Source organism: Passer montanus, unplaced genomic scaffold (genome assembly GCF_014805655.1).
Source record: "Passer montanus isolate IOZ18808 unplaced genomic scaffold, ASM1480565v1 scaffold55, whole genome shotgun sequence".
NCBI lineage: Eukaryota > Metazoa > Chordata > Aves > Passeriformes > Passeridae > Passer > Passer montanus.
The window spans coordinates 2274921-2342436 of NW_024370485.1; the positions used below are offsets into that span (position 1 = coordinate 2274921).

Genomic DNA, 67516 nt, shown 5'->3' on the forward strand with positions numbered 1-67516 from the left:
GGCTAGGCGGAACGAGCCGGAGGCACCGACTCCTTTGGTCTGCTTGAGGACTCCAGTGGCCAGCAGGCGCCGGATGGCCAGCCTGATCTGGACGTCGGCATTCTGGCCCACCTTGTAGTTGCTCTTCACGTACTTCTGGATGGACTGCCGGGACGCGCCGCCGCGGCTCCTGTCGGCCCGGATGGCTGCCGTGATCATGTCCGAGTACGCAGGGTGGGCTGCCGGCCGCCGCGCTGAGCGGGCCCGCTTGGGCTTGGTGGCCGAAGCCGGTGGCAGTGGGATGGGGCTGTCGCTCATGGCGAGTGCTTCGTCCCGCGATGCCCGGCTATGCCCTCACGGCTGGAAGCGTGGCCCGCCCGGCCTGGGACCCCCGCCCCTGGGCGGGGAGAGGCTGGCAAGGGAGCGGTGGGTGGGTGAAGCCGCAGCAGAGCCGGTGCCGCTCTGCCGCCGGTGCCCCCGCTGGTGCCTCTGCGGCCGCGCCCGCCGCCGGCTCCCTTTAAAGCCGCGGAGCGGACCGCGGGGAGGACTGCCCCGCGCGCGCCACCCGCCGCCCGTGTCCCCGCGTGTCCCCTGCCACGCCCTGACCCGAGCCACCGCGAGCGACAGGGAGGGACAGTGCGGGGGGCGCCGTGGGGTAAATAAGAGTTATTTGGGGGAATACACGGTGGGGACAAGGAGGGACGCCGGTGGGATCAGCGGGGGACAGTAAGGGACATTTAGTGGGGCAACTTAGGTACAAGGTGCATTTGGAAGGATATTGTGCAGGGACAAAGAAGGACACTGGGGGGACATTGGGGACACTGGTAAGACAGGGACAGGCATGTCAGGGATGTTCAGAGCAACATCAAGAGATGCAGAGGGACACTTAGGGCAGACACTGAGTTAGGGAGGGATATTTGGGGGCAACACAAGGAGATGTGCTGGAAAAATATCAGGGGACAAGGCAAGACACAGTGGAACATATTAAGGGGGCAAGAAGGGACACTAGAGAAGACACTGGGCATGGCACTAAGGAGAAAACAGGGAGCACTGGGCACAAGTCAGCCCAGCAGCAATACCCCATGGCCAAGTGCCGCTACTCCCCTTCTGCCCCTTTGCTCTCCACCAGGTGCTTTAGGAACACCATCTCAGGCCCTGCAGATGGATGGTGAGGGGTCACAAATAACAGGCTGTGCCCTTGTTTTCGGAGGCACACACAACCCTGAGTGCAGGGACAGAGTAGGGACATGGTGGCAATCAGCCATCCTTTCCCCGCTGGGCGAGCGGTCGGCTGTTCCTGGGAGATTAAATATAGCCACTATCATCATCTTGCCTGGAGGATTCAGATGATGTTTTCCCCTTATTTTTTAAAAACATGCGGGTGCAGCCACCTGTGCCCACCAACATGCCATGTGGGGCTCAGAGGTGAACCAAACCTCCCAGTTCAATTTGGCATTAAAATACACACTGAGCACCTCTCAATAGCCTCTGAGTGCCCTGGGTGTCCAGGGCCATGAAAACCACCAGCTAGGGACACACAGACGTATGCATCAATAAAACATCAATATAGATACATAAATACAAATATAAATACAGAAATTGAAATAATAGAAATAATACAAATTGAGATAATAGAAACAGAATAGTAGAATCATAGGGTTGTTTGGGTTGGAAGAGACCTTAATGATCATCCAGTTCCAATTTCTCTGCCATGGGCAAGGACCCCTTCCATGAGACCAACTTGCTCAGAGCCCCATGAAGCCTGGCCTTAAACACTTTCAGGCATCCACAGCTCCTCTGGGCAACCTGTTCCAGTGCCTCATCACACTCACAGTAAACAATTTCTTCCTAATATCTAATGTAAACTTGCCCTCTTTCAGTTCAGAGCCATTCCCCCTTGTCCCATCACTACATTTAAATAGAAACAGGAATCTTTGATGTGAAGACCTGGCCTGGCAGAAGACACTCAGACCCCTGATGCTTTCCCACAGATGGAAGGACCAAGTGCTTCTCCTTGAGCCTTCCTCCCTGATGGAGTTTATTCCATTTCTGGAGTGGGAAAAGTTCTCAGCACCTGCAAACCTTTTGATTTAATTAGGAGCAAACCGCTCCTAATTGTGGAGAGGAATGCCCACCCTCCTGCCTCCATTAGGGTTTGCTTTTATTTAAGACCCAATAAATAAATGTCTTTCCATCCCATGTGGAGCCCACGGAGCTCTGGTGGCCTCTGCGCAGCACTTTGACCGGCCGAGGGACCTCTCATTTTTCCTATCTGGGGATGAGGGCCGGCGCTGGCTGCCTGCACGTAGGCAGCCCAGGCCCGCAGATAAGGCACCATCTGTTTTTATTCCCTTCCAAGTTCGTAACCGCCGCGCGTGGCTCGCCCCGGCCAGGCTCCGAGGGGAGACGAGGAGCTGTAGGAGCTGGCCCTGGGGTTGGCACAGCACCACGGGCTGCCCGAGGAGCTGCAGTCCCAAAAGCCAGGCAGCGATTATCAATCCAGTGCAGGGATGGGAGGCGAGGCGGTGCGGGCAAAGGCGGCAGATGCTTTACCTAACTTTGGCACCTTAGGGCTCTAATCTCACTCGCTCACCTGGGCAGCTCCGGCTGCTGATCCGGGCTGCTCGTCCTCCTCCGGCGGGTGCCGCTGCTGGCAAACAAACATGCTGACCCCTGTGCATGGAGGTTCTGGCCCTTTCACAAAGACTAGATCCCTACTTTTAGTCAGTCAAACTCAGGGGAAGAGCCCGTGCCCCCAGGCAGCTCACTGGAGGGAAGGCACACAGGTTGTCACAGCTCCTCAGGCTGCTGCTGGCTTTGCACATGGGGGCAACCTGGCCAAGGCGACCCCCAAGAACCCCAGCTGACACTGGAATGCACCCCTTGAACTCTGCACTGTTTTGACAATGCATCTTTAACATGAACTGCTCAGGACTGAGAGGATGAGAGCGTTTTCCAGCCCCTGGCAGGATGTCAGGCCTGGAGGTGGAAGGCAGATGCTGCCAAGACATGCAAGCCCTGATGCCTCTGGGAAGTGGATCCAGCACTTTTGGCACCCCGCTGCAGGCAGCAGGGTACTCATCCAGAAGGAAGAGTATTCCCATAGGCACACGTGCCACCATGACCATCTTGGGTTCATGCCTGTATTTTTGGCCACAGTAGCCTGCCACCATGTCCAGGCTGGAGTGGGTTACCCCCTGCACCCACTTTTCTCCTCAGGAATTTCTACCCAACCACCCCAAGCCTCCCAAGCCTTCCCTTTCTGGCATTATTCTGCAGAGATTGGGAAATCCCACATCTCCAACAAACCCCAGAGGACAGAGCCTGGCAGAAGAATCCTCTCTGTAATCCTGTTTACCTTCTCCTCCCTGCCTGCACTGAGTTCAACCAGACCCCGTGGGGATTTACACATTTCCAGCTGCAGATTTCGTCTTAAATGGTCAAACCGTGTCCACTGTGGATGTGCTACGGATCCATGGGGTAATAGCCCCTGCCTTGTAGGGGCAGAACAGCTGTTCACAGGCCTTTGTGAGCACCAGGGCACTTCTGGCAATTAATGTCAGAGATAACATTTCATTTTACCCAGTTTCCATTTCAGAGAGACTCAAAATCCTCAGCAGTGGGACTTGGTCTCGGTGGTACGCAGATCCAAGTGCTTCTGTGCTTTTTTTAAGAGCAAAACAGGGAAACTAGCTGCAGTTCCAGCTGTGCTCATGAGAGGTCCATATCTGAGTCCCCGGTGTGCAATGCAGTGTGGTCAGCTCAGCATGAAGCCACTGAGCCTGGCCATTGCTAGGGGCAGAGCAGGCATGAAGGATACAAATAAATGGCAAAGAGGCATCACCCTGACTGCTGGACTGATCACCACTGTTTTGAAAGATTTATGGGCTGCTTTTTAAGGCCAAGCTCCTTATGTGAGCTGGGGTGCTGGCACCCACACAACCACGGTGCTGTACAGCTGCAGGTTTTCTCCGTGCCTGAGGCCTGGGATGTTTCTCACAGGCAAGCGGATGGGGCACAACCATTGCTTTGGGATGTTTTTTGGGCTCTGCCAGCCATCACGCCTGTCACCCACGGGCATTTTGGCCATCTCCTCTTGTGGCCACTGTTCCCGTGCCCAGGGCCCCTGTTCCCAGGAGATAAGGACGTGGGGATGATGGGGTGACCATATCACGCCGAGGCAGGCGAGACAGGCTCTGCCTGATTAACGCCGAGCCAATTCCCCCATCGCCCCGGGATGAGGGGATGGCTCTGCCCTGCCAGGGGCTGATCTGCAGCCACAGAGCCTCAAGGAGGGGCAGCTCCACCACATGTCAGGGGCACACACATTTCGCCTGTGCTTACGCCACGCACTTATCGGGCTGAGCAGCCCTCGTCTGAAAGGCAGAAAAAAAACAACACACCACCCCAACAAACCAACCCAAACACAAGATACCAAACTCTTCGGGGAAGGGAAGGGTGAGCAGCGCGCTGAGCACTGTGCAATTGCTTACCCTCTGCTTGCCCCCAGTGCCCCACTTTTGGGAGTTTCTTCCCCCAGGAGTAGGTACAACTACACAGACTGTTGTTCGACTGGTTATTTTTTCTAAAAAACACACTGTGTCCTGAACCCTTTTTTCTCCTCCTCTTTTGGCTCCTATAAATCCCCATGGCAAGACCAAGCTGTGCAGCCTGGAAACAGCTGCCCTGAGCTGTTCTTTCACCTCTTGCCATCCCATGGGCAAATCCCCCAAATGCTCGCCCCTTTCCAAACTCGATGGCAACAGCCATACCCTGCTGGGAGACAGAGGGAAAAGCCTGGACCTTGGGTAGCACAGGGACACAAGGGTTTCTAGGCAGAGGCAGGAGGCCAAAACCCATCAGGAGTAAGCCCCGGTGCTTGACAGGCGTACTAGGGAGCTGAGCTCATTGCTTGGACTCTTGCACCATCCACTGGGTTGCCCAAGGGCCTTGTGCACATGACTAAAATCTGCATCCCAGTTTTACCAGAATTTGTGACTAACAAAGTAATCTGCTTTTCCTAGGGAAAGTAGTTCCTGCAGCCTTTCCCAAGTGAAGGGCAGGTCTTCACCCTCTTGCCCTAGGGGATGCCAATACTATTGCAAAAGAATGCTACCCTAATAGCCCTCATTTCAGCTGCCACTGCATTCTTACACCCTGCTTCATTCCCTAGGTCTCACAGTACTCCAGTCTCTCAGCCAACACATCTGTCACCTCCATCCAAGAATCCTCCTTGACCCCTTTGTCTTTCCTTCTTCAGATGCTGCCTCCAGCCCCAGCAAGTGACCACAATAAGATCTCTTCCCTGTAGAACAACAGCTCCTGTTTATTTCAGGATGGGGCTGAATGAGTAGTAGTCACCACCAGGTCCTCTGTCCTGACAAAAAAGCAACATGCTTAACAGAAAAAACAGGAGGAGGAAAGCATTTATAATCTCTGTCATCTCCCCAGGATCTCTCTATGCTTTTTACTCTGCCAGCAATTTGCAGTGCCATGTACCCTTCCAATACTGGATTTACTAATGCAGCCCAGGCTCAGCTCTTCCATGAGGCTCAGGGTCACACGGAATTTTGGGAGCAGTACAGTGAAGCAGACTATATTCTCCCTCAAGCCCAAAGGTGGGGCAAACTGCTGGATAACAGCACTGCAAGGCTCCTCTCACCCTCTGGCTAGGGGTGCTCCTGTTGCTTTCCCTCAGCAAATCCTGAAGAAAGGAAGCAACTGGTCAGTATACACTAAAACCTCAAAAAAATTACACATACACACACACACAGCCCTCAGCACTGGATTAGGGCCACATGGCAAACCTTCTTCTCAAGGAACACATTTTTCTCAGCGAAAGGGGAAGATTTTATTAAGTTAAAAGTTGAAGGGCACAGCGGAGCAGCAGCAGCTGTCACCTTGGGGAGGTTGGCTCGGGCGGGTGCGGTAGCAGCCTCACAGCTCCTCTTCCCCAGAAAGGAGAAGCCCCGCGGCTCTGGGCTCCTGCCAGTGCAGGTTCTTGCAGGAGCCAAAAGGGCAGCCACGGAGAGAGAGCTCGGTCATGTGGACTCGTGCCAAGGTGTCCTCTTTCAACCGTCTCAGGCAGGCACATCCACGGCAGACAGCCCCAGCGCTCCTCCTATGGCTCGCGCGTCTTCTCCGCAGGTCCCTGGGGTGGCACAGGGAGGGGGCATGGTCCTTGCCGTACATCCCAGGGGGACCGTGGAGACATTTGGAAGAGAGGGAATATGTGCCAAAGGTGTGTGGCCAGGAGAAATGGGGCTAGGAAAGGGGGAAAAACCAGGTTCTCTTTTTCAGGTTAGAAAAATGCTGGTGATGTAGTAAAATTTTCCTCCTCCTCTTCCCCTCCTTTCCATGGGGAAAAAAAAAATCCTCTATAAAATATAATTTTCACATATAAAATCCTGAGGAAGGTGCATGTAAGGAGCCAGTCCAAACAATGTGCTCAGGTATGCAGGCAAAAAGGGTTCATCAAAAAAGCTTTGGGAGGGGAGTGAAGAGGTTGGGGGTGTGTGAGACTCCTCGCCAAGGTGGCAACGGATAGGGATTCAACCTCCCTCTCCCCATGAGTGAGGAATGGAGCAAATACAAAACAAGAACAGATAACAAATGTAGAGCAGACCTAGAGAGAGACAAAACCAGACAAGGTTTAGAACGATTCCAGGGAACACAGAAATGCCATCCCTTCAGCTCCCCAGGCAGGAGGCTGTCTGGTGCCCTGCTACACTCCCACTCATCTCAGCACCAACAGCAAGCTCTGGTGGACCAGGGCGAGCCCAACACAACCAAGAAGCAGAAGCACTCTGGACAACAGGACGCCCTCATTCCTGTCACCCTGCTCCCCCCATCTGCAGCAGAGATGCCTGCAGGTGAGCGTGGGAGAAGGGCTGGGTCTAGTTGGGCCTGCTTTGATGCAGACCTGAAATTATCGTGCTGCGATAGGGAAACCACTTCAAAGGTGAAGGGAGCAGGAACACTGCCTACACAGGACTACCCACACTGTCACCCAAGCCACGGGGCGAAGGCCAGTATTTGCCTGGCTCCCACAAGCAGCCTGGTGGAGGAGTGATGGGTGCTGGCTGCAACAAGAGCACCATGAAAAGGGAGCTGGAGCCCTTGGGAGGACATCAGGGCCAGCAGTGCAGGCTAAGAGGATGCGAGAAGCAGAGAAGGATGAGTTTAAGCCTGAAGTTTCAAAACGGATTGGAGCAGGAGAAACTGGCAGCTTCCAGGGCCCTGCAGCAGCCAGTCTGAGCCACCTGCACCCGCAGGGGACGTGCCAGCATGCCCAGGCTCACCGTTACTTGCTGTTGCACAGCGACTCCTTCTCCTGCAGAGCTGCCATGGCCAGGCGCAGGTGCTCCTTCAGCTGCTCGATCTCGCGCTCCGAGCGCACCTTGATGTGATTCAGCTCTGCATAGACGTCTTGGTATTTCCCTGAGGCAAATCTCTTGTCCTGCCAGGGGAGGGAGAGGGGTCAGGCAGGTTGCAGGGCTGATTTTAGGGAGGGTGGCAGCAAGGTGAGCCCAGAAGAGCCAGCAGGTGAGGAAGGGAGACCTAGCCTTGGGTTTGAAGCCCATCCCAATCTGGGCTAGGCAGAAACCATTCAGAAGAGGAGCATGGAGGTATCACTTTGCACACACCAGGCCAGGGAAGAAGGCAGAGACACTGGTCCCACAGCAGCAGGGATGTGCAGCACCAGGCTGAGGAGGTAATGTGGGCTTTAACACAGCTTGTGTGCCTGTGGGGCAGCCATATGGGAAACATAACCCCACCAGGAATGCAGGCCACTGAGAGAGCTGGGTGCAGCTGGTTATATGGCCAAAAACTTTGTGAGTAAACTATGAACTCCTGGAGCATCACTGAATTCCAAAGTCTCTTTCAGGTTCCCCTTTGGCAGGGGCCTTTGAAAATTCCTCTGAAGGAGCTGCTGCCAGTGGAGGGAGCAGCACACCCAGAAACAGTGCCCAAGGAAACCCATCCACTCAGAGAGGGGACAACTAGAGGAAGCAGAAGGCCAGGCAGCCTTCATCCAGGTTTCCCACTTGCAGAAGGTGGTCTCCTGTCTTGTCCATGCTTATGTGTGCATGCATCTGGGGAAATCAGCAGCTCTGTGACTCCTCCCTTGTACAAGGTCAGCCTGTGCCAGTCTGTGCTGCTGGAGCTGCTATGTGCTCTGCAGTCAGCAAGGACAGCACAGGCGACAAGAGGGTTTGTCTCGAGCATCCCATCAAACCCAGCCAGACCCTGCTGATAAGCAGCCCTGCTGCTTCCCTGCCTTCCCTCTCCTGCTCTTTCCCAATTGCTCCCAGAAAACACTGACCTTTTGCATCATCTGCAGCTCCTCCCGGAGGCACTGCACCTCCTTCTTTACGTACTGGAGCTCATTCTCCTTCACCCGCAGCAGCACCTGGGCCAGAGAAGGGGGAGAGGAACCAGAGGTGACTCAAGAGCCACCGCCTCGGAAAGGCCGGCAGGGCCTGGCGCAAGCACAGCGGCGGAAAAGGAAGGAAGGGCCAGAAGGGCTGGGGCAGGAAACGGCGCAAGCAGCTTGAGAGAGCAGCGAGGGGAGCCTTGCGCTCTGCTTCCTGCACCGCTCCATCCGTCACCCCCTCCCTTGCTCCAAGGCAAAGCCATCAAGAGGAGACTCCCAGGACAGGCGGGGATGGAGGGGCGGGGCAGCCGGGGGACCCCGGTACCTCCAGCTCGCAGGAACTCCGCTCGTTGTTGTGCGAAGCGCGGTCCCCAGAGCCCCGCGAGGAAATAAAGCTTCGCAGCTTCCCGATCTCGTCCGAGAGGCGGGTCTGCAGCTCCTGCAGGCAAAGCCAAAAGATGTCAGAGTAGCCATGGCACAGAGCTCTCGCTGTCCTGACCATTCCATCTCCTTGGCAGCCCTTGTTCAGCTTAGAGACCATGTTGTAATCCCCCATACACAGGTAATGGCAGCATCTACATCCAGCAGAACACACTTGTCATATTTAACGCCACAGTCAAGATGGCCTCTAACTCTTAATCATTTTATTTCTGATTATAAAATCTCAGAAGGGATGAAATATGAACAAACAGGGGAGTTTTAACAGAGGGGCTGTGCTGTGTGAAGGAGGAACATGCTCCAATGCTCCTCTCTGCTGGCAGGAAAGCCATTCTCTTGCCTGATTTTTCTGGAGGAGGTCCTTCCCCTCCTGCTGACAGCGCTCCAATATCTGCTCCCGCTCTTCTGCCTTCTGGGTGAGCTCCCCAATTTCCAGGCACTTTTGGGAATACTGCTCAGACAGCACCTGCAGTTCCCGCTTCAGCGACTCCACGTCCAACCTGCCAAAGAGGCACCAGCTCATCGCTGCCCCAAAACCCTTGCCAGCTCCTGTCCCCCGGCACTGCCTTCCCCCTGCCATGGCCAGTCTCTGCCCACATCAGTCATTAGCACAAGACAATGTTCCCTGTGAACCCCTGCTTCAGTTCCTGCACTCCTGCACACGAGCATGGTGCTCCTTGGAGCTCCAAGCCATGCAGAAGAAACGGAGGAGCTTTCCATAAAGAAAATAGAGGGGAAATAACTATAGGTATGAGGGAGGTGCTATAGGGCAAAAAGCCAAGCAGGGGACAAACTTTGCATCCCTACAGTTGCAGCAGCCCCGGGAGCCACTGCTGGGCACCCAGCCCTGAGGAGGAACCGGGGGAAGTGGCAGGAGGAAAAGCCCAGGACTAGAGCTGCAGATGGAGTGTGGTGACAGTGGCACAAGGCAGCATCACTGGGCAAGGGGAGTGACAGAGATGCTTTCTTACTGGTGCTGCTTCTGGAGGGCTTCTGGGAGCGAGCTGCATTGCTGGAAGCTCCGTGTCCTGCCCAGCTCCTTATTCATTTCCTCTCGGTGGGCTTTCTTCAGTGCCTCAATGGCTGCAGAGGGGGACAGTGAGAAATGGGGGATCAGGCTGTGCCAGCTTCATGGAAAACACACCGGAGAACTGGCTAAGCTCTCACCACTGCAGGTTCCCAGATCCCTCTCTGCAGATTCCCCCTCTTCCCTTTCTTCCCTCAGGGTATTCCCCACCATCTCCACACTCCAGGATAACCATGCTGCCAAGGGGACTAACACGGCACTGTGGGAGCTCTCTACCATTTGTGCCTTGCCCACCTACAAGAAAGTGCTGGTCCTCTCCCGCCCATCCAGAGGCGTGACCCCATTTCCTTCAGTATCTTTACCACCCCCCCTCCACCAGTGCCACAGGAGCGAGAAGCACCGAAGCTCATGCTCCAAGGAGCCTCACACCAGTGCAGTCAGCAGTGTGGCTCCAGATGACTGGGACGTCTGGCTTCTGGCAAGAGACATGTGGGGAGAGGCAGGAGGGAGCCAGCAGAGCAGGGGCACGGCGTGGTGTTTGCTCCTACCTGCTGCCGTTGCCGCCGCCTCCTCTGCCAGGAGCCGCTCCTTCTCCTGCCGCAGCCGCTCCAGCTCCCGCTGGTGGTGCCTCTGCAGCTCCTCCATCACTTGCTGGTGGGATGACTCCATCTCAGCCAGGCTGCGCTCACAGGCCTCCTGTTGTGAGGAGGAAAGGAGGTGTGAGAGACCAGAAGAGAAGGAGGAAGGGCTTGGGGCAAGACAGACACCTGGCTCCAAGTCCAGGGACATTGTGAAAGAAGTGAGACTACTTCCCAGGAGGGTCTTTTCCTTCTGAAAGTGAGGTGGCACTTTAATCACTGAACACAACCATTTTACAGGGATACACATCTTGCAACTCCCCCTTGTGCTTTACAGAGAAAGAATGTTCCTGTAGCTCTTGAAACTAAAGCAAGACAGGAACATCCCTCTTGATCTAAGAGCTGGGAATAACATGCCCAACACCACAGTCCCAACCCTACACCAGGCTGCACTGCCTGGCTGGAAGAGATCAACAGTGGGAACTGCATCTCAGTATCTGCCTTTTAAATGAAGCAGCACCCCCTGGAATCAATGAAAACTGAGCCTCCTCTCCTGAAAAGTGACACCCTGCACTACCCTGAGACATGATGGAGGCTGCCAAAGAGCCCTCCCCACAGCCTAGTGGTTAGGGATCCTCCTCACACAGCTCTCCCTCCTTTCTGATGGTTCTGAGACCAAGGGGATGGTTCTTTCTATGCTGAGTGCTATGATTAACTTGAGCTAGAGCAAAGCAAAGAGGTTCCCACCTTGGCACTATGCCTTCACTCCTCCTCCACATGCTGGCAGTGCCTCCCTGAGCCTCTCAGGAAGGATTTGTTCACCAACAAACCACACCATTGTGATTAATAGCCTAGACCTCAAGGACATCAGCAGAGAGCTAAGACATCATCACATCCCCCAACAGCTCCTTGCCATCCCATTCCTTCCCAGTGAGGACTAAGGCTCATACAAAAGACACTGGAATATGTTGTGTGAATGCAAACCCTTCCTGGCTACTCCTCTCTGCTGTGATGAGGGGAGCTAGGAAGCTTCACAGAACAACAGAGGAAAAGGTGAGGAATCAATTTGGTGACCTATCCAGGGACCAGCTGCAACCCTTGGCAGACAGAGAGAGTGAATCCTTTGGGGAAAGGCCAAGTTTGGCCTCAGATGTGAAATGCTGGCTTTTTGAGCCAAGTTATTAGGAAGATAAGGAAGTTCCTCCCCACTGCTTTTGATATTTTTTTACCATAAAGAGGCCTGTAAGCTGTAAATATTAAATCACGATAACACAGAGACTGGTAAGTGTCTGGGCTGGGTGCTACAAGGCTTGTGGGTTTCTTTATCTGTGCTAGGTACAGCCAGCCCTGTGGAACAGACTTCACCAGCCCCAATTTCCTGCCCTGCCATCCCCCTCTGCCCCGGTATCTTCCAGCACATAAGGCCCATCCTGAAAATCCCACTCTATGGTCAAACAGCAGCCTCCACACAGGAAATCCCTGCGGGATGTGACCCTGCTTGCTTTGGATCAGTCCATGAGAGGGGAAAATAAATAAACAAAGAGAAGTGAGAGGATGAAGCATGAGCAAATTCTGCTTTGCTGGCTCTCCCACATGCTGGCCCAGCAAACGAATGGGCTGTGCTGTCAAAGTGACCTTCAGGGCTGGGGCTGTCCCCAGGGACTGGCTGACTGACTGACTGTTTCTAACAAGACACGTGGGAGCCCCAGTTAGCAAGAACCACATGTGGTGAGCACCAAACCACCAGGGAGTGACCAGAGGCTCAGCAGGAAGCTGCTGACCCCTCCTGAGCTGGGGGATGGCTCACCCCAAGCCCAGGACAGCATTGTGCCCACACGCAAAGCGGGACACAGATCCTGCACCTCTCCCCAAATTATCCTTCTCTCCCTTTATAACCCTGGCCCCTTTAAGGCCAGGCAACATGCACCAGCCTTTATGTAATTAACATTGATTACAAATGGGCCCAGTTAGGGTCACCATGGCAACCCAATGATTAGCGATACCTGCTCGGCAATAAGCTGTGTGCCAGAATTTCCCAGTTTGGTACTGGGAGTGACCCCCCAGCCCGGGGCCCGGCACTCTACTCACCTGTGAGATGTACCCTCGGGGCACATGGCTGTCCCCCTGGGATTTTGCTGCCTCCCGAAGGCTCTCATTTCTGGCCCGGCAGGATTCCAGCTGTGCCCGCAGTGACTGGATCTGTGCCAGGGAGGACAGAGAAAGATCTTCAGCCAAGGGTGGAAAAGTGCCATGGCCTGACCAATGTGCCACATCCAAACGCTGGGCTTAGGGATGGGGAGGACAACACATGGCCAGTGGAGGCCTCTGCTTCCCCCGCAGCCTGCCAAGAGACCACACTGCCAAAGCCAGCCCCAGCCTGGTCAGTGCCAGCAAGGAAGGGAGGAGACATCCCAGCTTTCAGAGGGGATGCTGGATGAAACCATGCTGGTGGATTCATGCTGGAGGAAGCCACCACAGCATGGCTCCTTTCAAAGGCTGGCAGGTGAAGAGCTTGCAGGCTTGGGAATAGCCAGAGAAGAAAGGCTATGAATGCACTCCCAGGAAACATAGATTCCACACAAGTAGTGCCAGCAAATGAATTATCCTGGACCAAAACACGCTCGGGGGAACCTCTGCAGGTGTGTGAGAGCTGGCCTCTAGGCTTGCATTACCAGGTTCCAAAAGCTTCCATGCACCTGAGGAGCCAGAAAGAACGAACATCTCCCTGCACCTCTGCTCTTCTGCAGAGCCTCCTGTAGCCAAGCACCAGGTTAAGGGGCCACCAGAATCCCAGAGACTCAGAGAGGAGCAATGCTCTTACCTCCTTTTTCAGCGCCTCGTTGGTGTCTCCCTGGCCCCCCTTGCTCTGGTTCAGCAGTGTTGTCAAGGGCACCCGCCGCAAGTCCTTCAAGGGCAGGTGCTCCAGCTCCAGCCACTTCTTCTCTATCTCCTCATTCAGACGGATCCGTTGGTCCTCCGAAAGCGGCGGAGTGGGGAGGTCCTGCTCCCCGGCCTTGTGGGCAGGGTCCCCTGCTGGGCCATCGCTGTTGGGGACCCTGCCATCGGGGGTCTCGAACCACTTCCGCCTCTCCTCTGAACGCATGGCCAGATCCCGCTCCAGCTCCTCATGCCTGGCAGTTCGGTCGGAGACCTTCAAGCTCCCTTTCGTCCTCTGCAGGGAGCCCTGACTTCCAGGGTCTTGTGGCAAGGGAGACAGCTCCACATAGTCAAAGGCATGGCGCTGCCCCTCCGCCTTCCAGTGACTGCCCTTTGAGCTCCCCTCGGAGCCCGAGCCCGGCCGCGGCTGCTCCTCCGCCCGCAGCGAGCCTTTCTGGGGAACGCAGTTACGGAAGTTCTCCTTGTCACAGTCAGGGAGTCTGAAAGCAGAGCAGGAGCTGGTGAAGGAGAGGCACCATGTGGGAAAGGATGCCAGCACAGGCACAGCCAACTGCTCACGGCTCAGACCCTCACTCAGCCCAGCCTCACAAAACCCCACCCTGAGTGCAGAGCTGGGCCTGTAGCACCCCATCCCTCAGGGAAATGGATTTCTCCACCAGGCAGCAAGGACCCATGCTGGTTGCAGCTATGCTGGTGGAGAAACGTCTAAACTTAGAGGCAAAAAGCAGGTACAAGGAAGGGAGCCATCAGGCTCTCAACCCCTGTCACTGGCTGGTGTAACCAAACCACTTTCAGAAGGAGCAGAGGGCAGGGCTGCTCTGGGACTGGTGAGATTTCCAGAGGGGCCTTCCTTGCCTCTGCCAGTCAGTGTAGAGGGACAGCAAGGGAGAAGAGGACAAGCAGCACTTGGCAGTTCTTACTTGGTGACGTCTGGAGCACTGACTGGGCGCACATTCTTCCTCAGGGCCTCGATCCAGTTGCGCCGGATGCCAGAGGTCATCGCTGACAGGGTGAAGACAGCATCCTTTGTCTGCAACAGAGAGGTGACAGAGGCCCTCTCAGCACCCAGGGGACGTGCAGCAGCTCCCTCTTGCTCCCTGAGACCCACAGCCACTTGCATACACCTGTGCTGGGCTCTTAGAAAGGCCACCCTCTGTCTCAGGCTCTTGGGGACAGGTGGAGAGGTGGGAGGGGTGTTGGAGGTGGATCCTTCATGAGACCATCTCCAAGCAAAGGCAAAAGAAACCTTGGCACACTGGGCCAAACATGCACTGGTGCAATACAGTTGTTGAGGTGCCAGGAGTCAGGTGCCAGCACGGGTGTACGGCAGCAGGGCACAGGGAAACCCATACCATCAAATGCCCATCCCTGCACACCCACAGAAATGCCATTTCTCATGCTGCCTTAGCAGCCACCTCCTGCTGCTACAACAAATAGCCAAGGACAGAACCGTACTGGGGCTGGATCCAGGGTACAGGTTGTCACTCAGAGCATGGTCAGCCAGGTTACATCGAGATCTGCAGTGCCCACCACTCCCCCCTGCAGCTGTGGAAAAGTTGCCTTGGCCAACACACTCAGACACTCCTGGCATTTAGCTTGGCTCCTGGATTGCCTCCAGCACAGCCTTCAGCCAGCCCTGCAAAGCCTCCTCCTCCTCCTCCTTCCTTCCTTTGCAGGCAGGCAGCCCTGATGTCCCAGAGCACTGTCACCCATGTGTCAAAAAACAACCTTGGGCCACCAAGCTGGCACAAGATCTGTAGGAATTGCCTCTCAGCATCTCGGCACTGGGAGGGAGCACACATTCCCAGCCCGTGTCCCTCGGTGCCGCCGCTGCCGGGCACTCACGTGTATCTGGAAGCCGTAGTTGCGCTGCACCGCGAACTCCGTCACATCCGTGCAGGAACGGAGGTCGATTTCTCCGTCAAGGTCATCAGCCTGCAAGCACAGCCACCCGCTAGGACATCAGTGCGCAGCCAGCTTTGGAAAAGGCCACCTCTGCCTTCATCCCACGGTTCCCTAGGAGCCAGGCTCAGCTCCCCAGCACAGCGTGGGCTGCCAGCAGCACGGATGGAGAGCATCCCACATACCCAGCCACAGGACCAGCCCTTCTCCCCAACTCCCTCCACTGACAGTCCCCCCAGACTTTGCCACCCTGCCTTCATCCTCTTCATCACCGCTTGGCAAAGAGCAGCTTGGCACCTCAGCCATCCCACAGGAGGACACGGTGCTGCTGCTTGTCCCTGGTCACGCCAGAGCTGTGCTCCTCTGCCCCCGGCCAGGAAGGAAGGAAGGGCTGGTGAAAGGCTGGCTGTGCTTACCTCCTCTGCGTTCGAGTCCCGGTAATACCTCAGGCTCGAGTCGGTCAGCACGAACCAATGTTTCTTCCACTGCAGGCGCACCGGGCAGGGGGAGGGAAGGGAAAAGACAGGAGGGAAATGGATAGGCAGTTACCAGGGAAAGTGTAGGAACAAGGAGGGACGCTCTGCACTATAACCTCCCGGCCTTCTCTTCCCCCTCCTCCCTCCCAGATCCCCCTCGGGACCCTCAGCTGGGAGAGAGGCACTCTATGAACCTCGGTGTCCACACACCTAGCAAGGCGCCTCCACCAAAAGTTTCCCGCTGCCTTTCCCAGCAGGAGAGACCTCAGTAAACAAGGAGGAAGGAAATCAGCTGTCTCACCAGGGCTCTCCTGCAGCAGGGGGCAGGGGAAGAGGAAGACTCTCATCTGAAGCTTACCTCTCCAGGCTCGTCCAGGATGGACATCCATCCCTTCTTGAAATTGAGAAGATCCGGCTGGAAAAAAAACCAGAGAATTACTGTCTTGGAGTGACCCACGAAAGGGCTTTCCATGCCATGGAAGGAGAGTCCCCTGTGGCTGAACAAAAATGGGAATAGTCTTTTAGGAAACTCATGGGGCTATGCAACCCTATGGCAAAAGAAAACTGGGCATAGCTCTCAGCAGCAGTCATTCCCATAAGAGGAAGCAGGAGATAAGGGAAGAGGTTTAAAAAAAGTAAAGGAAAACATGCAGCAAAGAGGTTTCCACAAGGTGCCTCAGAGGTATTTATTCAGAGAGGGGGAGGCAGGGACAAGGAGAGTGGGCAGAAGGGAGTGCTCCACCACCACCAATGGGGCTTGCCTCAGACATGGAGACAAAGCCACAAAGAACCAGACACGCCTTGTCCCAACCCTAGCTGTCCATGCCCCAGAGCTACGTCCCTCTGGTAGCTTCACCACCAATCATTTATTAAAAACATACTAGCTCAGCTCTCACCAAAAACCTACAGGAGGCAATTCAACAGCTGTGAAAACACTTTGACTTTAAACGATGTGCCCCAGGGTAGAGATGAAGTCAGTGCCTGATCCTCTCCCCTCTCCCTCCAAGGTTCAAGCCTTTCTGAGATTCTGAGAGTTTTTCTCTTACCCAGCTCTGCCTGCTCCCCCCCCACTACAGAGTCTGCCCTCTGCCCAGCCACAGCTCAGAAGATAAGGATGAAGAGAATTTCACCCAGATTACCCTGTGCCACAAAGAAGTTTCCAGGCACTCTCTGCCTCCTCCTAACCTCATGTCGCTGCTGCAGCATCCCAACCAGTTTATCTTCTTCCCAAGGTGGAGCACCAGAAAGCTGACTCAGGGGAACCTCTCTCCCTAGCTTTGGCCTCAGCCAAACAGGCTCGAGCTAGTCCCTCCTCCCACCCCTGCCGGCTCCCAGGAAGTTGCACCATCAAAGAATTCAGTCCAACGCCTCTTCTTCCATGGAAGTCAGTTTGCCAACCTGCCCCTTCTCAGGCAGCTGAACCAGGCAGGGACAGTGTTGGAGAAGTGATGGTACCAGAGCTGGACTTCCCAGAGGTCCAGCACCAAACCTGCCAGTCCTGTGTAAGCCACCAGCAGTCCCCACATGTCACAACCACCAGAGAGACAGAGCTGGAGAGAAGGAGGTGGCTCAGCAGCCGATGGCCACTCTACATCCCCTGAACAAGCCCAGTGGCCAGCCACACTGCCCCACAAGCCCAGCTCCCTGGCTGAACAGCCAGGCCAAGCCTTTCCCTGCTTTCATCTCCCTGAGCTGCTGCTCGTGGGTTACACCCAAGGTTATGGGGCGGCAAGAGCAGAGTGTGTGCTGGCCCACCCTGGCGCTCTGGCTATTGGCTCAAGCAGGAGCAAGGAGTCCTGCCAAGGGGAGGTCACCGCCTGCTGCAGCTTCAGGCCAGGCCAGAAGCATCCGGCAGTCCTGAGCTCCCTGGGAAGGGAGGGAAACCAGAGCAAAAGGACGTGGGGGGCTCCCAAACCCCATCTCCCGCTGAAGTGACAGGCACTGCTGGCAGCCAGGAGACACGGGGGATTTATGCACCTGCATCAACCCAGATCTATGGTGGCTCCATTGTTGCCCTGAGAAAACACCCCAAAAATTAATTCTTTCTCTGCGGCAGCAGCTCCACCCTTTTTCCCGTTATTCCTTCCAGTCCGGTGACTTAAGCTCCAGCTCTGAATTCAGAGTGGTGAGAGGGAAGGAAAGGAGACAAAACATCAAAGTACAGCCACCCCCCTCCTGGGACGCACGTGCACCCAACAGAAGAGAGAGAGATGGGCAGGCTCCATGAAGGCAGAAAAACAATACAGGGAGACAGTGGGGCTGTTGTACAGATCAGCTGGGTCTCATCTTATTGAGGATTTACAATCCCAAAGCATTAGGTGCCAAAATAATTAATATTAATGGGATGCACGCCGCTGGAAAAACTGCCATGAAGTCCTGCCAAAACTGCTGCCCCCAGTGCAGTCCTGGGGCCAGAAAATCCCCCTGGAGGGCTTTTCCCAAGTAGGCAAACTGCACAGGGTTTCTGCTTTCCCTGACAGCCTTAGGCACAAAGCTGCAGCTCTATAGAATTGTCTTGGAACTATTCTTGTCATAGTGGGGTCAGCACCACAAGTAGAGGCCTCAGTTGACACACAAAATGCTTAAAGCCACTTTTCTTCCCTTCCCCACAACCAAATCCAGTTTCCTCACCCAGCATAAAAAGCCCAGAGAAGAGCGTGGGGCTCAAAGAGAACCCCTCATCCAGAGGAAACAGCCCAGCAGTGGGAGGAGGAAACATCCAGGAAAGCCGAGCTGCTGGGAGAGATCCGGGTGCCAGAGATGCAATGATGTGGCAGGATGCACCCCCGGCAGAACACGCAGCCCTGCAACTCAGGGCTGCGGAGGGCTTGGGGGGGTGGTGGCAGTGATTTTGCCCAGTTGCAACCATACCCATCAGAGTTTTATGTTCAGCCCCACAGCTGGCCAGATAAAGGCGCTGGAGGGGCTCTCAGGTAGCTGGGACATAGGTGATTTCTGGAAAGACTGGCTTGCAACAGCAGGTTAAGGATCGGCAGCTGCCTGCTCTAGTTGAAGAAGGGCTACAGGGAAGGTGATAACAGTCTGTAAGTATCCGAAGAATGTAAACACCAAAGAAGGAAAAGGGACAGGGTGGGAGCAAAGGAATTGCTCCCGGGTGGTACTGAGGCGCCAGGATGGAGAAGTGGAGGAGAAGAGGCTGTGGGAGGCTGAAAAAGCTCAGTGTCTGAGCAGGATAGTCAGGTGTGTCCTTTCATCACCAGCCTTTGTCATCACCCTGCCTCCTGCTCTTCCCAAAATCTCCTGAGCAATGTAGGTTCTGAGGCACTGCTTCCTCCCACCTTCGGGAGATGGTGCAAGGAGCTCTCAAGCCTCCCGGAAAGCACAATGTCTCCGCTCCTCCAAAAGGGGAACCCACTTCATAAGGCGCGGGCCCCAGGCCAAAACACAAAGCAAAACCGCTCCAGCTCAGCTGGGCGAAAGCAAAATCACTCCCAGCCTGGAGCACACATGCAGCTCCCGAACCTACACGTGCAGTGAGGAGAGCCAGCGACGACGGGCTCTCCCTCTCCCACCGCCCCCGTGCGAAAGGCCGGCGGGCACAGCCCAGCCTGTCACCTCCCTCACCCCAGCGCCTGTGCCAAGCAAGGTGCGCCCCAGGGGTGGGATGCTCCCTGCCCCAAACCGCATCTGTGTACCACAGGGAGCCGAGCTCCCCACGCCCGGGGGGAACACCAATTTCGCACCCGACTGCGGTCATAGGTGCGCCGAGCCGGCCTGGCCTCAGCCTGCTCCACGCTCACGCTTACCGGGGTGGGTGGTGCCCACCGGGGCCGGAGCGGCCACGGGGAGCCCCCGGGGGACCCCGGCGGTGATGGGGAAGGGGACCGAGGAAGAACCGGCACAGCCTCGAGTGCGGGGGCCAGAGTCCCCGGGGAGCTGCGGCTGCAGAGCCCCGGAGCGGCGGCTGACAGCTGGGGTCCCCCGGCCCCGGGGTGTCCCCCGGGCTCCGCAGGAGGGGTCCCCGCCACCTCGGCCCGCCGAGCCCCGAGCCCCAAGTCCCGACTCACCGTCATGGCGGGGGCGCCGCGGCCGGCGGGGCCGGGGCCGGGGCCGGGGCGGCATGGCCGGGGCTGGCACCGGGGGTCGCGGCGGGGTCGGGCGCTGGCAGCCAGGGCGGCGGGGCGGCTTCAGCGCCCGGGCGGCTGCCACGGCCCCACCATGCCCGCTCCGCCGCCCCGAGCGATCCCCGCGCGCCTCTTCCTTTTTTCTTTCTTCCTTTCTTTTTTCTTTTTTTTTTTTTTTAAAAAAAAAAAAAAAAAAAAAAAAAGGAAAGGAAAAGGAAAGGAGGGGGGAAAAAAAGAAAACCACCCCAAAAAACTTTTCTTTCCTCCCCTCAGAACTTCCTGGGAGGACCCGGGCAGGCCAATGGCAGCCGCCGCCGCCGCCCCGAGCGCCCGCAGCCAATGGAGCCGGCGGGGCGGGCGAGGCCGCCGGTCCGCACGGAAAGGGGCGGCGGCCCCGGGGCCCCGGGGACGGGACGGGACGGGGGCGATGCTGCGGCTGAGTCGTGTCCCCTTCCTGCCCCGCTAGCCCGGGAAAGGTGAAGCCCTGGGAGGGACGGGCTCAGCCGCTGCTGCCCCGGGAAGGGGCTGCCAGGAGCCCAGCCTTTACCCAGGCAGGGTTTGCTCCCATGCTGGGGTTTTTCGAAGGCAGGGATTTTCAGCAGTGCACACAATGGAGTCCTCGCCTTGGGGCCTGGGGCCGCTCGGTTTTATCCAGCGAACTGAACCCCGCTGGGCTCATGGCAGGGGTGGTAGGAGGTCATGGGGAGTTGCCCAGTGCCCCTGGAAAGCCATGCCAGCTGGCTTCAGGAAAGGGAATTGCTAGAGAGGGTTCCAAAGGAAAAGGGGAGAGGGGCTGTGCATCACAATATGCCAGGCTCCGCTGTGCAATCACACCGAGGTGATGCTTCTTGCTGCAAGGCAAAGGGTAGGTGCCAGAGCTCAGTGCTGAAGAAACCCAGCACAGCTGGGGCGATCTGGCCCGGTTGTGCATGGTGAGTTCGGGGCTTTGGGCTCCTCTCTGGCCTGATGCAGGGAAGTGAGGGAGAGGATGTCACCCGTTTCGAGTTTCAGAGGCCTTTGACAGCCTCTTTCCTGGCTGCAGTTTGTCCTTGTATAAAGAACAAAGGCAGGTCCTAGCAGAGGATGACCTGGCTGAGATGACTGATGTGTGCAGAGGGGGACAGAGGCAGGAACTTGTGTGCAGCTGCCAGCTACATGGGCTCCTGGAATACTTCCTGCAGCCCCCCAAAGCTCCTGCAATGCCAGTTTGCAGGAGTGCCAACACAATACATGGTATCTTCTTTCACACCACTAAAGCCCACTTCATCCCTGTGAAACCCTCGGTGCCATCACAGCACTGGCCAATAATAAAGCAGAGGAAAGCAGCTGCACTGAGATTTTAGTCCCAGATCTACTCTTTGCCCTTCTCTGGCTTTATAAAAAGGCTCTGTGCCTCAGTTTCCCCACCTGAGAAATGGGTGAAGGACAATGTGAAGGGGAGTGTTGGTGAGCACAGCGTTCAGGACATCAGGGGAAGGCAGCACCATGCTGGACCTGCTCAGGTCAAGTGCTGGAGACCTAGGTCCTGCCCTCAGTGACCCCCAGAGAAGGGCAGCTGCCCTTCCTCATGATTCCCAGGGCCTGGCCCCTACCTTGTTGCGCTTCTTACTGGCATTCAAATGTGGCTGCGGGCTTCCTGAGGAGCCAGTGCTGCTTTGTGGTGGGAAGGTGCTTCCACCCAGCTGGGGCTGCAGGGGAGAAAGCAGGAGCTGAAGCCATTGGGGTTTAGTCCTCACCTCAGTTTCCTAGATCTGAGCATCCATCTCCTGGCGTGAGGCAGGGAAGAAAGCATCTTCCCTCCTCCCAGTGCCAGGCAGGCACTACAGTTTCCCTGGAGAAGCAGAGGACCCGAGGGAATCAGGGTGCACATAACTGCAACCCAGTGGACCCACCCAGTCTGTGCTTGCCAGCTTTAGGCCTTGCAGGGCCCCCATCACCTCCAGCTCCTGCCCTACTCACATGGTACATGAGAAGACTCTTCTTCCCCCAGTCAGTTTCCAATGGCTTCTCAGGGCTGTGTGTATCTCGTGCGTGCTCGGGACCCTTCCAGTCCTCCTCCAGATGCTGTACTGGACTCTCAGGCCTTTTCCAGCTGTCATCCGGCCGTAGTCCCACATCCAGACATCTAGCAGGGTTTTTCCAGTCCCTTTCCAGCTGGCGCATCACATCTGCATGGCACACGGGCATCTCTTGGCGCTTCCAGTCCTTCTCCCACACCTGTGCTTGGTGGGCATCCCCCCGGCCCCTCCAGTCCTGCTCCAGTGGCCGTGTTGGGCTTGTGGGGCGCAGGGGCTTGCCCCGGCCTTTCCAGTCGCTGCTGGTGCCCTTTGCGGGCTGGGAGGAGGTCAGCTTTTCCCGCAGGCTCTGCCAGCTGCATTCCGATGGCTTCCTGGGCCCTGCCAGGTGCAGCGGCTCCCCCGGCTTCACTCGTTGCCTCTCTGCGCCCCGCACCAAGCTGGGAGGGGAGATCTCCTTTTGGCTTTTCCTCGTGCTCTCTGCACGCCTCCCAGGACTGAGGGCCCGTGGTGGTGGCCCTGCCCGGCTCAGCCTGACGTTATCTGAGCCCTTCCCAGCGCCTGTGGGCTGCAGGGAATCCCCTCGGCTCTTCTTCTCCAGTGCCGGCCGTACACCCCCTGCTTGCCAGGTGCCTCGGCCCCTCTCCGAGTTTGGGGGGCGGGCAGGCTCCCCTCGGCTTCTCCAGCTTCTCTCGGTGCGACAGGGAGGGTTCACGGGCTCCCCTGCTCTCCTCTCCGGCCTGCAGGCTGGGCTCGCGGAGCGTGGGCTCCGGCTGCCTCTCTCCAGCAGCCAGCCGGGGCTGGCAGGGCGGGGGGAGTCCCCCCGGGTCCGGCCGGCCTTCTCGGGGTGCCGAGCTGGGCTGGGGGAACGCCGGGGCTCCTTGGGGTCTCTGCTGCGCTGCTCGAGCTGCCAGGAGAGTCGCTGAGCCTGGGTCACAGGGGAGAGAGAGCAGGGATCCTCTTAAAGAAGTGCCAATGAGCAGGACAAGATGGGATTAGGGCTGGCAGGTGATTTGGTTAAATGGTTCCCTGGAGAGCAGTTGCATTCCTGTGCATGGAGCCAGTCCATACTGTAGAGAAGCCTCTTGCACCCAAAGGGTGAAAGGGCTGCTGCATTTTAAGAGCCAAGGGTCCCAATCCATGACAGAGGGAGAGCTGGGATTAAAGGGAAGAGGGAGAAGGAGAATGAAAGAGAGAAGCACGTGGCAGAAGAAGAGGAAAATGTGACAGGAAAAAGCAACTCAGCTTGCAGAGCTGGATGAGGTCCTGCTGTGCAGCCAAGCCTCACCTCCCTGGGCAGGTTGGGGCTGGACCGCCTCCGAGTTAGGTGGCCTTTGCTGGGTGGCACCGGCGTCTTGCCATCGAGCCGCTCCACACGGCCCTCCTCCAGAGCCTGGAAGGCCTCCAGCGTCTCTGATTTCCTATGGGCACACACAGTTGGTCCAGCTGCCACCCTGCTCAGCTTGGAAGCAGAGCCCCTGCCAACCCTGCTCCACCTTAGCCTGACCCCACAGACCTCCCCCTGCCCCAGACACTGTGAGTGCTGTACCCTCTCCCTGTCCCCACCAACCACCTCTGCTTTCATACCCTGCTGCCTCACCCATGTCTTCTTCACACTACTCCTCAAGCTTCCCTCCATCTTTACATCCCACCCACTTGCCCAGGATTCTTTTCCATTCCCTCTTTGTGTCCCATCCTGCCCTGTATACCAGTACTGGAGTCGCTCTTGCTCCTCCAGCTAAAGCCTAAACAGCTGCTGGGTACTTCTTGGCATTCCCTATAATTTCCTGAGTGGTTCCTACAGTGAATGTGGAATCCCTGAGGAGCTATTGGTGCTAGGATTGGGGAACACCCCTTTCCTGGCCCTTTTACTGTGGGGAGCCCTGGTTTGCAGCAGGTCCTGCAGCTTCCAGGTGGCTGTGAGGATGAGGAAGGTGGGCTGCTCCTTTCCAGCAGTGCAGCTTAGCTCCACCTTTCCAACAGCCTCAGCTGCCCGTGTGCTGCAATGGAGGAGGCTCTGAACCAATATCCAACCCCTGCTTTGAGGGAAACTTAAGCACAGCTGAAAGCTGAGCTCTGCCATCTAGCCCTGCCTTCCTCCTGAAGCACGGCAATTCGGGAGGGGAGCCCCCCAACAGCACGGAAGGGCAATCCCCTGCCTCTGGAGCACTGTGGGGTCCCGTTACTTCTCACCTGCGCTCGCATCCAAATATCCTCTCCACCTCCACTCGGCCAGGGCTGAGTGTCCGGGAACCACAGCGGTCAGCAGCGTCGCGCTGCCCGAGGCGCTTGGGCTTGGGCAGGTCTGCCAGCACCGTGTACTCCTGCCTCTCCAGCCCGTGCCGCGCCTCTGCGCCGCCGCCGTGCCCGTGGCACTCCCGGAGCCGTGGGCCAGAGAGGGGCCCGCTGGCACCCAGCAGGTCGCTGCGGGCCGGCGGGGAGCTGGCCGGGGTGCGCGGCAGGGTGGATGCCCAGGGAGGGTCTGTTTTTCGGTGCTTGGGCCAGCTCTCCTCGGGCTTCTGGCTGGCAGGACGGCGCTCTGGGACGGGGAGAAGGCCGTTACTGGGGGAGGCGCGAGCGACGCGGGATGCCACCACGTCCACGGCAAAGCAGGTCTTCGGAGGAGAGCTAGAAATGGTCCAGGAGGGCAGAGATAAAACCCAGACTCCCTCGAGGCAGGGTGGGAGCACTGGAACACTTTGAGGCGAGGGCATGCCAAACCATGCAGATAGAGAGCACCCGAGACACCCACGGTTCACAGTCAGCACACACACAGATGGACTCTCACACAGTGCCCATGGATGTGTTGAACACTTCCTGGGACCAGAATTAGATAAAGAGATGCTAAATCTAAACAGAGATCTGCCTTGAACCTCAGAGACCCCTGGGTGGAAAGCAAACCAGAACCAGGATGTCACACAGGAGCAAACCAAGAGTACCTGCTTTCAGTGGACAGATTTCTTTCCTAAAGCCCTGTGCTTCAGTTCTCACCCAGGATCCAGAGGGAACAGGCTGAGCCCACCTGGGTCTGTCTGCCTGTGGGGCTCGTGACCGCACCTCCTCCTTATGGCCCAAGTAGCTCATCATGTCCCGTTTGCCCGATCCCAAAGTGTTGTCCCACAGCCGGGTCATTTCCCCTTCCTGGGAGACAGGATAGGGCAGATCTCTGCAATGGGGACTAGTAGCTTCTGTGGGCTGGAAGGAGGTAAGAGTATACATGAAAACTTACAGCCTGTTCAGCTCAAAGCTGCTGATAAAAAGGAACCAGAAGAGGAGCTGTGTGTGTGTAAGATGATGCCAGACCAACGATGGCAAGAAACAACATAGAAAAGTCCACATGGGAGTATCCAAGAGCAAATCTCATGAGCTCTTTAGGGGGAGAGCCTCCGTTGTGGGGACTAAGAGTCTCAGCTGATCCCCCCTTGCATCTCAGGACCTTAGAATCATAGAATATCTCAAGTTTTAAGGGACCCATAAGGAACATCAAATCCACCTCCCTGCAAATGATGGGCTCTTTCTTCCACCTGCCCAAGGCAGGAGAGCCAGAGGGGCAAATTCAACGTGTCTGTGTGCCCAGGAACCTGCTGAATGGGCCCAGCAAAAGCGGCATTGAAGGGCCAAGGGAGCTGGGGAGACCAAAATAACCCAAACCACCAGAGATCCCCATCTCACCCTGGCAAGCGTGGAGTTGGCTTCAGCACAGGCGCTGGGGTCGGTGCCAGTTTCTCTGTGCTCGCCCTCAGCTCCGGGGCTGAGTGGGGGATACCGCCTGCTCTCGTGCCAGCTGTGGGGCAGGGAGAGAGGACAGCTGGTGGTCACCACAGCCCGCAGAGCTCAGGGGTGAGTGACAGCACTGGCAGCCCAAGCCACGCTGACTCAGTCTCTACTGGATGGGCATGGGCTGGCAGATCCTGAGACCACCAGCCTTGCTCTGGAGGGAATGAGGATGAAGAAGACTCTTTCAGGGGCCCCCTGACCTCTCCAGGGTCAGCCCAGAGGAATGGTTAGAGGGCATGGCACGGGGGTTTCTCAGACCTTTTTCCCAGGCACCAGTGTGCAGAGCATCAGGAAAAAGGCAGGTGATTTCCCCCTGCTTGGCTTCCCGCTCCCCCTCCTCCGTTCTTCCCGCCGAAGGGGCCTGCTGGAGCAGCAGGGCTCCCGCTGGTACTCACCGCTCCGTGCCCTCCGCCGGGCCCACACACACGTATACCTCGCACTGCGGGGCTAAAATATGGAGGGAGTCCCAGGGCTCTCCTGGGGCCGCGTCGCTGCAGGCATCGCGCCCTGTGACCTCCGTGCCATCATCCTGCCAGGCAGAAGGGGTGCAATGGTGCTGTCAGCGTGCCAGGGATGAGGATGAAGGCTGCCCCTTGGAAATGCCTGCTCCTTCTACCTCCTCCGAGAGCAGCCTGGCCTCCAGGGCTCTTGATATTTCTCCCAGCCCACCGTTGAGATTTTTCTCCTACACTGAGAGGCCAGGGAGGCCCAGCACACTCCTATTTGATGCTGAATGCTGCAGACATCCCAGAGACTGCATGTGTGCATGAGGGTTCAGGGAAACTGCCCCCCCATGCCAGCACTGATGCTGCTGGTAGCTGCTCTCCCTCACCAGCAGGATAGCTCAGGGAGAGGCAGTGGAGCCAAGAGGAAGGAAGATTTTTGCAGAAAAGGCTGTAGTCCAGCCTCTGCCTCTCTCTGTCAGGGCTTGCAGGCATCTCAGCATCCTCCCTGGCCCCCGTTACCTGGGGGGCTTAGGAGCAGCAGAGGGGGAGGCTCCGGGGAGCCGGCTGTCTGCGCTGCCTTCCCTCCAGCGTCTCGCCTGCACCAGGATGCACTCAGAGCTGACAGCTCTGAGCAGATCGAGGGTGAAGGGCTGAGGTAACCTTAGAGGGCCCGAGGCCAGGAGGAGAGGGGGAGAGGGTGAGAAAGAGAGAGGGAGGCTCATTACTATTTCATCATTCCTGGCCAGTCGCTCCTGGAGGACGTCAAACAACACGAAACCCGCTGTGAACATGAAACCAGCTGCTGCCCAGTCAGAGACAGCCAAGGAGTTTGTGTGTCCAGTCCTGTCCCAAAGGATCGTGTCAGATCAAGGTATCTGGAGCACAAAACCCCATGAGATTTACCCCTCTCCTGCCTTCTCCTCTGGGAACATCTTGCTGAAGCTGCCTCAGGGACAGAACGGAGCCCTGGCCCCAAGCCAGCAGCTGAGGCCATAGGGAATCGACCAGGACCATATTTAAGGTGAGGCAAAGCTGTAAATGCCAGCAAGCGTCAAGCAGAGATTAATGCAGGGCGGGTCCCTGCTCTGCCAGTCTCCAGTTCCCTCCTTGTGGCTTTGCATCTGTACACCCCTGCTTTCCCTTCCAGCAAAAGGCTATCAAGCCCCTTGTATCCAGTGTCCAGCACTTCCCTGCTCACCTTGGTTCCCAGCTTTGGTCTGACACAGTTAAATGAAGCATTCCTATGCCTGGAAAGGGATGCCTCATAGAGATTTTCCCCACCAAGAAATCTAGAAATCGTGGCTGAGCCTTTGTCTTAGGGATTTCTATCTCTAAAAAGGCAGGTGGAGTCCCAGTAAAGAGGCCCTTAATGCAGTGTCCACAGCCTGCAGGCGGGATGGAGGAGCTCACCTGGACAGCATGCTGGTGAGCCCCTGCGGCTCGGAAACAGTGCTGGCACAGGCTCTTTGCAAATATGTTGGCTTCAAAGTTCATGCAAGGCACGTCATCCACTGAACCAGACATTGTGCATAGCAGGGACGAAGATCTTTGGCTGATGGGCTGCTGGCAGGGGCCAGCCAGGAGAAAAAGGAGGAAGGAACAGCAGCAGAAGAAGCTGTGGAAGCAGGAATGTTATTTCCAGACTGAAGTTTGCTGGGAGACAGCTGTCAATAGTGGAATCAAAGGGAACCCAGGTACAAGGTGATCCATATAAATACAGATAATAAAAGAATGTGCTCTAGCAGAGACCTCTTTTAGAAGGGGCAGTGCACTCTGAAATGACTGCTGACTCTCCTCTGTTTGGGAGTCCTTGTGAACAGAGAGAATGATGCACATGTCCTGCTATTTTGTTTGATGGAAATGGTCTTTCTCCCTCAAAACCCACAAAAACTAAACCTTTCTTCTTAAGAATGTTGGTCATAAAGGGATGTCTCTAAGCAGCTTAGGAAATTTGGAAACCCATTGAGACTCTTGTTAATCCTGCTAAAATTTTCAGACCTGTAGGACAGCAGACTGCAAAACTGAAGGTAACAAGCCTTGCTAGTATGACAGCTGGCATCCACATTTCTGTTCTGTTTTCTTGCAAGCATCCTGCCCACCATCACCTCCTCTGTCCTGCAAGATTTGAGAGTGAGTCCTCAGATTTGAGAATGTGATCTGAGCTGGGAGGGTTCTGCCTAATTTTCCTGGAGGGGGCACCAACAGAAGGACAGGAAATCAGACCAGCACCTGAGAGGTGAACATGCCACTGGTGCCGTACACATGGACATTTGAGTCAGAGCAGCTGATCAAGGCTACGGCTGCTCCTCAAAACAGCCAAGGCCAAACGTCACTGCCAAAGCAAAGCTATAATTTTTGTTTGCCAGTGCACTCATTTTCAGTACAGCAAGTTGCACTAGGTGCCAGCCTTGCAGCATCCTTCCTCACAATGGGGCATGTTTGCTTGACTTGTTCACACAAAATGCTTGACAGGAACCTAAGCACTCCCCTGCCAGGGATGCAGCACAAAACACGCCAACATCGCTGCCCATCACTGCCCGTGGACTGCCACCCGTGGCTGGAACCCCGGGTACCCCACTGCCTGATGGGCAAATCATCACTCCCCACATCCCCTGGGGCCTGCTGCCAGGATAACGCTGCGATCCCCAGAGCCTCTGGCATGCATGCAGTGCTCAGTGCTCCCAGTAACTCCCAGCAGCTCCCAGTATTCCCAGTATCCCCAGTACCTCGGCTTCCCCACGGCTCCCAGCACCTCGCCGCCCGCCGCGCTCCCCCCTCAATGAAGCTCGCCGTGGGAACCGCGGGGCGCGCGGCCCCGCCCCCTCCCCTCTGATTGGCCGCCGCCGGGCAGCGATTTGAATGCCGCCTCCTGATTGGGCGGCGGCGGCGCGCGGCCATGGCGCCCCCGGCGCGGACTCGCACGTGTCGCGGGCGGCGGGGCCCGGCCCGGGCAGCGGCACCGGCACCGGCACCGGCACCGGCACCGGCACCGGCTCGGCCTCTGCCCTCCCCAGGGACCGCCCCACCGCCTGCCCAGGGCCTGCCCGTGCTCCTCCGAGGCAGCACCCCAAGAGTTGGTCATCCCGAAGCTGAAACAGATGCCAAACGCCACCGTGTCCCAGCACAGCTCCAACTGGGGGTCATGCACAGCACTCAGAGAGATTTGACTAACGTGGGCTTTACCTACCCTGCCTGACCCTCGCTATTTCTAGCAGAACGCCCTTAAAATCTGTCCTCCACTGCTCCTTCTACAATTCAAACTCCTTCTCTTCCCGATGCTGGTAACAGTTACAAAAAATTCAATTTCACTTTTTGTTCATTCATTAGGGGCAGTCTGCAATCCACTCCTCAAACCCATCTACCTCACACAACCCATTATTCAGTCCCTGAAAGTTCTCATCACTCTCCCAGTAATTTTTTTCCTCGAGTTCATTTCTGGAACACAGTGCTGGAAGCAGCAGCGTGACTGTACCAAGTACAGCCTTGAGCTCGATACACGACAAAAGCAATAACTACAGTGCACTGATTATCACACAGCTCAGGCACACACTGAAGCCATTCCTCCCTTTTGCTGTGCTCCAATTTTCCCCCAACTGTCTGATCTTTTTGGCTCCCAGTCTGCTTTTGATCCTCTGTAATCCCAATTATATTTTTGTATGTGCATGTGTGCGTAACTGCAGCCTAGCCAGTGAAAGCCATCATGCATGGCAGTCCCAGTGTGGCAGCCCCAGTGTGGCAGCCCATGTCAAAGCCCTGCATCTCCGTGCCAGCCGTGGTGCCCGAAGTGACCTCGCTGCAGAGCCACACGTGATGCATCTCTGTGCCAGCCCGGGGCACGTGCACAGCAACGCGCAGGTGCCCAAAGTGACCTCGCTGCAGAGCCACACGTGAAATGCCTGTGGAAAAGGGGCTTCACAGGGAGCTGCTGGTCTCTGTTTTCCCTTTACGAAGCAGCAGCTGCACTAGCATGTTCATTTTTGCAAGTACCTTATATTTTTCAAGTACCTTACATTTGGAAGCAGCCTCCTCCTGAGCAGCTAAGGCGAGGAAAAAAACCCAAAATGTTCAAATCCATCTTGAAAACAAGTGGAAGCAGCAAAGAAGAATTTTAAGCCAGTCTGATATGAACTGTGACGTGTCTGGCAAACACTTCACTCACTGACTTGTGTGCAAAAACTCATATCCTCATTTCAATATATCCAGGGGTAGCCTGACTGTATACCCTGTGCATAACAAAAGCAGCACAGGGTATACAGTCACTGAGGGCTGAGTCAGTAATTCACATTACAGATTAAAGCTTTAATCAATCAAATGGAGAAATCAATAGTGTAGTGAACAATCCTGATGGTTAACGCTGCATAGGATTTAACAGTTTTGTTCTCAGTTTTTCCATATGTTTTTTTTTAATTTCAAAACTCATTTTCTAGCAGGAACTGAAAGATTTGAGAGCATGGAAGGGGCTGTTGGAGACTTCAGCTGACACTTGAGAAAGGCTCAAAAATGTTACTAGGCCAGGGAAACAGCAAACTAAAAGTGAGATTCTTCTAGATTCTTCTAGATCACCTGGCAGCAAAATGACAAAAACTGAAGCCATTATTAGCACCTCATCTGGAATACAATGAGGTCATCCAGCTCTGTCCCAGCTACCATGCCAGGCTTCCTACAGGCTGGGGAAGGCAACTGAGCCACATTCCACACTCCACACTCCAGCAGATTTCTCAAACAATAGTATGTTTCTTTTACAGTGGCCATCCCAGCTCCAGAGCAAACTCCTCGGGTGAGGAGGCATACAGGTCACCTTCTGTCCACAGTCACTCCACAAGGCACTATGTCCTGGAGAGAAGGGAAAGCTGCTGCATGATCCAGACCAAGGATGTCACCCTGTGCTCCAGCTTTGAGCTGCAGTGTCCTTGGTGTGATACACCTCTCCAAACAGAATTTCCCTCTCCTTATCTCCTTCACCCCTCTCAAACTCACTAGAGCACTCTAGAGCATGTAACTCCCAAACCAGTACAAGAAATGATTTATACTCCACACATGGGACCTCTTGGATACTTTGGCTGAGATCCAGTTGAGCATAACACTTTTGGCCTTGCCTGAGTTGTGTTTTTGCAGCTCTGAAACACCCAAGAACCCCAGGTGAGACAGGTGGATAGGTAAGCTCACCCATCAAATCCCATGACCTTTCTGGAGTGGTCTTTAAGACAGCGTTAAAAGGTGAGGTGAGAAAACCACACACACACCTTAAAAATGTGACTGAGTTTATTCTGTTAGTGTTCAGAACTCAGCCCAGGGTGGGACTCTGAATCCAAGCATACAAGGCACCAGTGGTAACAGTGTCCACTTCCTCAGCAGTTACCTTCTTCAGAGGGGAAAGGCAAGTGCAAGAGGACCCCATTCCTTACCACAAGCACATGTGTCGTGCGTTGCCTGGCTCCTTCCAGAAGCCTCCCCGTAGCAGAAATTGTGCTGCTGCTGTCAGTGTTGAGGTCATACCCTCCCCCTTAACACACTCTGGAGAACAGCTCTGTGTGCACACCCTACAAGGAACGATGGAGAGAGACATCAGGCTGGTGCCATTCACTTTAGCGGCTGGTGGCCCTCAGCATTGTTCTGATGTTCCTCCATGTGGCCTCAGGCACTGCTTTACTCTTTTCCCTCCCATTTCTGGCATGAGGAATCTATTTACTTGCCCATTGCTGGGTTGCAAATTTTTCTGGTGTGGGTTTTGGACACATAGGCCTTTTCTTTCTTTGTCATTTCCTTTTCAGTGCACACATGGCATGGGAGGAGGCTTGGCTGACAGAAGCAGAATACTCCAGGATACTCCAGGACAGAGGCCAGCACACTGCCTGGGCTCACTCTCCTCCTCAGAGGATTCACTCACAGTTTTGCCACGCATATTCCTAAATCCCAACCATACAATTTTTTTTTCTTCCCCTGCTGAGGGCAACCACAGTAAAAAAACATACACAGAGGTCCTAAGAAAAAAGGCAATTAGCTGCTAATAACTGCAGCAACCCTGAGGTAAAGGACAAGGGCAGCCTGTGCCACTCCCACCCCGGAGAGGGCCACACACACACAGCAAGGGCATTAGGGCATTTCATACTCCCCTGAGCTATCGCAGTTACGATCGGCATATTCAGCAGACAATGGAATGAGCCATTCCTGCTCTAGCTGGCTCTGCCTTGCCACAGAAATAGCTCCTAGCTATTCCATTTTCCAAGCACCAGTGGATTTCAATATCCTTTAAACACCAGGAATTACCTCCCCCACTTTCCAGTTGGTACTGGCGTTAGCATAGCTCCCATTATGCTTCAAATAAGTCACAGATTTTTGTTTTACTTGGCAAAATGACTTCAAATTTATTCACAAAGTTACCCAATTTCACCTGGCACAAGTACCAAATAAAAAGTACCCCTGCATTCAGGTGTGGCACTGTGTTGTGTGGTGAAGAAACACAGGAGACAAGATGACACCACGTCTCCATGGAAAAAGGATTTACTGCACAGCAGAAATGCCAGGGCACTGATGCAGGAGTGCAAGCAGAGCTCTCCCAAGTCTCTCAAATTGCCCTGACAACGATGTGCCTGTTGCACTCTGCCCCAGATCCCCTTCTTTGATAAAGCCAAATATCAGCTCTGAAAGGGGGGGCCAAGGACAGAAGGGTTATGCCAAATAGAGAACACAACCTTCAGCAGAAGTTTTTAAGATTCTGTGGTACCCAGACACTCAGCTGCAGATCACTGGAAAAATAAATGGGCAGAGTGTCTGGTCACCCTGGCCAGTGCTCAGGAGGCTACAGAAAGGCTGAACTGGCCTGGGTTAATGGCTAGCCAGAATGCCATGTAAACAAGGTGCTTGCCCACAATGACAGGGACCCAAAGAGCAGCAGGCCAGATGTGGAGCACTGTCCCAGCTGGTGGTCTGAACATTAGTTTCTCTGTTAATCCTGGTCACGGCCCATTTTCCCAGTCAGCCGCCGACGCTGAGTCTTGGTGGTTCGCCCTGTGCAGGACTTCTGGATTTTCTTACGTGGGCCTTGCCCACGTTGGGATCTCTTTCTTTTTGTCTTCTTTTGGCTGTGCATGTGCAGTGTGGCAGTAAGAGAAGAGATTCTGTGCAGGGCAGAAAGAGAAAAGTGTTTGGAGACCAAAGCCTGCAGAAGCAAGGCGACACCACCACAATAGCTGGAGAGCTCTGTGTGGCCCAGCAGGAATGGATGCCACACACAGCAAGACCCAGAGGGACTCTAAGCTATGCAGGAAACCTGCAACCCTCTACGTGCGGTGACAACAAAAATTAATGTTGTGAGCATCGTGCTGCCCAGACCCCACAGAGTTAAAGCAACTCTCCACACCCTCAAAGCAGCCGTAAAACCTGGCTACTGAAAAATGCAGAGAATGCCTTAGCTTTCAGCTTTAGGAGCCTCTGACCTTCAACCCTAGAGACAAGCTCTGCGGCGGTGAAGGAGCGGTGGGAGGAGCGGACAGCGGACGGAGCGCAGCCCGCTCCCGCTCCGCCAGCGCCCTCTGCGGGCCCGCACCGCGCAGCACCGCACCGCACCGCGCGTCCCGGAACCCAGCATCGCCATCGGCTTCCAGAGCCCGACAGAGGCACGGAGCAATCTGTACGCACTTTTCAGACAGGAAGGGGTTTCTGGACTTCTTGGGCATTGTTCTCACAGGCTTGTTCACCACCTCTTCCCCTTTCTCTTCTTCGGATCCATCAGTTTTTCCCTTAACAAGAAAGCACTTTTGTGATTCTGGTGAACTAACTAGTCACAGATGAAGATTTCTTAATTTTCCACACCCCTCGCTGTCCAAGTGTCAAGGTTTCCTGTTGCAGTCCCACAGAAGGGCACAACCAGAGATGTCCTACAGTAATCCATACCAAGATTCAAAAACTTCAGCATGATCTTAATGGCCATGTGATTGAAGTTTAAACTTGAATGAACCAAAGGTCTTGGCTTTTGCTTAAATTACTACCAAGACATCTCAGAGTGGACTTTCAGATTAGATAACATGAAAAATATAAGCACAACCAACACCTGACAGTCTCTAAGAAACACATACAAGCTCTTAGTTACAATGTATTTTCAGAATAAAAGTGACCACAACCAGAACTGAATGGTTTCCTTATTTGAGGTCCAAGCACGGGATTAGGGAGAGAAAAATGCCTCCTCATGCTAACAGTAATATTTCTGAAGAGGACACAGGAAAGAGGTCAAGGATGGACCATTTGGCAACGTCTGAAATCTTGCTGCTTGTCTTGTATCAGCTTTTAAAGTATTACACTGTTGCAATCTAGTTCAGTAACTTTTCATTTAACCAGGGTCAGTCAGGACTAGCAAAGTGTTCCAGAGAGGTGTGGAGTGAGCTATTCATACAGAACATTTCCTTCTCTTTAGAGGCCCAGTTTAAATTGTGGAATAGTAGAAAAGTTATGAACTTCCCTTTCCATCCCTGTTCCCAGCCAGCTGCAAGGCCTTGGTCATACTCAGGGACCACCAGCCCTACCTCACCAGCCCCAGGAGAGTGTACAGGTGATACAGAGAGGTAGCAAGAGGCTTTACCAGGGGGCTGGTCAGTCCCAGCTGGCGTGCCCCTGACAGGTCCAGGTCGCTGATGGTGGTCACTGTTACGATGTGGTTTGGGTGGTCAATGTTCACAGACTCCGTCCGCGATGTCACCAAGTGCTCCAGCTCATCAGCCTCCTCTGCGAACACAAGAAATCCTACACTGCAAAGTGCCCAACTTTTCACAGGATAAACTCACCTGTTTCTGATGCACCACGTTGGGCTGGGGGGACACCTGGCCTTAGTGTGCAGGGATAAAGGGCACAGGGGCCTGGCACTGGAGCCTGGAGGGCAAGCTCCTTCTCCCCACTGAGGGGACCTGCTGACACCTTGGAGATGTCCTCCTGCTCCTTCCTTTCTGTACAATCCCATGACTGGTGGGACAGAGGGCTGCGGGGTCACTGCTCAGATTGCTGCCCAGCTTGTCTGGGGAACACGACAGGCCCGAGCAGCTGTTGTGGGACAGCGTGCGAGCATCCCTGCCCCAACCCTCAACACCCACCCAAGGCTGCCGGAGCACGGGCGCCCACCTCCCTCCCCACCGAGGGCCAGGACGTACCGAGCGCCTCCTCCCTCTCGCTCAGCATCTTCAGGTACTCCTGGTGCCGCTGAGGAACAGAAACAGGTCATGGGGCCTCTGCCCGCCCCGCTCACGGCCCGCCCTGGCGAGGGGGCACTCGAGACCCTTCCCTCACCTCCTCTTTAATTTTATTCTGCTCTTTCTTCAGCTTCTGTTTGATCTCCTCCAGCGCCGCCTTCCTCCGCTCCACCTTCCGCTTGTGGAAGCCGGTCAGGTACTCCCTGCCGCCGACAACACAGAACGGCCCGGCTTTCAGCACCGGGGCTGCCCGGCTTTCAGCCCCCGGGGCTGCCCTCCCTCACGGCCTGCGCCCGGGGCCCGCCCGGCCTCACCTCCGCTGCTTCTCGTCGAAAGTCACCACCAGCCGCCCCTCGCGGGCAGAACCCTTCTTGTTCTTCTTGCGGCCCATGGCGCTCGCACGCTGCCGCCGCCCGCCCCTTCCGCCGGAACCCGGCAGCTCTGTCCTTCCCCCGGCGCGGGCGGGACGCGGCAGCCGCGGCACGGCCCTGCATGGGCCTGTGCCCGGCCCCGGAGTCCGGCCTGGAGCGGGCCGGGCTTTGCTTCAGGCGTGGGAGTCTCCGGCCACGCTCCTCGTCAGCTTCCTCCCAGCAAGAGATTCTGTGGCTCTGCCTTGTGCTGAGAGCGTGGCAGTGTAGCACCCGCTCTCACAGTGTAGCCCGAGACTCGTTCTGACACACCAGAGAGTTTTGTATCTACATCTCTTAAATAAATGTCACTCTTCCTAATAGTTAACAGCTGCAGTTCTTCAACTGAACATTCTCCAATAGAGCTCTGCGTTTATTTCAAGCTGTTGTCATTTCTTGGTGTTAGCAGAGCATGTGCTCCTTTTACCCGGGAAAGGCAGTTGTGGAGATGGGTCTTGGCTTTGATGCTGTGCCCAAGTCGCAGCACCTAGCTGACAGCCATGATTTCTGTAGTGGTGGAGAGAGGCACTGGCATGAGTTGGTAGCGGGTGTCAAGACTTCCATGTTCTGATGGCTTGGAGTGACACTGGCTGAGCTCCTGAACCTTTATTGCTCCACTGTTCTCGCCATAAAAATGGGTGTAATGCCTGTGTGGTGGCCAGCTGACTTCGGTGGAAGCTTCTGAAGTGTTGTGGGGGCAGCCAAAGCCAGCCCCCAGCCCACAGAGCATGACGAGTCCTGACAGGAGTCCTGTCACAGCCTGGCAGTCACTTGTCCACAGCCAGCTTTCCTTTATCAGCTTGCTTGCTGCTTTCGCTCTTTTCCTGGTCTGTCCTTTCACCAGCAGAAATGTGGAAAAACCAGTTCTGTGGTTAGTTGCTGCACTTCCCTCCACGCCCATGGGGCAGGTCTCCTCCTCCTCAGTCCTCACGCACAGTCTGGGTGCACTTCAGCCTCCAGCCTCTTTGCCCCTGCCTGTGCTCAGCCGGCTCAGGTGCACGACAGGCCTCTCCGCCCTTTCCATTTACCTTAACCTTCCTCTTGTCCCTCTGGCTGCCACAGCTTGTCTCTCTGGTGGCTCCTTCTCGCCTGGATAACGCAGTGGGGTGGCCTGCAGGTGCATAAGGTGAAGGAGGCTGCCCTCCTGGCCCTGTCCTGTCCTGCCTGGAGGGATACCATTCCGAGGTGATGGCTGGAGGGAACGAGCGGAGCATGAAGGCCCTGAAGGAAGTGTGGAAAAGAGCAGAGAACTCTTTGTGTGCGGATTGCGGGAAGCCAGGTGAGTCCCCAAAGGATGCTGGAGGAAGGGTTGGAAGTAGGGAGCTGGGGCTGATCTCTAGCACTTGCTTAGTGCTGGCTATCTGCACTGCACAGGAGCTGGGGTGGAGAGAAAGGGGTCGCATCGCTCTGGGCATTCATTTCCTCTCCCTTGAGGTGGGTTGGCAAGGGAGGAGGGAGAAGACGCTGCCATAGCACTGGTGGGAAGGACAGGGACGTGGGAATGCCAGATTAGCAGGGGCTCCACAGCTGCAGCACCGTGGGTTGTAGTCATGTCAGATCTCAAATGCAAATCAAGGTCATGCCCAGTCAGGACCTGACAGGAAAGCTCGCAGTGAAATCCTGACTTCTCCAGAAAGAAGGCATGATTCAGGAGGGCATTGTCTCTGCCATGACTCAGCTCTGAACTGACAACCTGCCACAGTTGCCTAGGAAATTTCATTTACTGAAGGGCTTGCCCTCTCAGAAGGGTACCCAGTTTGAGGTCCTACAAGTGCTGCTAAAAACACCCATCTTACACCTCCAAAAGGAGTGTACTACCCAAGCCAAATTAAGACTGGGCAAATTAGTACAATTTTGCCCTATTAATTATTCCAGGAGAGTTTTAGATTCAAGGTTGTTTTCCACTTTGTGAGCTAAACACTGTTAGGGGTTTGCTGTGATGCACTAAACAACTCCTGGAGTCTTTTCCCAGAGGTGGTTTCATTTTTCTCTGGGTGATCCTTTACACAAAGGGAGTTCACAGGCCACTTTGGGGTTTTTCAAGATATAGGTCATTAAAAATTCATCAAAGTGATTGGAACAGGGAATGAGGGACCAATAGCTGTGGTTTTTCCTGACTGGCATCCATGCCTTGGGCATTAATTACTCAGCTCAGACGAAACTGTGGCCGTCAGCTCCCTGTTTCTCAGGACTACATTCTCAGGTGAAGCTGAGACATCTCCCAGGGATATTCACCGCTTCTAGTTATACCCTTTTCCATATTCTCAGATCCTGACTGGGCATCCTCAACTTTGGGTGTCTTTATATGCCTCAGCTGTTCAGGAATTCACCGCAACATCCCTAGCATCAGCAAAGTCAAATCCCTGAAGATGGACTACTGGGATGATGCTCAGGTGCAGGTGAGATCTTTATCCCCATGGGTAGGGCAGGTGGTTTGGACTAGGCTTTACACTCAGTGTCCTGGCAAAATTAGTCCTTTGACCTCACACAGTTGGAATGTAATCTGGTTTAATCAGTCTCTTTTCTACTCATGAAAATCAGGGATAACTCTCCAGAACCCACCGGGCCAGGGAGGATACACTTGCCTTGTGTGTCTCCTCATGCCCTGTTACTTTATGGCAAATGCAGAGCTCTTGCAATGTATCTTACCAAGGCTTAGGGTCTTTGTTGCTTCAGATTACTTGTTTTCCACTTTCCAAGACCATCCAGCCTCAATGTCTCCTTTTGATTTCATTAGTCCAAGGGGAAAATCTTGGGCAATTCCATTATCCAAGAAAAGTTTCCAGAGATAATACAATCTTTTGAGAAAAGTGGCACTTATGAGAACTTGACATCTCCCCGTTACAGCCCCCTCAACTCACTAATCTTCAGGGGACTGAAAATACTTTCTGGAGATCCAAAGAAAATAATCTGTGTCTTGTTGCTCTTTGGAAGAGGTTGGAATGTCCTTCTAGATGCCATTGCAGGGGTGTTGTGGAACCCTCCAGGAGATGTGGCACATGACAGCAAATCCACTGAACGTGTGCGCACCCAGCCTTACGGAAGTGACGTTTATGGCACTCTGTTGATTCAGGTGCAATCACTGTCATGTCTGAGAGTAGATGAGACCTTTGAGACCCACCTTCCTGCAGCCAGACTGCTTGGATGTTGCAATGGAGGGGAAGGAGAATGCTCCATTAGAGTTTGATATGCATTTGACCCTGTAGTGGGTCAGAAAGTAAAAGGTCCAGTATGAGTCTGTATCAAAGGCAAGGCACTAACTCTCTGTCTAACTCTGCAGTTTCTGGCCAAGCATGGGAATGCTGTGACTAAAGCCATATATGAAGCTCACATCCCTATTTACTATTACCAGCCAACCTACAATGACTGCCAGTAAGTTGCTGCATACAGAAGAAAAGGGGGAAGGGCAATTCTCTGTTCCTCTAATTCCTGTAGTTCATTTCTGAGCTACCTGTCCCCTCTCTCCACAGAGTGCTGAGAGAACAGTGGATACGGGCCAAATATGAACGTAAAGAATTCACTGAGCCGGGAAAACAGCTGCCATATTCTGATGGTAAGAGCAGAACACAGCATCAAAACATCCTTGCCTTTGCTGGACATTTCTGAGCATCATGAGATGTCAGTGTTGCAAATCCCACAAGTACTCCTGAGAACCCAAGTGGTACTTACAGGGCTTCATTTTGGGGTGTCAAATTGCGGACAACATAGGCTGGCACTGCCACAGGTAGCTTAAAAGCCAGATGTTACTAGGTGGCATTTTTCAAAGACATTTGTTGTCTTGGTGGAGACAGACATCTACAATAAGGAATATCTGTCCTGCTGCATGCCACACCCTCTAACCAGGGCAGTTGTCCTTGAAATGGCAGTGCCAGTCCTGTGACAAAGGGCAATGGAGCCCAAGAGTCAAGTGGGAAGAATTCTGGTCCCACACCAAAGTCTGCCAGGATTCTAGTGCTCACAGGGACAGCTCTTACACTGTCAGAGGTAGTTGTAGGAGCAGGACTAGGAAGTTGGAAGAATCTGGGAATGTCTTTTGGTGCACGCTTATCTGCACTGCAAACATGGGAACACACCATCTTTAGTTGTAAGTCAGAGGTGAAACATCTGAAGTGTTTACTCTCAGCCATAGTGCATCATGTTCTTTGTCCCAGAGGGGTGGTTGGGCCCCAGGCTGCATGTGGCTCCCTGGTGTCTACCATGCCTGTGGGGAATGCTATTATAAGTGGCTTTTCTGCTCCAAGGGGTGAAGGAAGGCATCCTTTGGAAGCGTGGTCGAGACAACGGACAGTTCCTACCCCGCAAGTTCCTCTTGTCTGAGAGAGAAGGATGTCTGAAGTATTTCACCAAGCAGGATGTGAGTATGGTGGTCAACTCCTACCTCAGTGTGTATTCCGCCCATAGCAGCGGGGTCACAGAGATGTTCTGACTTCCTACGCATGTTTCTGGGGTTGCCTTGTTCATCCCAGCTCAGAGATGATAACAAAACATGTCACTAAAGAGAAGGGTCCCCTTCCTACTGTCAGAGTGACTTTTCCTCATGCTCTTCCTTTGTGCTTCCCTCACTACTGAGAAAAGGACTGATCTTTCACTTCACTCCTATCCATTTGCCTGGATGTGTAATCCTGCACCATTCCTGGAACCAACCTCACCCCACTGTGATCCAAGTTGGCAAAGACCTTTTCTCTGATTGGTTTTGAGGAGGGCTACTTTCCTGCTCATTCATCTCTCTGAAATGAGAGGGGCAAAAGCTAAAATGCTGTCACAAGGGAGGGAATGGCTCAGGGTAGGGAGAAGCAGGACATGCCATCCAAAGAAACCTGGACAAGCTCCAGAAGTGGGCTGATATGAACCTCAGAAGGTTTAAAAAGGCCAAGTACAAGGTTCTCCTCCTGGGTCAGGCCTCTGACCCTGCCTTACCCCAGGTAATCAGTAGCTCAGATCTCTTTCCTCTAGGATTGCTCATGCATAGTCAATGCCATTCTGTTTTCAGGCCAAAGAACCCAAAATCAATGTTAAAATAGATGTAATCAATGCTACATTCCAACCAGAGAAGATTGGGAACCCCAATGGCCTGCAGATCACCTACCTCAAAGACAATAAGACCCGGAATATATTTGTCTACCATGAAAGTGGAAAGGTATCTGGTTTTAGCATCAAACACTGCAAAGCCATTGAGGTGCTTTGAGGAGCTGCTGATATTAAATAGTATGAAGCACGGGTAGGATGGGGTGTGTGAGTGTGAGCTGCTGTAGGTAATAGGTTGGGGGTTCTGGCTCTGTGTTTATGTATCTGTGAGAGAGTTTTGCTGCAGGGAGCAGGGCAGGAGCACTGGCTGAGGTGGTTTGTGTGGGAGGAGTTCTATAGAAGATGTGCTGTCTGTGCATGTGGGGAATGGGGCACCGTGCTGGCTGTGTGCATGTGAGGGAGATGCTGCGGAGGGAGAGCTGGCTGTGTCTGTAGTTAACACAGGGCTGGGTGGATTTAGATGCCCCTCTGTTGCTCTGGCTAAGCTTTCTGTCCTGTCCTGTTCCATCCTCAGGAGGTGGTGGACTGGTTCAATGCCATCCGCTCTGTGCAGTTCCATTACCTGAAGGTAGCATTTCCCATTGCCAGCGATAATGAGGTAAGGCAGCCCGGGAGTCTCCCGCTGCTAACATGATAAAAGAGCTCGTTAGTTACTGTTACAGCTCCAGGTACGGAAGTGGGAATTGCAGGGTAAAGACAGAAGGATGAGAAGGTGCTTTTAAAAGGGCTTGTGGTGGTCAGAAAATAGCTGCTCTCTGCTGGGCATTTTGGAGGCAGAAGTGATGCCTAGCTAGGCAGTTTGGGAAATGTAAATTTAGAAGGTGACTGAATTTGGGAGAATAGAAGGGTGGGGGAGGGAAATGAATAGCGAAGAGGCACAGCTAAGTGAATGTTACTCTTGCCATTTTGTCAGATTAAAAATCGTCTCACAAGAAACTTCTTGAAGGAGGGATACATGGAGAAGACTGGTCCCAAGGTGAGCCTGCTGTGGTAGAAAAAATCTAACAGGGCCCTGCCAGAGCACCACTGGCTTTCCCTACTTCAATGTTTTTCCTGCTGTTTCCTCATTCCCCCTGAATTTTTAGACACCCGTGGGAAGAGTGTGTGTGCACCAAGGGAGGGGAGAATGAAAGGAAGGGGAAGGACACATGTGAAAGTAGATGAAGCCAGAGTCCCTGCTTTCTCCCAGAGCGACAGATCTCTCTGCATGTGTCTGTGTGTGCGTGACCTTACAGGTATTTAGTGTCCAGATTTCTCCTGTCTCAACTCTGGGGTCCTTCAGCGAAGTTCGGGAGCTGGGGACAGCAGCTGGGAGTGAATCACCCGATACTGACCCCCACTCTCAGCTCAGAAAAGGCGAGGAGGAGGTTGCTGTTAAGGCAGGGGCTTGCTTCAAACGGTTGGGATGGGTTTGGGGTATCCATTCGCACTGCTCGCAGCAGAGGGCACTGTCCCCTCACACATGTCACCTCTTCCCTTCACAGCAGAGAGAGGCTTTCAAGAAGCGCTGGTTCACGCTGGATCACCGCAGGCTCATGTACTTCAAGGATCCTTTGGTGAGAGGGAGATGTGACCGCCGGCAGCTGCAGCAGCGGTGCTGAGGGCAGGGTCAAAGTGGGCACAGAGTCTGTGCTCTGCAGTAAGGGTGGCTTGCAGGTTTCCCAGCTGCTGTGAATGGACTCCAGGTCTTCCCCTTTCCATCCCTTTTAGTTTATCACATGCTTTCTGTGTTTGTTTCACTGCCTGCAAACAATGGGAACAGGGAGGGTAGCAGTGTAAAGGTGGTGATGGGAGGGTGACACAGGGAGATGAGCGCGGCAGTTTCTCTCTCAGACCTCTTGAGATTTATGCCCTTAATTTTTCCTTTTCACTACTGCCTTTTAGCACAGGCTCACTGCTCTTCTGAATCCCTTGACCAGCTCCAAAACCTTTTGCTGCTCCATCCCCGATCCTCACACACTCTCTTCCTGTCCTTAGGTGCCCTGTAAGGATTCTCTTGTTCTGGGATTCCATAAATCACTATCTTTCCCTTCTGATGTGCAGGACGCATTTGCTAAGGGTGAGGTATTTGTGGGCAGTGGAGAGAATGGATATAGTGTCCAGAAGGGATTGCCTTCAGGGACACAGGGCAACTTCTCTTGGCACTACGGCATCACCATTGTCACCCCTGACCGGGAATACCTCTTCACCTGCGAGACAGAGACTGACCAGCTGGAGTGGATCAGAGCCTTCACTAGTGTCATCAACCAGGCCATGACACCACAGGAATATGCAAGTAAGTGCCTGGATGCTGTTTCCTTCCCCTCCTGCCACTCCCATTCAGGGCATTGCTCTAATGCACCACCTTTTCTTTTCACTACAGTTGAAGCCTACTTCAAGTTTAAATCCTAGGAAGCCATGCAGGAATCTCACTATGACTGAACTCTACCTGGTCCTATTGGGTGGCTGTCAGGACAGGAGAGGAGATTGACATCAGAGAAACACAGTGCTCTTGGAGCACCCTTTGAAGCACTTTTGCCCTCATAGAGTATCCACTTTGTTTTGAGGGCCCAATTAAGCTGCTTCTTTTCGAGTGCGAGATTTTGTGCATCTGAATCCTCAGTACAACCTGTCCCTGTTAAATTGCTGTCATCTGACTGGATGCTGACAGGTCTTGCCTGTCAGCTGGGCCTTGGAAACTTTGGCACTTACTATGTTGGACGTGAGACCCTCCATGAAACCACAGCCACCCACCTGACACAAGACAAGAGCTGCCTGGCTGGAGCCAGGCACCACAGCGGGTTACAGGGGCTGCTGGACTAAAAGAGCCTGTTCCTTTACAAGAAATATCATACCTGCTGACGACAGAGATGTGAAACTTCTAGATATTTGATCAGCTAGTGCAGTGGTTGAGAAAGGTCACTTAAAAGATGTAACCTAACAACCAAATGTGAGGCTTGTTTCCTTCTGCCATGTATGGGCTTGAAAGCTTCTTCAGATGACATTTGTTTGCAGACCTTCCTCCAAATACTTCAGAGACGATTAAGAGATCATCTCAAAAATAATGTGGATATACATTTGGGTATGTGGATAATGTGTGTGCACACACATAACAAAAAGTGATGGAGGCAGAATACTGCCCTAGGGAAGATACTGTGAGGGATCTTCATGCCAGCTGCCAAACTCGAGTCTCTATCAGACCAATGGAGAGGGGTTGGGTCTTGCAAAGAGAAGCTGATAATGTGTGTAGAGTTCAGAGTCTGCTGTCTGTACTAGAGCCTAGGGTTGATGCTGAATATAGTAATACATGGATCTCTGCTCCCTCATTCCCTGTATGTCAAAGACCTGGCACTTTCATTCTGCCCTGCACATTGCATATATTTATCTTGTCCATCACACATACATGTCTGTATGTTCATGTTCTATTGGTAACAGTTAGCCTAAAACACTAAATCAACCCGTGATTCGTGTCTTAAAGCTCATCTCTCAAAGCTCTCTTGGGAGAGATGTGCTTCACATGCTGGAAGGAGTAGCTGAGTTCTGCTGGTGACTGTAGTATCTGATGTGTTTGCAGTTTTATGCAGGCAGTGTGAGAGAAGGTATCTCATGTGTTAAGGGGAGCTAGCTGGAATTAATGAAACAGCCAGTATTTTAATTAGCTCCTAAAGAAATAATTTAAAAATACCATTGTAATTTATTTTAACTTCCTAAATTAGCTGACATGTTAACTGCTGAGGTATGAGGTGGTTTCTTAGAAAAAAGTACAGATGATCAAACAAACAGCCATAGCCGTTCATTGTATTTCCTGGGGCATGTGGACTGTGATTATTCCCATCAGAGCCAAATGGGCAGATTCACAGCACCCCTCTGCTCCTCTGGGGACCCCACTCTGTGCCATGACCACCACAATCTGTTGGGAGCATCAACTTTCTGGATGAGTAGAAGCATTACTCACCCTGCCACCATGATGCAATGGAAATATCCACCTAAAAGTATATTTTCACTGCATTTTGCTGATCTCTCCTAGTTTGGAGCATGATTTTCCTGAAAACCAAAGGTCATTGCACAGTGTGGGGAGTACTGATGGGATGCCTCCTCCTCCTCCCGTTTGCTGTTGAATTACCACTGCTGGATATGAGCAGAGGCATTTGACTCAGCCGCAATGAAGCTCATACACTGATGATGCAAAAGAGTGTGGCTGGAGCAGCCTGAAACCCTGAACAGAGTGCCTGTAGTGTGGCACAGCTGTGTCTGCTCCGCAAATCCTGTCCCACCGTGTCTTCCTGGAGACAGCGAGGGAAGGGCCGGGAGCATCGGGCGCGGCTGTCGTGCCATGGTGGCTCGCTAGAAGGCGGTGGTGCCTCTGCAATGGCTTCTGCTCCCCGCTCTGAGGCCAGGCAGCTGCCCGGGGCTTCGAGGGAAGGAGGGGGAAAGCTTAGAGGAGGAGGAGGATGGTCTTTGTGGAGAGGAAGGAAAAACCGAGTTTAAAATATCCAGTCCTTTGAGTCTCTGGGAGCTTGCTGCTGACTTGAGGGCAAAGGTGGAAAAGGGCCAGGACAGAAAACTTGAAAGGTGCTACCATCTGGTGGGCCTGCTCGCAAACTGGGGACTACATCCAAACCTCAAAGGGCCCTGAAGTCCTTGGGAGGGAGCAGGGGACAGGTTCTTTCAGTCTGGCTTGGCTGGGGAGAGCTGTGTGGTTGCTCCCTGCCTATTGCACTTCCAGGGCTGGCCCTTGTTTCCCTTCTAAAGCCACAGCATGATGCTTTCCCTCCCTGCCATATTGTGGAGTCTTGTCTTTCAGTTGTCTCCTGTCTCAAACGAGGACATCTGTAAAAGGAGAAATGGGAAAAAGAAAGGGAAACAAGAACAAGGAGGAAGACAGAGCAGGATAAAGATGTGGGGGAAGAAAGCATGTCTGCCAGAAAGAGGAGGGAGCCAGGGGGGCTCCTCAGCTAGTGGCCCAGTATAAATTTGGAACTGTATTCACACCGGTGTGTGAAGCTGTGAGCCAGGCACATTCCTCCATAGGGGGGCTCCTCAGCCAGTGGCCCAGTATAAATTTGGAACTATTCACACTGGTGTGTGAAGCTGTGAGCCAGGCACATTCCTCCATGCAGTGGTCAAGGCAGCTCTCGGGGGTTGGTTCAGCGGGGCCTGGCCCACCTCTCCAAAGTCTGTCTGAGCTGAGCTGACAGACTTGGGAGCAGAAATCTACTTGTTCATCTACTGTTTCTTTGGGCCCAGCAAACTCTGGAGAAGCAACAAGGCTAGCGAAGAAAAGAGACATTTCCTCCGGGCTGGCAGAGGTTACCTTGCATGTATTGGTCTTGAAGGAAAAGGCAGTGTCCCTTTCTTGGCTCTTTCATGGTTAAGGAAAACAACCGGGCAGAGCTTGTGATGGACAACATCAGCAAAATGGACTGGACAGTTGGAGGTGAGGAACAGACTGCTCTGGAGCACCCTGTCTATGTCTGATGAACTCTCCCCATTCTTCCCTTGGCTGTTTTGCTGTTAAGGATAGACGTGTCCCTTACAGCGAGGGCGGAAGGCAGGAGGAAGGAACAGGTCTCTGACAGCTTGATTTGCTCTTGCTTAACTTACCCAAAGATGTCTTACAACACTTCTCTCATCAGCCCAAGTCCTAGAGAGGATCCCAAGGGTGGCAGTTTCTTGGAGGAAAGCAATGGTGGGGGTGATGACAGCAATGTCCTGGGAGGGGACAGCCTGGTCACAGGGCCGCTGGGCGCAGTGCTGCTGGTCATGTGCCTCACTGGGATGGTGGGGAACATCTACACAGTGGCAGTGGCCTCTGGCAGGGTGGCAGGCTGCTCAGCAGGCCCCTTGGGGGTCTACATGATCAACCTTGCCCTGGCTGACCTCCTGTACCTTTCCACCATCCCCTTTGTGGTTTGCACCTACTTTGCCCACGACTGGTTCTTTGGGGATGTGGGTTGCAGGCTTTTGCTCAGCCTGGACCTCCTCACCATGCATGCCAGCATCTTCCTCCTGACTGCCATGAGCCTGGAGAGGTACTGGGCGGTGGCCAAGCCTCTGCGGGCCCGGCGGGCCGGCAACGCCTGCCGCAGACTGGCCAGCGCCATCCTCTGGCTCCTCTCGCTCCTGCTCACGGCCCCCATGATGGCGATGACTCAGCTGCGGCAGGGGGATGGCCCCCAAAAGCGCATCTGCGTCCCCACCTGGACGCCATCGGCTTTCCGGCTCTACCTGACGGTGCTGTTCACCACCAGCGTCCTGGCACCCGGCGCCGTGCTGGGCATCGTCTACACCCGCCTGGCCCGGGCGTACCAGTCCTCGGCCTGGCGCCGGGGGCTGCCGGTGGCCGGCCGGGCCCCTGCGCGGCGGCTCCTCTCCAGGATCTCCGCCATCGTGGTGGCCTACTGGGCCTGCTTCCTCCCCTTCTGGGCCTGGCAGCTGGCCGGGCTGTACCAGGGAGAGGGGCTGGGCATCGGCCCCACTGCCCAGGCCTACCTTAACTTCGGTGTCACCTGCCTGGCCTACGGCAACAGCTGTGTCAACCCCTTCCTGTACACCCTGCTTGCCAGCAGCTACCGCCGGCGCCGTGGCCGCGCTGGGACGGGCGAGGCACGGCCTGCAGCACCCTCTCGGCAGGCTGCGGGAAGGCACAGCATCCCCCCGGCTTTCGGGGAGTTCTCGGGGTCTGTGAGGGAAAGTGGGCAGTGAGCAAGCTGGGGACATCCGACCTTCAGCTGGGGTCATCTTGAGAAATAAAAGTGTGTCACCTTCTGTGCCAGCATGCGGTGTTTTCCATCAATGCTGTTGCAGTGCTTTCCCCTTTGCGTGGCTGCTCATCCTGCTCAGCTGGGCAGGCAGAGTGCTTGTCTCAGGGATCCTGACTCCGTCCTTAGATCCTTCAGCTCTCACACACCAGCCTCCACCTTGCACAAGGCTGGGGAGTGGGTGGAAGGGAGCAGTCAGCTTCGATATGTCTAAATTATACATCTGGGGAACCTTTGCCACCCCTCATCTCCTTGCTAGCAACGGGGCCAAGCCATAACAAAGTCAGGACAACAGTGAGTCATAGATTTCACAAGAACAGTGAGTCACTGCAAGAAACAGCCACGCTAGCAGGAGACCTCACTAAGGTTCATATTCCTGTGGTAAAGCTACTGAGCTCTCTTCAAGAAACCATCACAGAAAAATCTTAGAAGAATCTAAAGAAAGATTGCTAAGTGCAATTAAGAGGCATTGTGAGATTCCCTAGCCCAGGCAGTCCAGTACATTTGCTCAGCTTTCAAGATCAGCCCAGCAGAGGAAGCTGCAAGGAGAGAGCTCTCCTCTATGTCCATCATGACAGTTCATGGCACCCTCACCAGCACCTCGGCCCTGCTGTGGTTGAGGGAAATACCCAATTCTCTGGCCTACCAAATGTACCTCAGTCTGCCAGACTGTGTCTACACCACTGTGCAAACTGAGCCAGGTCTCCTGCCTTGAGACCATCTCCCTGATTCATTTCCATACGCTGAACCTCTCTTCTCCAGGAAGGATGGCTTCATCCTTATCAGGCCATGGGCAGAGTCCCCAAGCTATGCTGTCCCCTGCCATGCCAATGTGCAGGGTGGCAATGCTAGATGTCATGTTTACAATTGAAGGTGTAGCCCTAAAAAGAGTGTGATGTGATCATCCAAAGCAGCAACACAAGACTTCAAGAGAGATCCAGCTGCAGAGCCTCAGGTTGCTTGTACACCCCAAGTGCCCCTACCTTTCTGCTAAGCTCACTCTCATCTTATCCCTCTTCCTCCTCAAACTCACAATTCCTAGCAGCCCAGCCTCTCGCTGCATGGGTACGCAGGACCTGGCAGAGCCTCATGAATTATGAAATAACAGTGACAGGTACAGCTGCTTCAGGGAAAGTCCCTGCTCTCCAGCTGCTCTGGAGACTGCTTAATGTGAGGAATTAGCCCAGGCAGGCCTGCAGGGAATGCTGTAGTACATCAAATTGTTAGTGCTTTGTGTTGCTTGTGGCCAAGCCTTTCATCCCAGACCGACCAGGTAACTGCTGTGCACTGTGGATGGGGCAGAGCCCACCTTTCCTCCACCCACCAGGCACAGCATGCTCAGCAGCAGCACCAGGGCAGCATCAGACTGAGAGAGACCCTGAGGCAGCTATGCAGCAACATCAAACATGCCTGACTGCCCCAGACTCCCAGAGTGAAATAAATGGGCAGGAGATCTTTCTCCTTTTTAATGCCTTTATTAAGAAGAATCAGCTCAGGTGGGGAGAAACCGACCCGCCGCTGCTCCCAGGCATGGCACGGAGGAGGAGGAGGGTGATGCAGCTGTGTCCGCTGGTCTGCAGGCAGAGCTGGGGATTCCGTCCTCACGGGAGATTAGCAGATTCCTGCTTTTTTGTCTAACACCCCGGGGCGTCTCTTTAATCAACATCTTTTCAGGTTAGGGTGAAAAGAAAAAAGGGTCCAAGCAGGTACGGGACTACGCTCCCATCCTTAGACGTCGCTTAGGTCACTTGTTGGCTCGTAATTTTAGGGGTTTTCCTGGGAAAACTGTAAAAATTCGTGGCACAATGCATTTCTCATCTGCATACTGGCTCTGATGTCACTCCTGTCCTTCTGGTACTTGGGAGGATGCCGGTGTCCCTCCCTGGCAAGCGGCCAGAATCAGGGGGACAATGGTTAATCACCAGCCATTAACAGGTAATTGAAGAACTCCTCTTTTAACAGTGAAACTAACTTACGGCAACTGGTCTGACTCGTTTTTAACTCTGTAACCTAAAAAAAAATAGATAACTTTCTATTCATAACACAGAGTGTAGCCTCAGTTTAGACTGAGAAGTGCTCGGGTTCATGTGGGCCAAGTAAAAAGGGAACAAAAGCATAGAGCACACATCCTTAGCATGTCACACTTCAGCTGGACATGGCTGCTTCCCTCAGCTCTGGATGGAACAGGCGAAGCACAAGGGGCAGAATGCAACCAGACACCTCCACATTACTGCCTTCCTGTGCCACAGCACAACACTTTGTGCTCCTGCAGTTACTGAAGAAAGGATTTGGATGAGGAACTCTCTACATGCTCTGCCACACCCAGCAAGGCAGCTTTTCTACTGTCTCCATGCAGCAGTAAGAGGTCCCAAGCACACATAGGAGTAGGAACAGCCTCTACAGAAGGCTGCAGCCAAAACTAGCACAGTGGAGGACTTTCCCCTCACTCCATGCCCCACTAGGCTCAGCTAGCACAGCCACTCAATGCTGTCTTGATGTCAGCCAGGAGTGCTTAGTTTAGGTAGAGTTAATTATTCAGGCAGTGTAAGGTGTCAGCTTAGACCTCAACAGCTTGTGACCTCACTTAAAGGATGCTTTTACTCTCCCCTGAGTGACAATTAGCCCCAATGCCTCCTGCTGCAACTCTCCTTGGACTTTAACCTTCTGTGTTCCCAGGCTTTTAACCTTCATCCTCTTCTCCATCCATGACTTTCAAGGACCAAGGCTGGGACAATTGCATCACTTTATGGTACTCAAGCAACTCTGGCTACCCCTCCCCACCCACTCCCAGCAAGGTGCCCAACCCACGAGGACTAGCAATATTAAACAGATTAGATTTTGAGACTTAGTACACCAAAACTCTTATTTATTGATTGTTTTTTCTGTATCTTTGAGATGGAGGTGTCAGAGGAAGTTATTCCCAGCTGAGGGACTGGAGTGTGAAGTCCCCTTGTGTATCAAAGTAGTCAAAGACAGAGAGGTTAAGCCGGTTAGGGAACGTGAACTGGTGGCCTGGCAGGTGGACTGTCACATCATTTTGGTTGACACTAAAAGTGATCTGCAAGGCAAATGGAAAAGTTAGAGAAAGTTTCCTTGAGCCTCTGCAGCACTGCTGTGCCACTCTCTGCTTCACAGAGTGAACAAGCTCAGGAGAATAACCTGTTCATCAACAGCAGGAGTGTTTTTCTGGTCTCCCAAGAGATGCCCATTCTCTGCTCTGTTCAATAGCAACATCTTTGAGCCAGATGGAGCTTAAACATTTATCCCCACCCTCCATCAGAGCTCAGAGCCCTGAGTGGTGGCACTGGCCAAGCAGGAGAAGCCAGCCACCTACTGAACAGACAGCCCTGAGACAGCCCTTGCAGCTGGGTGTCCTGTGCCAAACCCTCCCTTCACCAGAGCATGTACAGAGAGTGTGTATATATATAAATATATGCATGCCTCACCTCTGCTGTGCCCCCCTTCTGGAAAGGAAAGACAGCCTCCCTGTGCTCTGCACCCCACTCTTCCACCTTCTTGGAGTTGCACACGATGGTGTTCACATCGCCATGAGCATCGAAACGGGGATTGAAGTGAAGTCCGAGGAGGGTAGCATCCTTGCCCAGATTCATCACAAAGCTGCAGAGAAAAAAAAAGCAGGCATCAATACAACTAAAAAAAAAAAAATCAATACTATGGTAGCATGTTTCTCATTACCATGAGCATCCCTGGGTCTGTTTCTTCAAGCCCAGCTGAGGGTAACCTAAGAGAAACCCTTTGCTAAAGGGTTTTTGCTAAAGGGTTACACAGCTTCTTTAAAAAGATGGTGTTGTGGCAGTAAGGGGCACTTTTCTGTGGTGATAGGCTCCAGAGTGCCATCCCAGGGAGAGACACCACTTCCTCAAAGCTTTTAACAAGAGAATGGTTCATACACAGGGCCCTGAACAGAGTTATACACCCAAACCAATTCCCAAGGAGTCAGTTGCTTTCCATAGATTTCCTCAGTCCTGAACAGTTAGCTAGTGCTGCATCCTGCCTGACAGCCACTGCCTTCTCCCCATCCTGCAGGCAGCTGAAATAATTACCATGTCATTAGCTATCCCAAAGTATCTGCAACAGCAGTGGGAGGAAGTTTCCTAGCCTAGTGTCCACCTTGCCTTCAGGCCTCTCACGCAATGAGAAGAGGCATATTATTTGGCAAGAGAAAGCCTGGGAGGCTTCACTCAGACAGTATCAAACTTCAAAGGCACTGGGAAGAGCTGGGACATGTTTCCTGGAACACCGCTAGTTCTGGTGCAGCAGCTACAGGCCCCACCTTACCTGCAAAGGGCCCCCCTGCACAGCGGCTGGGGGCTGCTGCAGAGGCTTCCTGAGCCACCCCAATCCCTGCACATTTAGGGCTACATTTCCACTTCAGCCCACCTGCCTGCTCTCCACCTTTCTTTTTTCCCCACCACCACGTGAGAGCACCAAATCCACTGGGGCACCATAAATGTCCTTACTCCTGGCCACCTTCGTGCAGGGGAGAGGATGTGGTGGAGCAGATGGTCTCAAACCAAATTTCAGTATAGACACAGCTTCCATTTCCTTTACCCCTCACTAGAAGGATGTGGTCACTGCCAGCGTGTGCAGTTGGAACTTCACATCTGCTTTGGCTTAGCCCCTTGGCAGTACTGTCTGCAATGTGCATTAGGTGATGACTCACTGGAAGCACTGCTGCTCTTAACCCCTTCTCCTCTTCTACCAAGAGACAGAGTCCTTTTGCCACCACCTTTTGCAGACCCCTCAGAGTGGTGCCCTGGCAGTGCCCGGGCAGCACAGCACAACTCACCTCTTGGCATTTGGTGCAATTTTCCCCTTGACAGTGAGGCGCTGGCCAGGCTTGAGACCCAAGTTGGTGCACACTGGTCCCTGGGGAACAGGGAAGCAGAGACATTGGCTCAGTACCTGCTGGATCACTTGTTCTGCCTTGGCAGCTTTCCCTGCTGCCTTACAAGACATGCTTTGCTTTGGACCCATGGAGAAACAGGGAAGCTCCCTTGCCTTAGGGCATTGCACCAAGGACATCCCAGAGAAGTTACCCCAATCACATGATACATTTGATTAGAGCTTGATTTCCTAATCTTTCTCCTGCTGCTCTCATCAACATATCTGTATTTCACAGCAGTGAAGTGTAAGCACCTGCACACTCCAATCACACCCACCCCATCCCAAACACACCCATGTGCCTGGCAGGGCTTGTGTCATCCCACACAAATCTGTCTGGGATGGATGGCAGGGATGGAGACTCCACTCCCTTCCCCTAGCTCGTGTTTGAACTTCAAGCCTTGCCCAGGTCCAAGGGCTCAGACACCTTACTTCCCATCTCCCAACAGCTTCAGCTTTTTTTTTTTTTATGTAGGTTTGGTATTTGCAAGAACATTCTTCTGCTCCACAGAAACACCTATCCCCCACCTTCTCTCTAGGAGGACCAAAGCATCCTGGCAAACCCATATTTACTCATTTTTCATCACAGCAGAGCCAAGACCTCAAGAACACTGAAAATCTTTTCCTATCCCATCTTAAAAAATAAGCTTGCTTTTGGGACAGTCCCTGCTTAAGCACTCTCCGCCTAATGAAAGGCAAATCAAAGAAGTGTAATCACTCTTCTAACACAAGCATCTCCCTAGCAGAACAGCTAGGGAAGGGATCTTGGACATCCAACCCCCCCACTAAAGCAGGTTCATGTAGAGCAGGTTGCAGTGTCATGTCCAGGTGGCTTTTGAATACCTCCTGAGCAGCAGACTCCACAACCTCTCTGGGCAGCCTGTTCCAGTGCTCTGTCGCCCTCACAGTGAGGAAGTTTTTCCTCATACTCAACTATAACTCCATTTGTTTCAGTTTGTGCCCCATGCCCCTTCCCAGAGTTGCTGGGCAACTCTGTTAAGAGCCTGGCCCCATACTCTTGATACCCTCCCTTAAGATAACCTCTCTAACTTCTTAAGGTATTTGAAGGTAGTCCTTGACATTCACAGAACACTTCTGTAAGGCACATTCCTTCCAAGAAAGAGAAGAATAACAACTCAGTGACTCATGAAAACTTCAGAGAAAGCAAGCAGCAAGGCTGCCCAGAGAAGATGCTCAGACAGCAATAAATGTTACTGCAGCAGCTTCTGCAGAGTAGAGCTGCAGTAGAACAGGTTACCCCAGCTTAGGGCTCAACCCAGCGAGCGCTCCCACACGTATGGCCCCAAAGGCATCCTACAGGAACCAAAACCCACTGCTGCCAGAGCACAAAATAGCAGCCAGCCCGCTGTAGTGGATGCAGCAGGGATCATCCCTCAGCAGTAGCAGGCACCCAGGCTAGCACAAGCACCCTCACACCCAGCCAACACAGCCCCACCTCCAGCAAAGCTGTCCCTTTCTCTACTCACGCAAGACATGGTGCTGCTCTGCAGGGTAGCGCTCCTGTCCACCGAGGTGCAGGGGTCCCAGGCAAGTAGCTCCTAGAGCCCCACCCTTGCCTTTAAATAGATGGAGAGCTGAGCTGTCCCAGCCCTTCTCCACCCCATGCACCAATGGGAAGGGTGGCAGGGGTTGGTTTTGGGAGGAGGGAGGGTCTATTAGACAGAGCTGCCTCCTCCCACGCTCACCCAGCCGCCTCTCCGGGATGCTGAGCACAACCCGTCCAAGCAGGCTGTGGCCACTCCAGGAGGAGATCCAGCTGTGTGTGGCCATGAATCCAATGGAAAATAGTTTTACAATGAATGTTTTATTATCTGAGGCTTTTATCCCACATGGAAAATGGTCATATGGATCGAGACTCGGCGGGAAGGGTCTGTAGGGAGGGTGGGGCTCTTCAGCTCTAGTTAAATCAGGAGTAGAAGAAATGTCACTGAGCACACGTAGTGCCTCAGAAACTCTTTGCAGACCAGGTGAAACCCCAGTAACAGAGGCCTGAAGCTGCATCCAGAGTCACCCAGCTGCACTGTGAATCCTTTCTGCCCCCAGAGACTGCCCAGCTGCCCACCCAGCCTTTACCACCCACTTTTGTAGGTATGGGAACCAAAGGAGAGAAAACAGCCCTTTTTCTACAGAACCCACAGGCACCTTCAAAACTGTACAGTTCATTTTGGCTGCAGGGCAGAGTAAGCCAGGAGGAAACCACCTTGGAAGGCTGGGAAGAAATTATCTGGGAAAGTGCTGTGCCTGGCTCTTGCTTCTACCCTGAACACAGCTAAGGGTCTGAGGAAGAAGGGGATGGGGGCAAAATGTTTCTATCACAATAAACCTTAGGATCTATATGTCTTTTATCTGCCTCTGTGTTCTCTTTGTGGCAAGTATGATTCACTGGGTGAAAGGATTCCTTTGGAAAAAGTTACCCAATTACTACATGGCTCAACTGTAATTACACTGAAAGAAGAGGGGAAAAATTCAGGCAGTGTGCCAAGCCTGTGGCTTAGAGCTCTCCTTGTCTTGCATATTTGTCTCTAAATCACAAGACGCTCTGTGATTTCCTTAAGAGGCCCAGAACTGAAACTCTCTGAAACAATTTTTTCTTCCATGACTGAGAGGCCCATCAGTTCCCTCTCTGCTGAGGATGTGAGAGTCCCCAGCCCTGTTACCCCCTCTAGGATGACCCCTGAGGATGGCACTGCTGAGTATTTCCAGGTGATGCCATCAATGCCAGCAGTGGTAGCAGGGAGACCCTCTTGCCTGCCTGCTGGAGAGGGCAGAAACAGGCTCCAGACTTTGGCCAGGTTGCTGGTCACTCCACGACACAAGGGGGCTAGAGTAAAGGCCAAAGTGGTCTTCTCTGCTCTGACATGCCTGTTCCCCTTTCTCCTTCTGGTCAGCTGCCTCGGGGGTCAGTCCTGAGCCTGATCAAGGGATCATGTCGTGCAGGACGAGAAGTGCTCCATACGAGGAGGAGAAAAAGTAGAGTCAGCCTCCCTCTACTTGGGATGTGTGTGTTATTAAATCAATTCCTTTCAAATCCAAGGTTTTGTGAGACTAAACCCCAGGCATCTCTCCAAGTACTTGAGCTGCTGCTGGAGCCATGGTCTAGGGGGCTGGACTGGTAGGGAGTGTTGGATGGGAAAGGGAAATGTGTAAATATTTGCTCTGTTGGAGATGGAGGTGGAGGGGGCCTTTTGAAAGCTATGAGGTAAGTTCTGTGTTTTCTGCAGCATTTCTGGCACTGTGACCAAGCCTTAGCAGCCACCAAGTCCTTGAGTTATGTCTGTCCAGGGACCTTCCTCCAAATGCTGCTGGGGAGATTAGAGACCAGCTAATGGCTAAGAGATGATAATGAAGGAGGGGCTGCCATTCCAGAGAAGGTGCTTAAAGAGCTATTCACATCAAGGAAATTCAGGTTTCAGGCTTGAGTCTACCTCGGGCAGCCTGTATTTGTCTGCTAGAAGTCCAGGTGTCTCCACTGGCTTTCATGAAACCTTGAATTAAATGGCATTAGCACAACAGGCTAATACCACAGGCAAGGGGGCCATGAGGTGCCCCATTGCCTGCAGGCCATGGGCCACCACCATCAGGACAATGTCACATTGGCCTTCCTGTTGGAGACATCATGATGAGACGACAAACTCTAAAGCTGCAGCATCAGCAACCTCACAAGGGATGGCTGAACTGAGGGGAGGAAAGGTCCCTGCTCACCCTGGTGTCACAGCAGGCAGGGATGGTGTCCCCAGGTGTACTGACACACTGGAGACAGAGAGGTGCTTGCCTGTGATTTTCAGGAGCAATGTGGTGTAGGAAGAGCCACTGTGGGTTGAGAAGGGTAGATCCAGACTGGCTAGAGCTGGCAGTCTTCACCGCCTGTCCCCTCCTTCCTTATCAGTGTGCAGTGGCCAGCCAGGGGATGTGCCAGCACTTTAGCAGCCCATTTGATCTGCAGAGGATGCAGATGAGGAAGATGGGGACAGATTACAACAAACTTCAGTGTCATGGGCTTGTGTGGGAGGTCTACACTGGGACAGGGCTCTTCTCCTCCACCATTCCTGCCTCTCCTCACCAGAAGAGCTCTCCTGCATAACATTTTAAATCCTAGCTTTGTATTAGAGGCAGAGTCACTGATCTGCATTGTAACTTGGGGAGCAAAGGTCTTTGCTCAGTCCAAAGGGAGTGAGTGGATGTGATGCTCTTGCTTCAAACAGTGCTCTTGTCCACGCCAAACTCTTGGCCAGAGGGAGCCGTGAGTGTGGAGAGAGGAGTGATGACTGTGGGATATGACTTCAGCAGTGCCTCACCTCTGGTTATGAGGGTGAGGCAGGTGGTGTTTGCATCTGCACCTGCTTTCTGCAAGCTGGGGTTGTGTCCTGGACAGTATGGAGCCAGGAAAAGCAGGTGTAGAAGAGCCAGCTGCCATGATGGGGACAGACCAAATTCACAGACAATTCACACAGATGTTCAAGCCCAGGCATCACAGCAAAGACCCCACCAAGCATGTACTATGCTAGGTGTAGGCACCCCACTCAGGTCCTGATGTGGGCACCTCCAGTGTGGACTGTGCTTCAGTCCCCTGCCTCCTGGGAGCAACTGGCTAACCTCTCGCTAGCCTTTCCTTGCACAATCTGCTCACTCTCCTTGGAAAGTGCAAATTGCCCTTGTGAGCAATCCCAGAGAGTCCTCCAGCTTTAATGCCTTTGGGGCCTGAACCCATCCCCCGGTGCTGGCTGTGACCCGACATTCCCATACAAGGGACCACACATCCCTGTCTGTCCCTAGGGCTGCTCATGGTGCTCCTTGTGGCTCTTCTGTCAGGGCCTCAGCCTTCTCCCTACACTCTCTCTGGCACTCAAAGATCCCAGGCTGATCTCTCTATGCTGAGATGGCACGTTTTCTTGAGATCACAGCCTCCCTCATGCACATCCTCACACCTCCCAACCTCCAAGCTGCAATACACCTTAGGCTGAAGAGGGAAACGTGATTGCTAAAAGAGAGTTTCATCATTGTGAGCAGCTTTGATTTAGAGCATGCCTTCTGGTCTGGCTGATAGGCACTGGTGTGGCTCAGCATAGCCAGACTGGTCCTGCGGTCTGAGGGCTGGAGAACAGCTAGTGCAAGCTGTGGGGTTGAGTTGGAACACTGGGCTGAGCCGAGGGGTGGCTCTAAACAAGGCGGTTTGGCAGCTGCCAAAGGAGAAGCCCAGTCAGGCAAGTGTCTGAGGCAAAATAGGGAAGATCTACCCCAGATCTTCTTGTGAGGGGTGCAGCAATAGATGGGGCATCCTGAGTGATGGCCTGGGAGGAGTGGGAAAGGGCCTGGCTGAGAAACAAAGCCCGCTTGTACACTGAGCTCTTCAGCTGGCAAAAGCCTGTTTTGGCTGCAGTTACTCTTCCAGTGATTTGCAACACCTTTCCACTGGGAGAGAACCTTTGTACCTGTTCAGCCACTTTGTGTTATGTGGCCTGTGGTATTTTAAACTAGGAATTAGGTGTGCTAAATGCAGATTTATTATGTTGCGGACACAGAGCCTCACATCAGGAATGAGCCACAGCAGGATCTCCCAAGCTTTGACTGTTGAAACATTTCCAACCACATCCAATTTCCTGGATTAGGAGCCGTCTGTGAGGCTCCGACTCCTGCTGACTCCAGAATCTCTGCTTTCATTAAATCAGTATGGAAATATGTTCCCAAGTGGTGAAGATAATCCTGCAAATGTTATCAAAGCGTACCTGGACAAGTGATTTATCCGGGCAAGCCTGATGTTACAGCTTGGGGAAGCAGGAATGACTCCTTGCACTAATGATGCTGGGATGTGTTAGTCACACCTCTAAGTGCATCCCAAGAGGTTCCCAAATCCATGTTCCCCACCTCCTCCCCTGCACCTCTGGCTGCTCACTCTGGGCTCCATCTTGCCTTTTGGGGTGCAAAGTCTGCGGTCTTTGCAGCGCTTGGAGGGGAAGGGAGTGCTCCTGGTGTGCCAGTGAGATGGTATCCCTGTGGCTGTGGGATGGGCACAGCACCTGGCCAGGGAGGCTGGCAGGGAGCTCGGTGCTGGGTCGTGGCCATGGGCACCATAGAGCAGTTGCCAGCCCACGGAGGTGGTTGGCCCGAGCTGTTCAAGTGCTCTTCTGGTGTGTGAGATCAGTGAGGAGACATCCTCTGGTGAGGGTGAACTCCTCTGTCTGCTGGGGTGACAGGCAGCAGGATCCTCACCTGACCATGCTGGAAATACTGACAGCACAGCAAAAAAGCCTTTGGTTACCTTGAGCGAAGGAACCTGACTTCGAGGGTGGGCGTTAGCACATCTTTAATCGGGAGGGCTCCAGGCCATCTGCTCTTCAGTTTAAGGACGCTTGGCCCAGGGCAGTACAGCAAAGGCAAGTCAAGGAGGAACGCTTCAGGAAAGCACGTTCTTGGTTTTGACACAGAGAGGTTGCTCACAATGACACAGCCTGGACCAGGGCGTTGCTGCATGTAGAGTATTTCCAAGAGCTACAAACACAGGTCAAACAAAGCCTAGCAATTTCTGCTGAGCTGGAGGGGAACAGCAAACTGGGGAGAGCTGGGCCGTGAATGGAGCAAGTCTTAAGTTCTGCTGAGAACAAAGTACAATTAGGGCCCTCATACAAGTCTGACCTTGAAGCCGATAATATTTTTCTTATTTAAAAAAAGTGCAAAATCAACTTCTGACTGGTGGCATGAATTTCCAATTTTCTTCAAATAAATCAAGAAGGAAAGGTAAAGATAGAAGTGAAAATGAGTTGGGGTGCAGCATGTGTTGTTCAGGTTGTGCAGGCACTGAAGGCAAGGCTTCAAACCTAACCTATAAGAAATGACAAATTTTGAAAGCAGGGCCGCAAGCTCAGCAGATGCTGACTATAGAGGGGAAAACATTGCCACTGCTTGTCTGGATGTTGGCTAATGACTTCCAGAGGGCCTGCAACACGAGCCCCGCACCACTGCTGCAGGACTGAAAGGTATAATTGTGCTAAAATATGATGCCGAGAATTATTCCTTGCTGCTCATTAGTGCTGGAGGTTCAAGGGCAAGGGAATGTAGCTCCATGCATGAGGGTCAGATGTTTCATCACAGGTGTGCTGGAGCAGGAGAGCTGCTGGCTATTGCCTGACTGTGGCCACGGACTCTGTGCTGCTGCAATACCCAAATTGGTGTCCTTGAGGTGGCCTTAGAAACCTGCCATTTATTGAGCCTATTTCAAGCCTAGAAACAACCTGCTGAGGCACTGTCTCATTTTTTGTCTTTTGTTAAAGTGACTTTTGAGATGCGCCAGGCAGAATTTGTTTGCTGTACTTAATATGCAAATTGTAAGTGGATGCTGTGTTTGAACATGTTGCAGCAACCCAGGTGCTGGTTTCAGGTCTTCCAACAAACAGTGCTCAGGAGAAATATGTTCATGGAACACAGGCACGTCCTCCTCCAACACCTTGAGACCGAAACTCAGCTGCATGCCATTTTTCAGCAAGCAATGTGTGTAAAAAACAGTGTGGAATGATAATCCCGAAGAAAAGGGTTGCCGTGAGCAGGCTTTACTGCCAGGAATGACAAGAAGCCTGAAAACATCTGTTTGGTATTTTTTTGTGTGTATGGGAAGTGGTACCTAGGGTGTGGGCTGTGATGTTAGTCTCCACACATGTCAGAAACAGCAGCAGAGATGCTCAGGAGGTGAGACCTGCAGGGAGCCTGAGCACATCAGGTTTTACCCCCTGAGACAAACCCTGCTTGGGCCATTTCATCTACTCTGGCAAATGCATTCATCTGCAGCCAGCCCACGAGCTGGCATTATGGGCACATCTCGTGCTTGGAGAGCCTCCAAAGCACGTGGGACCACAAGGCATCAACACAGCTGAACAGAAGCCAAGGCAGGCAGAAGACCAACTTGGCCTTTCCAAAGGGGAACGGGGCCCCACCAGACAGCAAGGGCTGGAGAAAACAGAATTGTGTTGGGCAGCCATGCAGCTGCTCTCCCTGGGGGTCCTGTGGGTGGCACAGCTCATCATTCCCCAACATGGATGCATCCTTCTGGCAGGGACAGAGCTGCTGCAGCCTGGGACTGTCCTCCACGGCTTGACTGGGGACCCTGAGTCCCCCAAAAAGGCCCCTCGACCCTGGGGGTTTTTCAGTGCCATCCTTCACTCGGTGCCCCAAACATTTCGGTGTCAGTGAGCTCTGTTAGGCAGCTGCTGCCTGCCACCCTAGAGCCAGCTGGAACAATTACCCTGGTAGGCTGTCTGTTATCTGCCAGGATCAGCTGCTGAAATGGGAGGGTGTTTCAGCAGGGCTTGGCACCCTCATTTCCCTGAGGCTTACACTATTGGTGGGGGGAGAAAGTGCAGGGCACTTTCTGATGCTCTCACAGTTTGGAGGCTGTGGAAAGCACTGGGATGTGTCATTCACTGCCACGCAGCTGGTTCCCACTCCCTTGCAAGGGGGCCCAGACACCCTTGTGGCTGGTGGGCACACACACATCACTGCTGTGATGAGGCTGTGTTGCTCTTTTGGGAGTTTTTGCAAACGGATCCTTCCAAAGAAACCCTTTGCAGAGCCATGTCTGCTGCTGCCACCAAGGACATCCACCCCTCATCGTGTCCCACACAAGAGCCTGCTCCCCCTCACCTCTGGCTTCTCCAGCTTCCTTTGCACCCTGGGCAGAGAGCAGGTGCTGAAGCAGCCCACCAACACCCAAGCTGGACATTGCCAGCCTGCAGCACCTGGGAAGAGCTGACCTGTGGTGCTCAGCCCAGTCCAAATGTCAACTGTCCAAATGTCCACACCTCATGTGAAAGATAGAATCCACACTGGGCATCTCCTCGGTTCCCTCCTGCAGATCCTGAGCTGGGGCTGGTTCACAGCAGCAGCTGGTGGGGTGGTAATGCAGGTTATTTTGTCAGGAGCACGAGCTCTCACACTCCCAGCACTGGCAGCACAGTCATACTCTCCCTCTCTTCTTCCCTGTGTTCCTGGGCAGAAGTTCCTTGGGCTCCTCAGCCTTTCCCAAACAAAGATCAGGTCACTTTTCCAGAAGAAGGCCAAGGACCAGCTCGTGTCCCAGTACAAGTAGGTAACTTGTGACATGGGGAGGAAGCATGTTGATGCACTTAGTGCCACAATGAACGACATGGCTTTGTTCTACAGGATTGTAGTCTTGCTCTTGTGATGGACATGGAGGCCAAGCACTGACAAACTCCTGACTTTTGCTGGGGGGATAAATCTTGACATGCCAGCCAACTGCCTGACCCTGTGATAGGTGGGGGGCTTTTCTGTGGGACAGTTTTGAGGATTTTATGAAGCGTATTTAGCCCACGGGCTGCTGGTTGAGAGATGTTTTGGTAGAGAGAAGGATCACAGATTGAGCAAGGGGTTGATGAGATGTAACATCAGCTTCTGATTCACCTTGTCACAGTGGGAACCTGGGGGAGGAGGGTTCATGTTCACTTGCAGCATCCACACGCCAGTGCTTTGGTGACAAGCTCTGCTCGCATGAGCGTGGAGCCTGCTCTTCTCACCCAGCACAGAAGGTGAGGGAGGGTCCATCAGCCAGCCAGGTGTTTTTGGATATACTCTCCCTTCCCCATAGGCAGCTAGTCTGTTATGCATGTCCACACTGTCTGTTCAGCCCACAGCAGGTTCACCAGATACACCATGAAGCCAAGGGCCCCTGCACCATCCAGAAGGTTCCCTGTACAGGGTGGATTGTCTTCAAAAATAATGGATACCAGAGGTACTGGCCTCCAGGCCCTCAGGCATTTGCTCCAGAAGCAGGCAACAGCTGGGATTCATTATTTCCATTCCCAACAAAGCAAACAGGGGAAAACCAGGGGGGTTCTCCTGGTCTCTGCACTGGCTATATTTAGTCAGGCAGGTTCAATTTGTAATATAATCCACCTCCTCCCATTTAAAGGGAAGATGGGAGATGAGAGAAGTCCCCAGGTCAAGCCCATGATAAGGAGGTAACCTTATAGGAAAAGTTCTGTTCTCAACAAGGTCTGCTGTTTTGTAACCTTGCCCCAGGTGGGACAGGACCTTTGCAGGACCTAGCCCTAAGCCAAGCTCTGGGCAAGGCATCCCCCATACCAGGCAGGGTGAGCATCCTGGACTTGTTTCACTGGCTCTGCTGGGAGCAGAGAGAGATTGCTGCTGGCAGGAGCAATCCAAGGGCCACTGCTGGGTGCAGATGTTGGGTTGGAGCACTGTGAACTTGGTGCTGGGCAGCCCCAAAAGAAGACAACTTCTTTAGAGCTCAGTTTTGGCACCCCATGAAGTGCCTGCCAGCCCAGGAGCATGTGGAGATGTCCAGAAATGGGGGCCAGCCTCCACACCCCTTGGTGGCTGCCAGTCTGCTGTCTGTTCAGGGTAAGAGCTGTCGGGGAGGACAGTCTCCCTGGGCAAGCAGGCATGAGCTGTGACTTTCTTGGATAGAAATAAGCAGGGGGCAAAAGCCCCAGCCCTCCCAAAATGCACCCCTTCTTAACAATAGTACTGTCAGCAAGGACTTGTGCTGTGTGACAGAGCTCCCCATGGCTCTTGGGGACTTATCTAACCCCTAACAAGATGCAGGGAGACATGCCATTCTGACAGTCCTTCCCTGGAAAACAAAGGCATTTGTCTCTCTTGGTGGTGTCCCGTTTATTTGGGGGAAAGGGAAGGAGAAACAGCAGAGAGCAGAACAGGGATTTGCCCCACGTGGTGCTTTATTCATCTGCCCTGGGGGTGCAAGCTCAGCTTTGTGGGCAGGGGATGTTTTACCTGCTGAGCAAGTCCATGAGGACCTGTGCCCACGAGCAGGGATGAGTGGTGCAGGAAGAGCAGTAGCTGGGACAAGGACCCATCAGGTCTGGTGGGGCTGGCTGCTGAGGGACGGTAGACAGAACCTCTTCTCCAGCCATGAAGGTTTGGGTCTGAAGAGGGTGGGCAAAAATACAGCCTGTCAAAATCAGCCAGGCCACTCAGTCTTCCCAAGTTGGAAACCCACCCACTCAGCACAGGTTCCCACCCCACCTTCCCTGGAGCCTGGTCCCCTCTCAGAAAGACCCAGCCAGTCTCTCTGCTTGGGTGGCACAGAGAAACAGGGCTCTGTTTCCCCCTCTCCTCCTGCAGGCCTGCGGGATGACTGCCTGCCATGCCCAGCTCTCCCTGCTGGTGTGAGAGGGTACCCATGGACTTGCTTGACAGGTAAAACCTTCCCTCCCTGGGAAGTCTCTCCCTGCATTTTATGACTGCTTACCTCTGAGCCAAGGATGCCTTTTTGGCAGCTCCAGGAGAGGGCCTGGCTGGGTGCGGAGTGCTGTTTTTCTCTGGGATTTTATTACTTGCTTTGTTTCTCAGGGTGTCTCAGTTGGCCTCCCTTCAAGCTCACCATTGCTTCATCACTATCCTCTCTTTTCCTTCCACCAGCCCTGCACAGACCCCACACATGGCAGAGAAACCACAGGCAGCACCTGGCACTTTCCAGAAATCTCTCTGGCAAAAAGAGACACAGCTGAGCCTTGCTACAAGCTCTGTGTATACTGAACCATCCTTGTGATGTGTTTCATGGGCTGGGAAGGAGGTGGGGTTCATGCAGGACCTCTGCTGCATTCCCATCTCCTTCTTATCCCTGGCTCTGCTCAGAGCAGCCCTGACAGAGAAAACCCAATCCCTCATACCCATTCTTGGGAATCACAGGGCTGATGAGGTTTGGTCAGGTCAGCCTCAGAGATGCTGGGCTCAACCTCTTGAAAGCATGGCATGTGAGTGAAGAGCATGACTGCCCACAGCTGGTCAGCTCACCAAACTTTGGTCAGCTCACCAGAGGCAGCTGCTGCTGCCTGGGCAGCAGTCTCAAGGACTGACCCTGGATGCCAACCAGCTCCTCATCAAGCTGCCATTTCCCCTTTGTGAAACTTGCTTTCCCACTGCAGAAAGGTTAGGCTGTGCCTAGCACATGGCTGCATCTTATCTCACTTGGGACACTGATGGTTTTACCCCTCAGAGTGAAACTGAGGTGCTGGGCTCTGCACTGCTATCCCGTAGAGAAGTGGGAATATGCTTGGCCATGCTGTGAGCTGACCATCCCTCTTCAGGCAGGAGGGTAACAGCTGGCTCAGAGTGATATTCTCATGGGGAGACTGGACACTTCCTGAGAAAGGCAGGCTCTTGGCAAATAATGTGCCACGAGCACTCTCTAGGCAGGGGGTGAGAGCTGCTGGAGATGGGATGGACTAGTTTGCTGGGCATGTGCTCTCCCTTTTTCAGGGCAGACTCACACATAGTTTGGAAAAGTTTGTGGCCTTTGGGTTTTTTTGGCCTGGCACAGGTCTACCAAAGACAGAATGACACCCCTGTATGTCTGCATGGCCTCCCTCTGTGCTGAGTGCCCAAGGATGTGTGGCTCAGCCCAGCCATGCAGAGCCCCAGAACTGTGCCAGGGTGTGGGTACCTGCAGTGGGCAGGGAGGGGTGAGTCCCAGGAGAAGCCAGAAAGCAGAAATGTATTGTGTTTCACAGCTGAGCTCATACATCTTTTTTAGCTTTCTGTAGTATTTCTAAAGGCAGTATACTCTTTGGTCCCTCCAAGAGGCTGAAACATGAAATGCACTGCTTTTGTTTCCAACTTTCCTTTTTAATGCAGTGCTGTTCAGTCTTCTGGTTTGTGCATGCATGGTTCCAGAAACAGCATGATGTCTGCTAAAGAGAATCATCCAGCACTCTCATACCATGGATCAGACCTCAGCAGCACCAGCAGTGCCGGTGGGAACACAGACTTTAGCATGTGGCACAAGAGAGAGTCAGAGCTGGCCTGGTCAGGGGGAGAGAGCATGGCCGGTGAGCAAACAGTGTTTTGGGATGAGAACGGGGATCCTGAGACTTCTCAAGGCAGCTCCTCCCTGGGGGATTACCATACATCTCTGGGTCCCTCCCATAACCCACCAAAACAGTTTTGCCTGTACGTTTTGCAGAGGGCTGGCACACCAGCTGTTATCACAGAAAATCTGGGTGCCTGGATGGAAGCCTGCCTCTCACCCACACCATGCACAGGTGGCTCCCCTGGCTCCCACTGCTGGTGGCATCTCACCCTGGCTGCCAGTGGACCAAGTCCCTGTCCTCCTCCGTCTGCAGCCAGGACAAGCACCGACAGGCCCCAGCTCCCCAGCAGCCTTTGCCCAGCTGGCAGGTTTCAGCTCTGCCTGGGGAAACGCAGTGAGCTCCCTCTCTGCATTGCACCAGGGTGCCAAGCCCAGCTTCACTGCTGTCTGTGCCCGTGGGACTTGTGACCACAGCCCTGGCTCTCCCAGGGCTGGGATAGCTGGGCATGCTGTGGTGGCAGCCTCAGTGGTGTGGCAGCTGCTCTGCTCTGGCTGTCTGTGGCCTCCTCCTGTTGAAACATCACTCCTTGAGGGCAAACCTGCCGGGCACCAGTGAATGAGTTGGGATGAAGGTGAAGGCTGCCATTATTACATCATCAAGTTTGCATTGGTGCAGCTTCCCAGCATCCTGCCAGCACAGTCCCAGGTGCTGTCCTTCCCCCTGCCTGCCAGCCCTGTGTAGCTGCAGAGGAGAAGGGGCACTGTTCAGTGCAATCTGGCTGCTCACCCACTGGATCAATAACTGCCCTCCATGTGAGTCTGGAAATGGGCACTGCACATGCGTTTGGGATTGCTGTACCCCTCAGAATAGATTGCAGGTGCCTGTGGATGTCTTCCCCATCCTGCTCCTTTCAATAGAGATTTAAGTACCTGCAAGTGCTGCTAAGGGCTTTACAGAAGTGCCTGAACACATTACATCATTTTTCATTTTGACTTGGAAAGGTAAAACCAATGTGCTATAGCTCTGAAAAGTAGATGAGACTCTTGTAGTGATGCAGCTGATGGAGCAACGAGTAAAGCAGCAAACAGGGTATCTGGTGTTCATCAGGAGTGGATGAAGAGTACTGCATACGTCAGCTTTGGAAAGGAGGATAATGTGCAAACTGGAAAGCATACATCTACAGTAATTAAACTACAGAGCACTGGGGGAGGGCATGGTCCCCTGGAAGTATGACAGAAAATGCCCGTCACAGAAGGAGCTGATTAAAGATGCACAAAAGAGAGCTGTGACTTGGATGCAGACTGCAGGGCTGTTGGCCACACTGTGTGCCATTTGCTCTCCAGGACACAGCCTTGTGCTTGCCAGCAACCAAGCTCTCCTGAGCAGAGACGCTTGCGTGACCAAGCTGCTGCCGAGCGGAGCTGTGGGCTGAAGTAAGAATGAGCTGTGATGAGAAACAGCTCTGGAGCAGGGAGCTGCAGCTGCAGGGTGGCTGGCTGCACCCAGGGAGCCAGCAGCAGTTAGGGCCCTGCAGTGTCAACAACGTCTAGTAAAAGAAGCTGACACCCGAAGTACAGCCAAAATTGTCCGTGGGTATAAATCCAGCTTTTCAGCTCATGGGAAGGGGTCTTGTTGAACAACTCAGAGGAATGCAAGCTTTGAATATGCAAAGGGACAGGATTTCACACTCTTTCCCCAAGCAGCTGCCATTTATCAACCCATGTTCCTGTGAGCTCACTCATATCGGCTGGGACGACACCCCACACCTTCCCATTCTGCTCTCCAACCTTCAGCTCTTCACCCCTGCTGGCAAGCCTCCTGTCTTGTCGTGAAAGCATGCCTCTTGCTGAGCATCAGACTGATGTGAAAATAACTGTGCTTTTTGCAGCACCAGCTTGCGTTGGGTTTACAGATCTATGGAGAAACGCCGATGTGGAACCTCCCACTCCTTTCCTCCTACTGAGACAGACAGACAGACAGTGGGCTCAGGCAACAGTGAAAGTGAGGTCTTGCTGGAGAGCAATTTCAGCTGCACTTCTTTCTAATCAGTTGTATTTTTGTCTCTTACCATGCCCATGCCGAGGCCTCTAGGTATCAGCCAGCTGTGTGCTACAGGACAGGGTAACAGCTGGTCTTGGCAGGCTGGATGGTGACAGGGATGCACAACTCACACTGTCATACAAGGAACAGCCAGGCAGTGGAGGCCCTGGTAGCGGTAACAGAAAGGTAAAAGGAAAGAGAACATTTCATGGGAATGTTATGAAATGGAAGAAAAATCTGGTGTCAATTAACTCCAGCCAGCATAATAGGAACACAATACAGGAGCCTCCTACCACAATACAGGAGCCTCCTACTTCTAGATTTATTTCCAGCCTAAAGAACAATAGTCCAGGGAATGGGAGGCTGAGATCCCTGGACTGATGCCTTACCAGAGTTGTCTAATTGAC

The 67516-nt window shown here is 53.6% G+C and overlaps 6 protein-coding genes across 10 annotated transcripts in view; 2 read left to right on the forward strand and 4 right to left on the reverse strand.

The window, feature by feature from the left end:
• LOC120509970 (histone H5) overlaps nt 1-519 on the reverse strand; it is a 967-nt gene extending 448 nt beyond the window's left edge. The window contains exon 1 of the mRNA XM_039725259.1: nt 1-519. This exon is cut by the window's left edge and continues 448 nt beyond it. Coding sequence (XP_039581193.1) covers nt 1-297 — 297 coding nt within the window. The 5' untranslated portion in view covers nt 298-519.
• Nucleotides 520-5284: 4765 nt separating this feature from the next.
• LOC120509961 (TRIO and F-actin binding protein) lies at nt 5285-28753 on the reverse strand. Of its 4 annotated transcripts, XM_039725241.1 has the most exons (22): nt 28725-28753; nt 27409-27613; nt 25948-26081; nt 25448-25559; nt 24715-24970; nt 23969-24314; nt 23064-23196; nt 21720-22703; nt 21353-21448; nt 16034-16090; nt 15616-15684; nt 15143-15232; nt 14218-14327; nt 13221-13776; nt 12488-12598; nt 10370-10517; nt 9766-9877; nt 9135-9294; nt 8682-8795; nt 8306-8392; nt 7281-7438; nt 5285-6604 (listed from the first exon to the last, which is right to left on the reverse strand). In XM_039725241.1, the coding sequence occupies exons 2-21, from the start codon at nt 27520-27522 to the stop codon at nt 7283-7285; spliced, it is 3945 nt and encodes a 1314-aa protein (XP_039581175.1). In that variant the 5' UTR covers nt 27523-27613; nt 28725-28753; the 3' UTR covers nt 5285-6604; nt 7281-7282. The 4 variants fall into 4 exon arrangements, with proteins under 4 accessions (XP_039581175.1, XP_039581177.1, XP_039581178.1 ...); XM_039725243.1 differs by lacking the exon at nt 27409-27613 and having other exon boundaries at nt 28725-28751; XM_039725244.1 differs by lacking the exons at nt 24715-24970; nt 25948-26081; nt 27409-27613; nt 28725-28753 and having other exon boundaries at nt 23969-24403; nt 25448-25548.
• Nucleotides 28754-32337: 3584 nt separating this feature from the next.
• On the reverse strand, nt 32338-35647 carry NOL12 (nucleolar protein 12). Its single transcript, XM_039725258.1, has 6 exons — nt 35489-35647; nt 35272-35377; nt 35136-35184; nt 34574-34716; nt 33637-33737; nt 32338-33116 (listed from the first exon to the last, which is right to left on the reverse strand). Exons 1-6 carry the CDS (start codon nt 35563-35565, stop codon nt 32945-32947), a joined length of 648 nt encoding a protein of 215 aa, XP_039581192.1. The 5' UTR covers nt 35566-35647; the 3' UTR covers nt 32338-32944.
• A 147-nt stretch (nt 35648-35794) lies between these two features.
• Nucleotides 35795-45532, forward strand: LOC120509965 (arf-GAP with dual PH domain-containing protein 1-like). 2 transcript variants are annotated; one of them, XM_039725252.1, is made up of 12 exons: nt 35795-36575; nt 36699-36860; nt 37850-37980; nt 38862-38953; nt 39052-39134; nt 39823-39935; nt 40572-40718; nt 41121-41204; nt 41520-41582; nt 42091-42162; nt 42650-42881; nt 42969-45532. In XM_039725252.1, exons 2-12 carry the CDS (start codon nt 36770-36772, stop codon nt 42995-42997), a joined length of 1137 nt encoding a protein of 378 aa, XP_039581186.1. In that variant the 5' UTR covers nt 35795-36575; nt 36699-36769; the 3' UTR covers nt 42998-45532. The 2 variants fall into 2 exon arrangements, with proteins under 2 accessions (XP_039581186.1, XP_039581187.1); XM_039725253.1 differs by lacking the exon at nt 42091-42162 and having other exon boundaries at nt 35795-36860.
• Nucleotides 45533-45622: 90 nt separating this feature from the next.
• Nucleotides 45623-47290, forward strand: LOC120509949 (urotensin-2 receptor-like). The gene has a single exon (XM_039725225.1). The coding sequence runs from the start codon at nt 46196-46198 to the stop codon at nt 47288-47290; it is 1095 nt and encodes a 364-aa protein (XP_039581159.1). The 5' UTR covers nt 45623-46195.
• A 2901-nt stretch (nt 47291-50191) lies between these two features.
• Nucleotides 50192-53819, reverse strand: LGALS1 (galectin 1). The gene is made up of 4 exons (XM_039725261.1): nt 53739-53819; nt 52157-52236; nt 50793-50964; nt 50192-50404 (listed from the first exon to the last, which is right to left on the reverse strand). The coding sequence occupies exons 1-4, from the start codon at nt 53745-53747 to the stop codon at nt 50261-50263; spliced, it is 405 nt and encodes a 134-aa protein (XP_039581195.1). The 5' UTR covers nt 53748-53819; the 3' UTR covers nt 50192-50260.
• Nucleotides 53820-67516: the final 13697 nt, after the last annotated feature.

What these genes read in the sequence shown, in the direction of transcription:
- LGALS1 (XM_039725261.1), bottom strand. An exon ending in ATTGCACCAAATGCCAAGAG is followed by an intron (nt 50,965 to 52,156) that starts GTGAGTTGTGCT and finishes TTTTCTCTGCAG; the next exon opens with CTTTGTGATGAATCTGGGCA. An exon ending in AGAAGGGGGGCACAGCAGAG is followed by an intron (nt 50,405 to 50,792) that starts GTGAGGCATGCA and finishes TTTGCCTTGCAG; the next exon opens with ATCACTTTTAGTGTCAACCA.
- LOC120509961 (XM_039725241.1), bottom strand. Translation starts at nt 27,522, where the DNA reads ATGTCTGGTTCAGTGGATGACGTGCCTTGCATGAACTTTGAAGCCAAC. An exon ending in CCGGCGGAGGGCACGGAGCG is followed by an intron (nt 25,560 to 25,947) that starts GTGAGTACCAGC and finishes CCTGCCCCACAG; the next exon opens with CTGGCACGAGAGCAGGCGGT. An exon ending in ACCTCCTCCAGAAAAATCAG is followed by an intron (nt 8,796 to 9,134) that starts GCAAGAGAATGG and finishes CTTTGCCTGCAG; the next exon opens with GAGCTGCAGACCCGCCTCTC.
- LOC120509949 (XM_039725225.1), top strand. Translation starts at nt 46,196, where the DNA reads ATGTCTTACAACACTTCTCTCATCAGCCCAAGTCCTAGAGAGGATCCC.
- LOC120509965 (XM_039725252.1), top strand. Translation starts at nt 36,770, where the DNA reads ATGGCTGGAGGGAACGAGCGGAGCATGAAGGCCCTGAAGGAAGTGTGG. An exon ending in TCTACCATGAAAGTGGAAAG is followed by an intron (nt 40,719 to 41,120) that starts GTATCTGGTTTT and finishes TTCCATCCTCAG; the next exon opens with GAGGTGGTGGACTGGTTCAA. An exon ending in CCATTGCCAGCGATAATGAG is followed by an intron (nt 41,205 to 41,519) that starts GTAAGGCAGCCC and finishes CCATTTTGTCAG; the next exon opens with ATTAAAAATCGTCTCACAAG.
- NOL12 (XM_039725258.1), bottom strand. Translation starts at nt 35,565, where the DNA reads ATGGGCCGCAAGAAGAACAAGAAGGGTTCTGCCCGCGAGGGGCGGCTG. An exon ending in TTCGACGAGAAGCAGCGGAG is followed by an intron (nt 35,378 to 35,488) that starts GTGAGGCCGGGC and finishes TGTCGGCGGCAG; the next exon opens with GGAGTACCTGACCGGCTTCC. An exon ending in CGAGAGGGAGGAGGCGCTCG is followed by an intron (nt 34,717 to 35,135) that starts GTACGTCCTGGC and finishes TTGTGTTCGCAG; the next exon opens with AGGAGGCTGATGAGCTGGAG.